Raw genomic sequence first — 70,792 nt, 5'->3', positions numbered from 1 at the left:
TTGCGTAATTGTGCTTTCGATCCCTGGGAGATTTTCTAATCCCTCCATTATAAATTGTGGTTTTTCTACTTAGATAGATAACTTTAACTATATATCTAGACCTAATATATATTAAGGTGTATAGTAAAAACTATGTATTAGGAAAGCCAGAACGACTCATAATTTAAAACAGATAGAGTATTTGTTACTTGGACTCACAATGGTGACTTTTATTTTCCAAGTAAAAAGAGATGCAAGGATCCGGATGAGTGGCAAGTTGTAACTGGCATACTCGTATCTTCAATTAACTTCAGAAGAAGAGACGAGAGCAGTTGGGCGCACCATGTGAATACCATCGCGATTTGGTAATTCGTACTACTAAGATAATATAATTTAGTCTTCTCGATCTAATCGCTATATTTATACAAATAATTCAAGTTAAGAACTACTAATGTAGATGTAGTATAAGGGTTACACAATATTACCATCTTAATCAGCCCTGGCCCGACATCATATGTATTGCAAGTAGTTTATCAACTTGTGTCCTTGCACATGTGACAAATTTGGGGTCTGTTTAGTAGGGACTCTGGTGGATATATTATGGGCTTGGCCCGTATAATATTTAATAAATCAAATAAAATTCTATAGTACGTAACATTAAGTGTTGTGTGGTTTAATACCATACGGGATTTCGACTGAACGTTGACTCAGCTTATATGGTTGGAATTTTTTCATCTTAATTGAGAAGCTGAGAAAAGGACATAGGCGTGCCACACGCGCACGCGCGCTGCCGCCGACCGGGCCGAGGGCGTGGGCGTGCGTGGCAGGCGGCGAGCGAGCGGGCGTGGCCAGTCTTTTGTCACTTAATCCACATAATTACGGGAGTTTTCTCTCCTTTATGGTGGTGGCGAGGTGATTGCGCCGTTTCTGTTTCTCCGTCTCCTGGATTCCTCCGCTGGCTCTCTTTCTCCCTGTCGTAGGCATAAAACAGAACGTCCTCTGTCAGTCCTTCCACTCTTCCGCAACCGCTCCAGAGAGAACCACATCTCAGCAGCCCTCTGGCTTCCCCGTCCCGTCCCGTACATCTGCACGCACGGAGTAGCGGGAGAGCAGGTGCCTCCAGAACCCTCGTCTGCCTGAGAACCTTGCACGGGGTGAGCGGCGATTAGGTTTTTGGGGAGCGATCCGCGACTGCTCGTCCACGTACGTCTTCTTCCTGGTGGTGATCGCTCTTGGAACCCGTCTTCTTCCCAGTGATTGCTTGCGGAACAGCAAGGCGTCTTCTTCCTGGTGATCCGTTCGTGGGACTGCACTACGAACACCGTCCTGCATCGACTGTGGTCCACGACTTTGAGCAACGCACTATGTCAACTAGTGCGAATGGAGCCTCCGATGCCCTCGGCATGGGACCTTCCGCTGGGTACAATCTGATCTCAATGATTACCGCATTTTGCATTCTTATTGTATCGATCTGTATGTCATGTCTACATGCTGTAGAGTTCGTTAGTGATTTACACAAGCACATATATGTTGTCACGAACCTGCTGATGTTATATTTCTGGATTAAATTGACCATAAAAATGCCTAAATTTCTAACAATCCAAAAACCTAATTTTAGGCAATCTTCTGTCAGTGGTTTTGCTGCTGCTTTGAAGCCAAATAATTTTTATGGCAAGAATTTCATGATATGGTGTGCCAAGATAGTATTGTGGTTAACTGCGATGACCTACGATCACGCCGCACAGGGGAAGCCTGAACAGTTTACTCCCGAGGAGGAGCAAAAGTTCTTGGCTGCCGATAACTTGTTTCGTGACGCCGTGATTAGTGCACTTTATCCTAAGTATGAGAAAAACTACATATCTTGCACATCAGACAAAGAATTATGGGATGCTCTTGAGGCAAAGTTTGGAGTTTCTGATGCTGGTAGTGAGCTGTACCTTATGGAGCAGCTGTATGACTACAAAATGGTTGAAAACCGTTTTGTAGTCGAACAGGCTCATGAGATACATGCGCTAACAAAGGAACTAGAATATTTCCCATGTTTGTTGCCCGACAAGTTTGTGGCCGGCGGTATAATCGCTAAGCTACCACCTTCTTGGAGTGATTTTGCTACTTCTCTAAAACACAAGAGACAAGAGTTTAGCGTGGCTGAATTCATTGGATCCCTTGATGTTGAGGAGAGGGCGAGAGCAAAAGACAACCGTAGAAAAGGAGTTGAGTCTTCCGCTGCCAATATGGTGCAGAAGAAAAACTCATTTACATCCCGTAATAAAAAGAAGAAGAACATGCAAGAGAACAACAATGCAAAGCCTAAGCAGATTGCTCAGTTTAAGAAGAAAATAACAAGAAAGATGGAGGTTGCTTTGTTTGCGGAAATGATGAGCTTTGGGCAAGTGCGTGCCCAGACCGCAAATATAAGCAAGAAAAGAAATCAGCAAACGTGGTGATTAGCGAGATTGGAGGAGGAACATCTGGGTATGGTAATTCTTTACCTTTTGTTCTTTTAGTTTGTCTTTCACCTGAGTGGTGGATGGACAGCGGTGCTAATATTTATGTGTGTGCTGATGTTTCTTTGTTTATTTCCTATCAGGCCGGCAGGACTAGAGCCTTGCTGATGGGAAACAGTTCACAAGCGCGTGTTCTTGGTGCTGGTATGGTCGTTCTGAAGTTTACTTCGGGAAAGACGATGTTATTAAAAAACGTGCAGCATGTCCCATCCATCAAAAGAAATCTTGTTAGTGGTTTTCAGATGTGTCGCGATGGCTTTAAAATTGTGCTTGAGTCCAATAAGTGTGTTGTGTCGAGACATGGAACATTTGTTGGAAAAGGTTATGACTGCGGATGCTTGTTCCGCTTATCTTTGCTTGATGATGTGTGTAATAAAGTAGTGAACAATGTTAATGTTTCGGATGAGTCGAATATATGGCATTCATGACTTTGTCACATTAATTTTGGTTGTCTCACGTGGCTTGTAAATCTGAATTTAACCCGAAATTTAACTTAGTCAAAGATTCTAAGTGCCTGGTGGGTGTGCAATCGAAGCAAAAACGGATTTGATGATGTATGTTCGCTGCATATGTTAAGCCTAGTGTAGTCATGCCAACACCTATGAAATTTGATTTCAATGTTTCTAGGCTTCTTTCTGCTATCCCCAGTCTTGTATCGTACATTACTTTCTTAAAATCAGAGTTTATTCTACTTAAAAAAAAACAATATAGGGATCGGAGGTCGCTTTGGTCAGTAGTGCATTGTCATTTATCCTAACTACTCTGCTTTTATAGGTAAGTAAGTACGGCCTAATGGTGACTGTTTTTAACCATATTAATCCTAAGAAGACAAGTTTGATTAATTATATGTGATCAACGCGGATCACATGCATGGTACGACAAGATAGAGATGTGGAGCTCAACTGAGCGATCGATGCACAAACAATTGATGATGACGTACGTATGTGTATCACTGGCTAGCAGCTGTGTTGTTCATGTGGCAGGTACGTTTGCGTAATTGTGCTTTCGATCCCTGGGAGATTTTCTAATCCCTCCATTATAAATTGTGGGTTTTCTACCTAGATAGATAACTTTAACTATATATCTAGACCTAATATATATTAAGGTGTATAGTAAAAACTATGTATTAGAAAAGCTATAACGACTCATAATTTAAAACCGATAGAGTATTTATTACTTGGACTCACAATGGTGACTTTTATTTTCCAAGTAAAAAGAGATGCAAGGATCCGGATGAGTGGCAAGTTGTAACTGGCATACTCGCATCTTCAATTAATTTCAGAAGAAGAGACGCGAGCAGTTGGGCGCACCATGTGAATACCATCGCGATTTGGTAATTCGTACTACTAAGATAATATAATTTAGTCTTCTCGATCTAATCGCTATATTATATACAAATAATTCAAGTTAAGAACTACTAATGTAGATGTAGTATAAGGGTTACACAATATTACCATCTTAATCAGCCCTGGCCCGACATCATATCATGTATTGTATTGCAAGTAGTTTATCAACTTGTGTCCTTGCACATGACAAATTTGGGGTCTGTTTAGTAGGGACTCAGGCCACCCAAAAATAGCTCTGTTGACCCTAAATCTGGTCAAACGCTAGCAAGGGCTTTATCACCTGAGCCACACATGGATACACACAGTGGAGGAAGATCCAAACGGCGAGGCCAAGCATATGGCATTGGCAAGGCTGATTTGACACACATTCTTCGTCCAATAAACCCTCGGACGCTTCCCGAAAAGTCCCATCGAGAAGACGCACGTCGGGGGTACTACCCTATGGTCAATAAGACCACCTAGGATGTCCGCATATCCCATAGATAGAAATGTTAAACACCAGAGGGGCTGGAAGAGCTTCAGGTACAAGAAAAGGGTAATACATTGGATTTTCATTGACTGTGTACGTAGTTGCATACCTCAATCGGTTGTGATCCTCTAATATATACAGAGGGGTGGTACTATCTCAGTAGGAAACCTATCGCACACTAAATACACAAGTTTCCCGTGAGATTAGGTGAGTTCCCATGTTGTTAGATTTGAATTTGATCCAGACCGTGAAAACCGGCTTAGCCGATTTCTTCGAGAAACCCAACCATACTGTCCAAATTGGCTAAGCTGGTTTCTGAAATCGGCCAAGCTGGTTTTGCTGATTTCATCCCAAACTTGCTATGAACAAGTATTTTTTATCTGTGCTCCAAATTGAACAATTTATATATGTTTTTTGATTGTCTCGTTGAGAGGATTGCAATTTTGAAGTCCATTCTTCAATTTGGAGAAGTTTACGAAACCAAAAAGATTGATATGCCCTGGAATGTACTACACATATGACTTAACGACCATGGGCATTTTGTAATCTAATGACATTTGTTCCTCTCTTATAAATACGGGTCATGTAACTATTGACAAAACAGCGTGGCAACACTAACTCAATCCCACTTTTGTCTTGCTCTATTTATATCCACACCTTCATGGTAACCTTAACTTTACTATTTTGAGATCGGGTACTAGTGGACCTTCGGGGTCCTTCCAATGGTGTTGAGATTATTCCACCTTCCCAACAGTTTGGCATCATTTGTAGCTCGGACACATGCATTACAACAAATGATGCAAAAGAAAAACAATGTCAAGAATATTTCAGGGAGACCCACAACCTTCCTATCCAAGTCTAGAGTAAAACCTTGGTCCTCATAAGCAATGCCAAAGGCATCAAACACTTTGTTCAAGAGACATTATACCAAGGACCGAAACCTTGACATTGTTCTATTTCGATGTGTAAGGGCCACATATATCGTTTGCAACGCTCAACATACGACATGAATGATTCACCATCCTTGCATTGAACCATCCAGGCATCTAGAAATCAAGCACTGGACATCTATATCTATCAACTTCCTTAAATTCCTTCCGACCCGTGAAACGACCAAGTGGATACGTGCTCCCTGAGAGAAACATGCTCCTCTAATAGGTCTCGGCTAGTTTGGCGATGTGAAGCTGTAACAAAGGTGTCACCATCTTGGACAAGAGAATCCTCGTTTCTACCGTAGTTTGGTTTCACAACACCAGGGAATGGAGTTATCAAGGAGACCAAAGGTGTAGCTTTGTGGTAGAACTGGCAAAAATAATGCACTTACGGAGGCGCTCGTCTTCCACCAGACACTAAGCACTCCGGAAGCAAGCTATAGCGGGCAGATTCCGTCGAGCACACCCCAAGGGAGAGCCCGAAAGATCCACATTTTTCCCCAAGGATCCAATAGTGAGAATGAGTTACAATACTTAATCCATTTCATACATCCAGAGTTCTTAGAAATTCATTATTACATTGTAAATTTTAGAGTACAGAATATTAAACAGCAGAATGATAATAAACATCTATCGATAATGAACAAGGATCCGTCTGAGCCCACCAGAAGAATCATTCACACAACAGTACTCCTCAAGCATTACCTGCAACAGGGGTAAATAAACCCCGAGTACACAATGTACTCGCAAGACATATCCGACTAGTGGGAATAATTTCCCGACTCCAAGGAATATGATAAGCTTTATGGTCCGCTGGTTTCCTTTTTGCAGAAAGCAAAACTAATAGTGAGTCCTTATTTATGTAATTATTAGCAACCATGATTAATTCATTATCTAGCAATTCTAAGTAAGCACCTGTTCTACTTTCAAGCAAGAGTTGAGCAATCAGTTCCATTTCATCACCTTTCATCTTTCAGTTCTTACTACGGTGCTGGACCGTAGACAAGCCATACCAGATTGCCCGGTGATTCACGAATCAATGCCCCTAGCTGGGTATCCCGAAAACACATGCCCCGCTTGTACCCCAGGCACAAGCAGGACCAACCCATCACCCTCCTGTCACGGGGTCCAGGTCCGCGTCCAAACTTGGACTCCAAGCCCCCGCTTCCAAGTCCTGGACTTAGTACGGTGCAAGGATCTCCACCATCCCCGCCCCCAATCAGTTGATCCGAAAAGAGTCAGAACCCATGACAAGAGAGCAATAAGTCTTCCCTGTGCCCATACCCAAGTATGTGCTCAGGATAATAAATCTATGACTTGCCTAGAGACCTATGCAACGGTCGGTCCTTAACCGACACAGACAGGGAAAAAGTGTAACCAAGCTATGCCCTGTTGGCCGCATGACACAACCTCTTATACCCACCAATACCCAACCATATCCCTGCTCGGTCTCCATTTTCCTTTCCACCATTTTATCATGAGTGATCATAATTATCACCTATTGTGAGTAACGGTTGGTTACTCATGCTACCGATACCCTGAGCATAGCAGCTACTCGACCTACACTAGTAGGACTCATAGGTAAGTATATCTATGCACGTAGTTTCCATAAAATGCCTGTAACGTAAATGCACATCATATATATTCACTGATCATTCAAAAATAGGGGTGATGCACCGGGGCTTGCCTTGGGCAGGCGGTGGGTCAACAAAGTCAGTAACAAACGGCTCCAGGACTCCCTCTTGCACGAGGATCTCCTCCTCGTACTCCTCAATAATCTTCTCGTAGTCCTGTTCGTCCGTAGGCAGGAACTCTATCAACTCGTGATCTACATGCATGAAATGATGATGCAACACTTAGTAATATGGCAACAGCAATCCTTAAAATAAAAATACATCTATCAAGCTACTAAGCTAGTTCTACCGACTAAGGTGCTAAGTTACCTACTGTTACCACTAACAAGTATAAAGCATGACATATATTATCTTAGCAACTAAAGGTATTCTTACTCTTAATACCGATTTACTCTATATATGATAAAACAAGGGGTACTAGCTACTCTATTTATCAACCTACTCTAGGGCTACAAAAATTACAATGAGTATATAATAATCTAATGAACCTACTGTAAAAATTTCATGGCTAAAGCTATCATCAATTTGCCACAAAAATTCATACAAATATTAAGCTAAATAATACTAAGCTTTCTAAATTGAATTTATGAACCTATCATTATCATAGATAATTGTAAACTAACTACACCAACAGATAGGTAGCATTTTTGTGAACCTAACAAATTTGGTTTCACTATTTTTGGACATCTATAGAATTTACTATTATTTTTCAAAGTTCAGCTCAAAACTTAATTGAATAAACATTCATAACTTTACTAGAAATTAGAAAACCGCATTCCACCACGCGGCCCAAAGCGCGAGTGGCTCGGCCCACTCTGGCGCAACGCGCGCGCGCACGCAATGCATAGCGCGGCCCATGCAGGCGCGGTCCAGTCCGCGCGACAACGGCTCGCGACGGGGAGGACCCGCACGCGCCGATCATCTTGTGAAAATGCCCTCGGCCTACCCGGTAATCACGCGAGCACTAAGAGCACTATTCTGCCAGTCTGCTATCTTACAACTACACCCCTCCGCCTTTCCATCTTTACCATGGCCATACCTCGGGCCCCCCACGCGCACAACGACGCGGCGGCGCTGGCACCGAGTGGTTACGCCAGCTAGACTAGCCCTTCCCCGCCCTATCTACGGAGCCGATACCTGCCTAGGCATGAACGTGAAGCACTGGGCGAAGGAAGCGCGAGCTGGGATGTTGCAGTAAGGCTGGACCACGGTGGCGGAGCTCCTACCCTAAAACTGGTGATGTTCCGGTGAGTTACAACAGCGCCGGGGTAAATAGGGTAGCTAGTGAGCTCCAGGCACTCACCACAGAACCAATCGAGGCGGTGGTTCGACCAGAGGCGGCTCGAGTCAAGTTGGCCGCATGCGCACGGACGGTGCGGTGGTGCACGGTGGTGGCAAGGCTGCGATAGGGGTGGCTAGAGGGTGGTAGCGACTTGGCAAGGGTGTGCAGGGTGATGAGCAGGTGGAGGCGAAGTTGGCAGTGCAACGAATTGAACGCGAGCAACTCTGGGTAGGGGGCTTGCCGTCGACGCATACCGACACAGTCTTATTGACCCGACGGGAAGAAAGCTCCAAATTGGAGCATGGCACGGCAAGGCTCACTGCAAGCTGGGGTTGGGTGGCTAGCTGACTACACCGCGAAGCCGTGGACGGGGTTAATTGGACCCAGGCGACTCCACCACGGCAAATTGAAGGCACGGGTCCGGTGACCACGGCGATAGAGGAATAGGGGAAGACAGGCGTGGCTTGGCTCATCGCTGCCATGGCGTGACATGGCTGTCAATCGGTGCACAAATGCGCATGGGCTACAGGGCGATGGGGAAACGGCCAGCGCGCTCAGGACGGTGGCCCGCACGGCCATAACTCACAAACTGACGACGGCGGCTCGACCCTACGCACTGTAGTGGCATGGTGCCGGTCAGCGCAGCGTCGCATCGAAGCGGATGTGATAGCAATGCAGGCGGGGCAAGCCCACGCGCGGCAAGGCAACGTGCGGGCAGGGCTAGGTGCCGGCCACAGCAGGCCAAGTGTGGCCACGCGCGCACGGTACCGCATAGGCGGGTGCGAGGCGGCAGAGCAGCCAGGCGGATGCGACGGCGGTGGCAGAGCGCACGCGGGTGACTTCGCACAAGCGGCCACGACTAGCAGCAGCATGGTGACACGACGCATGGAGTCAGCGACACGGCGAAGCGGCGGCAATGGACTAGCCAGGACAGCGGGCCCGTGACGACGGCGGTGGTGGCTGAGTGGCCAGGTCGCCGGGCACGACGTGCGCGTGCGTGCGTGCGTGCGAGCGGCAGTGGTGGCGCAAAGCCCGCGCGGCGGCGCGCACGGGTGCACGCGTGGTGAGCGGCGACGCCGGCCAAATCACGGTGACCGCGGCCAGACGCTGCTACCGTTGGGAAACGTGTCTTGCACGCTTTTTAAAGCGTCCCAAAAATCCATCTCAATGCTTCAATTGCTAAACCAACTATTTAGCACTCGAGATGGTATGTCAAGCTACTAAAACAAACCCTAAGACCATACCACTACCGAACCCGATTCTCCTATAAAAATTTCCAAACTTAGCTTCATCACACCGTTTTCTAACTTAAGAAATTTGGTTGTCTCGCTCGGATTTGCGTCAACTTCGATTTCCAAGCTACCAACCATGCTAGCTAGTGAATTCCTTTCGTTATCGCAGGCATTTCATTGTCACCTACGAAGTTTGTACTACAAACTTTATTAAAGTTTCGTCTATGCGTTCTATAGCATTTTCGTTCACTAAAAATTCATTTAGAACTCTAAGCAATATAACGCGACATGAAATATAACATTCATTTCGCGTTTTTGATGAACGTTTCAAGTCACAGAAATTGATTTACACACTATAATTCATACACTCCCACATAAATATGATGCTCATGCAGTGTTTTAGCAAAGGACTGTACAGTGTAACACCGAGTGTGTTACAAGCTTTCGCCATACCCAACCTCTTGGGACTGGAGGACCTCTTCAATGTTCATGGCCCGATGATAAAACCAAAGGTCTGTCCACTTATCCCACTTGTTCAGATAGGTCGGCTAGATCACACGGTGGTGCCTCATGCCTTGTGAGGAACAAAGTTGTCAGAGCCAAATAGTGCTAGAACCCTAGTGCCATCATCTGGATCAACAACAAACTTCTTTGCCAGTTGCATTTTGTAGAAATGAGCGAAACAATCCCCTCTAGGACTGAACTATTGCATCTTCAATGCCATGGCAAAATCACTCATTCATGTAAAAGCGTTCGGAATAAGCACATGGATCTAGAGGCTAAACTTCGTCAACAAATCACCAACGAAATCATCACAGGGAAATCAAAGGCCAACCATGAAAAAGTCTTCAAATACAACAACTTCATGCCCCTAAGCTTTGACACTTCCTCATCCTGAGGCTCTGGCAAATCTCACCTCTCGCTACAATACTCAATTGCTCTTGCGTGAAGTCCTTAAGCACCTCAAAATCAACTTGAGAAAAACAATCACGATACGTTATACCCGCTTTTTTTTGCAAAACAAGAACAATTTTTGGTTTGCAACCCCCGAACTGTCCGAAGACTGTTGTGCGACACTGCTCAACATTTGCTTTGACATGCTCGAAAAGAGAATTCAACCAGTGGATGTGAATAGGAACCCTGAAGGAGAGGCAAACAAGGCAGACAACTCTGGCATGCACCCAGGAGTAAATGACCCACCTTCTATCAGGACTTTGTAGCCCCTCACAAGGCACACACAATAGACGGAAGCCATGTGCTTTAAACTCGAAATTGAAGCAAAAGTTAGATTCCATTAAACCTAATTTCAAATCAGTTGATATCTAACTCTGCATTTCAGACTCACGGTGAATGGCATCCGAGCAGGCTCAACGATCTATGTTTTTGCGCACTCTCTTCACGGATGCTGAAGTTTGTCTGTGAGGGGCTATTGTTGGGGACTTGTACCCTTTGGAGGGTCTCTCTCTCTCTCTATCTCTCTCTCTCTCTCGTTTCGCTAACCAATGACCTAACCATTCGCGACTCACGAGATGTTTACTCTTGTAGCTTGTAGGGGACATTCGAGCTATTTCGGCCTCCAGCGAAGATATCGCCTTTGCAAAAGGGTCCCAAACGTGCGAGCGGAGGAGCGTGAACCTAGCGTAGCCATCCACGGTGCCTAGCGAAGACACTCTCATGGGGCCCGAAGGACGAAGCCACATTCGAGGAGCAAGAGATTCTCAGGTAGCGAAGGCAATCTCAGCTTTGGACTAGATAGGAGCAGGGCGCAAGGCCCAACAGAGCATAGGGCGGAGCAGGCCGCCAGCCTAGGAAGTCAAATTTGATTTGGATTCTTATATGGACTTGTACCAAAAAGACCAAATTGCTCCTATGTGTTAGGAACATGTCTAGGATCCACCTATTATAATTCGGGCACTATAAATAGCGCTCTCGAAGAATAAAGAGAATACAATACAATATACTGTAAACTACGACACCACTATTGCATCTTGGCGACAAATATCTTATTAGGGCCTGGCCAAGCGTACCAAAGGAACCACTATCTCTTTTCGAACTTCAAAGCATGTTGAGCTCCAGCTTTTCCATACACTTTTCTTTTCCTTTACCTTGTCAGGATATATACAACCCATGCGCAGAACACAACGGCTAATGCCCAATGTGGTCAATTATTGGAGGCCATGAAATATCGTTACAAGAAAATAGGGCGACCTAGCTAGCTAACGATGTTACAAGTGTGTACCGTATCAACAAGCTAGAAGAAAAAAAGTGAATGCGTGTACCAATGACCAATGAGCTAGCACCGTAGATCGATCGGCCGGGAAAGGGACAGGTGCTAGCTTGCATCGATCGCTGCAGATCAGCCGCGAAACATGCAGCAGGTGCATTATTGGCGGGCGGCCGGGCCGGGATGAATTGAAGCACGCATCCATGCATGGCTATGTCGGATGCCCCCAAACGAAGCTGTCCCTCTCCGATCTTGGATGGCTAGCTCGATCTATGCAGGATCGATCGGAGCAGCAGTGAGCAGTGTACAGTAGTCCCCAATGCATGATAGATGAGTCTCTGCTGGCACGTCGATCTACGAAAGGACCATCACATTCACATATATAGGAGCGCAGCATGCGTACGTCCACACAAAATCCAATTAATCATGCACCCATGAAACTAAGATCTCCATCGAACTATGCACCAATGCTATGCATTGGTACATACTCCCTACGTTTCAAATTATAAGTCGCTTTGACTTTTTGGTTTAACTATTTTACTATGTATCTAGATATATTATTATATCGCGATGCATAGCAAAATCGATGTAAAACAAATCAAAGCAACTTATAATTTGGAATTGAAGGAGTATCTTTTTACTTCATCATTGATGGACTGTACGTGCGTAGCTAGCACTTGGAAGATGGATTGATGGTAGGTACCGATGGATCTAAGCTATTACTATCAGAAACGACGACTTGTATACATCTTTGATCCATCCATTGACCATCGCCAACAAGCCCATGGTCGATGGATAGGACATGTGTGGATGAACTAATTGCTAGGCGCCTAAACTTTAGTCTAGTAAATTCAAATAGCAGAACTAATAGGCCTACTAAATTTTAGTTCAACTTTAACTAGTTGCTAGCTCACTAGTTAGCAAAAGCGAGCTAAACTAGACCAAAAGCTGACACGGAACATGAAAAGACGTAAATGTCATTCAACCTACCCCTTTCTCTCTCCTCTCCCCCATGCTAAAAGGGTAGCGTAGTCTATTCAATTAGGAATTACCTAAAATTTAGTTTGTTTCCAAACATCACCCAGCTAAATTTTAGGTGACTAAACTTTAATTAGTCCAACTAAATTTTAGTTCTAGGTGATCCAAATATACCTTAGGTGCGGGCAGTCAGCTTCGTCGTATCTACCCATATGTGGGCACATATATATGCCCATTGGGCTCATGATGCAAGCTAGAAAGCTAGGTTTTCTAGAAGGATAAAAGAGCTACTACTCTCTATGTTCCAAGATATATGAAGAGTCATCTTTCCAGGAGTTAATCAGTTTTAAGTTTGATCAAATTTATATAAAATGTATTAACATTCATGATACCAAATTAATATTATTAGATTAGATTAATCATGGAATATATATGTCCATAGTGTTTCTATTTTAAGTCATAAATATTAATAATATTTTTTATAAATTTAGTCAAACTTAAGAACGTTTAAATTAGGTCAAATCTAAAATTAATTTTTTTCTGTAATGGAGGATGCAGTAGATTTGTAGCCAAAAAAAATTAAGAGTTCGGTAAGGTTCAGTCGTTGTAAATCTGGAGACGCTGTTAGGTGAAACTTGCCGCGTCCTGTAGAGGCCGGGTTAGATTCATTCTTGGGTAACACACCGGCCCAGCCCATGGTCAGGTCAGCTGTGTTCGTGGGCCCGTGGTGGACTGTCGTATATTCATTTATAACTCGCTAACTGGATCCATGTCCACAAACTCCAACCAAACGTTGACGCTGCCCTACGTTTCTGACCAATATGGCCCATATTTTTATGTAGCCAGCTTCATTTCCCTTGCAAATTGGCCCATCATGCTACTTGTGTTCTTGCTCTATTGCCCGCGGCACAGTTAGGTAGACGATCAGGGGCGGATCCAGTGGGCTGCACCAGTATGACATATGGCATATCCTAGGTCCTGCTCAACAAGACTACTACCGCTTTTTGTAAAAAAAGAGAGAGCAGCCAGCACGCAAGATGACTCCAAAACACTCAGACGCACGCGACCGCGACTCCACCGATTCACCTTGTCTTTAATTTGGACTAGGATTGTGAAAAATGAATAATAATACTCCCACTGTTTTAAATTATAAGTCGTTTTGACCTTTTTTTACATAGAATTTGCTATATATCTAGACATACGTTATATCTATATACATAGTAAAATAGAATACAAAAAAGTTAAACCAACTTATAATTTAAAACGGAGGGAGTAATACTCTATGAATAAATATAATTAAACTGTTCTTGAAACCAACGTGCTTTCTGAAACAAGATGCCAACAAAGTTTCAGTCACTGAGTCTATAAAAAAACTTAAGAGGCTAACAAGATGCCAAGGTGTGCCCTCGCCCCTCAGCACGTCACGTCGATGTAAAATTAAAGACTTGTATTAGTTAATATCAAAAGTAGATCTATTTTGTTCTAGACTAGAGAAGAAGAAAAAAAAAGATAAGAAATGAATCGGACTCTGATGTGTTTTTGTGTACCGACACACGCAAATTTTCTTCTCTTTATTAATTTATTTATTTCTACTTCTTTTAGATTTGGGACATGTTTCATCTCTGAGTTAGACTTGATCACAGTTCTATGATTTGAGCATCTGATGAGAAACAACATGCTCTATATATAAGGGCAAAATTGGCTGGCGGACACCCAAAGTGGTGGTCGTTTGCTCGCGGACACCCAAAGTGGAGCTGCTTGCTAGAACACAATCTGATTTGTTGCAATTTTGCCACTGGACACCGCTCTCCATATTTTATTCATTTGCACCGATTGAGGAGAGAGAAATTTTCAATATTGACATCCGGTACCCCTGAGCCACATTTGGCTCCGACCCGAACCTAGTCTGGTTGGACCAGATAATAACTGGCCCGGACCCGACTGTTAGGGTTACAACGGGCGTCACTTTCCCCAATACCACTCCCGCCGCTGCCCACTCCACTCTAGTGGCCGCCGCAATGCCGTCCACTCCACTCCAGTGCCCGCCGCCGTTGACATCTCCAGCCTCGGCCGTCATCCACCATGGGGGGCTGAGGATCTGCAACACCCCCGCGACCCAAAGATGAAGCCCCCTAGCAGGAAGAACGTGCATTGCCCAGGTTCTCTGCCTAGGGTGCCTCAATTCAAATGGATTTCAAAAGTGTGAGATTTCTTGAACCCGTACTCTTTTGATTTGTATACCTGCGCATGCGTTAGAAAGGTTGCAGTTTGAAATCATTTAGTTTGGATCTGGTCTTTTTTATTTAGGATGGATCCGACGGCCGCCTGTAGGTTGGTGATTAGAGTACCTGCCTATGTAGAGCAAAGACCAGATAGGCTCGATGATTATCATGTAACTGCTAATTTCATGCGTGTGGTGGACAAGGACACCTTCAATTGGATGGGTTTTTATGATTTACTTGCTGAGGAGATAGTTCATGGTAAGGATTAAGCACATGAGGTTACTTTCTTTGACAAAACCAAGGATAAGACAATGCACATAGATTCTAATTCTGCTCTGCTACATGCATTTGATGTGCATTAGGATAGAAGAAGGCTGCCACTAACTGTAGAGGTTGTTCACACTGGTCCTCGTTTATTACAGTCTCAAGTTTCTAATGCCAATGCATCTTGTGGTACTCAGTCCTTTATTAGCACATAATAGAGTCAGGTCATTTATTTGCCAATAGCTATGATTCTGCCTGATGATAATCCAGTAGCTGTTCATAATGATGAAGCTGATCATAATCCAGAAGCTATTGATAATCCAGAAGGTGATGATAATCCTGAGGTTGATACTAATCCAGAAGGTGATGATAATCCTGAGGTTGATGCTAATCTTGAAGGTGATGACAATCCTGAGGTTGATGCTAATCCTGAAGGTGATGATAATCCTAAGGCTGATGCTCATCCTGATGATGACTGAGGAGAGTCTAATGAAATTGTGTATGTAGGAGTAGATGATGAGAAAGAGAAGTATAAGGATGTGCTCATTGATGATGCTGAGGACGGCTGTGATTATTATCCTGACAGTGACCCAGAAGATGATGACCCACTAGGTGTGGATGATGAGAGGGGTTGTGAGGGTGTGCTGCATGTGACTGACATGGATAACCCTAAGATAGCTGTGGTGTTACTTTTAAAGATGGTTTCTGTTTTAAGAGGTGCATTAGGCAATATGTTGTGCTTAATGAAGTTGAACTTGTAGTTCCTTACAATGAGTCATGGCAGTACATAGCACATTGTAAGGCCAAGAGGTGTAGGTGGAGCATTCATGCATCTCAGTGTCAAGATGGGAGGACATGGCAGGTATGTTTGATGCAATTATTGATTCCGTGTTAGATTCAGTGTTAGATGGGATGACATGGCACATTGTTGACTTTGTTTCCTTGTTTGATTGATGGGTGCAGATTAAGAAGTTATCACACAAGCATAACTGTGCCAGCAAAAGCAAAGTGCAAAGGAATTACATGGCTACCAATCACTAGGTCAAGGACAGAGTGATAAATTGGCTTAGGGAAGATCCAACTCTTGGGCCTAAAGTTTTGAAGGGCAAGTTAGAGGAGAATACTGCATCCAGGTGAGCTACTACATTGTTTGGGACTGCCAGCAGATGGCATTAGATGAGATATTGGGTGGCTGGGAGGACAACTTTGTACATGTGTTTTCTTGGAAAAGAGAAATTGAGAAGAGGAGTCCTGGTAGTGTTGTAGAGGTTGAGTGGGATGTTGTGAATAGGAAAAGAAGATTCAGTAGGATGTTTATAGCACTGAAGCCATGCATTGATGGCTTCCTTCAAGGTTGCAGACCTTATCTTGGCATTGACTCCACAGTTTTCACAGCAAAGTGGAAGGGGCAATTAGTAGCTGCAGTAGGGATTGATGACCACAACTGGATGTTCCCAGTGGCCTATGGAGTATTTGGTAGTGAGACCAAGAACAACTGGAAATGGTTCATTAAGATGCTACACAAGGCTATTGGTTCCCCACCTGGTCTTGTTATTTCAACTAATGCAGGCAAAGAAATAGATAAGGCAGTTACCAAAGTCTTCACAAATGGTGTAAAGCACAGAGAATGCATGAGGCATCTTGTGAAGAATTTCTAGAAGAGATTTAGGGGTGAAGTGTTTGAAAGGAACTTGTGGCCTGCATCAAGGTGCTATAGGCAAACAACCCATGATAGACATTAGAATGAGATGCTTAAGGCATTCCCAAAGGCAACAACCTCTCTAATGGACAATCATAAACAGCTATGGGCAAGGTCAAAGTTCAGCACAACAAGCAACTGTGACTATGTCACCAACAACATAGCTGAGACCTTCAATAGTTGGATCAGGGAAGAAAAGTCCTTACTTGTTCTAGAACTCATGGACAAGATAAGGCAATTGATCATGGAGAGGTTTTGCACAAGAAGGCAGCTGGCCTCAAAGTTGTCTGGGTTTAACGTTTTGCCTCATGTCATGAAGGAACTACACAACAAAAGCAGAAATCTAAGGTACACCATTAATAGGAGTGGCCCAATGGTGGGAGAAGTAGGAGGTGTGAATAAGGACCTAGTCCCATGGAGGTTCATTGTTGATCTAGAAAAGAAAGAGTGCACATGTAGAGGTTGGCATTTAACTGGTTTGCCTTGTGTGCATGCCATAGCTTTCACACAAGAAGGGTAGAATTGGAGGACTTTGTGGACCCTTACTACTCTGTATAAATGTTCAAAGTAGCTTATGCAACTGTTGTGCCACCTATGCCAGACAAGGAAGAATGGGAAAAGGTGGACATTGGCTTCAAACTCGTTCCTCCTAAATGTAATAGAGCAGCAGGAAGGACAAGGAAAAGAAGGATGGTTGGTGCTCAAGAAGGTGGGTCAAGCAGCAAGGGCAAGAGAAGGTGAAAAGGGTGTGGTAGATTTGGCCACCACCAGAAAACCTACAATGAAATTGTCCATGACCCTGATGCACCACCACGTGCACCACCAAAGAAGAGGAGGACTTACAAGCCAAAAGTGGTTGAGATTATGGAGACCACAGATGATCCATCTAAGAAGAAGAAGAGGAAGGCCTCCTCCAAGGGGAAACAACCCAAGAAGAAGAAGGCAACTCCTGCTGAGCCAACACCTCCTGAACAAGCTACGCAGTGCGTGATCCATCTCTTGCCTTCATTTTTCACTTAGTTTACTACATCTTAACCACATGTTTCATGTTGCAGAGTTCCAAACTCCCTGGTCACTAGGACCCAGGCCAAACACCAAGTGGCAGATAGCCCAAGACCACTGACTAGGAGTCAGGCTAGCTCACAGATGATATCTAATCCAAGCGCTTGCACTAGGAGCAAGAGGGCCCTGATGGACTTCTAGGCACTACAAGCAACATGGAAAGAGAAGAAAGATTTTGTGACTTCTGTGACTTCTGTGCTTTTCTGTGTTTTTATAGCTTCTGTGGCACATGAACACTGTAAGAACAAACAGCGACAACTGGAGCGCCATTTAGCTTGAGAACTTGTAATGTATTGAACTTGGTATTGTAGTGAACTTGGTATTGTATTCTAGTGAACTTGGTATGCTTGTTGTACCATCTACCTTATGATGCTAATGTTACTTGCTGTATTGAAGTTGGTAATGATGAAAATGTATTAAACTTGGCAATGTCAGATAACTGCATTTCATTGATTTCACAAACATTACAAAGCCAAGTTCATGCATTGTTATACACCAACATACACATGGCAACAAAGCTAAGAACTCCGACAAACACACTGGCCACATTCATCCACCCATTCACCCTCCGCTCTCCAACTATTCTACTCATAGCAGCCGTCTGAGCAGATACAACATTGGTCAGGTTCAACAGAGAATTGTCCAAAGCCTTCAAGCCTGCCCTCACTGCTGCAGCATCCATGCCATCTCCTGTGCTCGTTGGCTTCCACATGAAGAAAGCGCACTGGTCGTTGCCCTGTTCACGCCGAAGAACATAAGATTGGGATGAAACTCTAGATCAGGATTTGAAAAGGCCAAAATGGACCACAAAGAAATGAAAATAACTCACCCAGTCCCGATTCCTGCAAATATAGAACTGCTTGTCTGGGTTATTTTGGGTTCTAGAGGTCCGTTCCACAATGGTCGACGTCCTACAGAAAGGGCACAGTGGTTGCGCCTCTCTCATTCCACGTGAAGCTGTCGAGGACGAAGCGCTCGAGCCTGTCGCCATCTTGAACCGGCCTCTGCTTGCCCTTTCCTATCGACGATGCCCGCCCGCCGCCGCAGCCGTCGCCGCCGCTTCGTTTATCGTGGAGATGGGGAAGGAGAGTGAGACGGGGTCCAGGCTGGTTATTATCTGGTCCAACTAGACCAGGTTCGGGTCAGACCCAAATGTGGCTCAGGGGCACCGGATGTTAATATTGAAAATTTCTCTCTCCTCAATCGGTGCAAATGAATAAAATATGGGGCGCGGTGTCCTGTGGCAAAATTGCAACAAATCAGAGTGTGTTCTAGCAAACAGCTCCACCTTAGTTGTCCGTCAGCAAATGACCACCACTTTGGGTGTCTGCTATCCAATTTTGCCATATATATGTCCTGTGTTTTTGTCGTTAGTTTAGCAAGCTGATTTGATGGGTGCTTAATCATACTATATATTGCTCGCTCGTGTCGGTGAACATTTTCCGAGGACAAGAAAGGCCCCATGCACATGCATGGACCTTGTATGCAATGTTGCAGCGTGGGATATATATCATCCGATGACAGCACATATATATGTCTCCTTGCATATATGGACCGTGAAGGGGATCGTGACACATAAGAGAAGAGAGTAAATTATACTTTATAAAAAAATAAAAAAAGTCTAAATTACTGCCAACATGTTTGGCCTATGTTCAGATAACCCTATAAACTAACATTTAATTCAATCTACTTCCTCCAACTATTTAAGTTGATCTAATTTACACCTTAGAAATAATTTTGTTTTTTTCCTCTATGTATAAATTGCGTTTTAGTTCCAAATTTATTGAGGTGAAATGTTTTCATCATTATGTTTTGTATGATATTATATCTCTAGTGTTAATTCATCACTAAATTTCCTAAGCTATCAAAATAGTGGCAAAAGTTAAGATATATTTTTTAACATAACTTATGATGTCTTCTATCACATCACAAAAATTTATATTAAAACTTAACTTATACATAGACAAAAAAAATAACAAATTTAAACTAGACCAATGAAATAGTTGGAGGAAATAAATTGAACCAAATGTTAGTTTAGTGGGTTATCTGAATAGGCCAAACTTGGAGGAAGTAATTTGGATTTTTTTTTCCTTGTAAAAACTAATGGCCTCTAATTCTACTTATCAAAACCTATGCAAGATTTCTATCTAAATGTGCAACTAGGTTTTGTTAAGTGTTGCTATCTTACTGCAAAAGACATGCAACCTAAATTTTTATCCTATGAACTAGCCTAGCAAGCTAAACTAGAAAGGTAAGCACACAACCTAGGTAAGCAAGTAAAGTGCGGATGCTTAAATATGATATCAAGAAGCTCGTGCTCCTCCTTGATCCTCGTTGGAGCCACTCACAAGGATACCCGGCCCAAGCTCCCAGTGGGGTAACTCCGTGAATAGCCCATGGTCCTTCCTCACGCGCAAGTGGGCCCAGTGATGGCCTTCTTCCGGACCGCTCTCCACCGTCTTCACTATTGTGTTTAAGCCAAAACATCGCAGGTCAATGCATGGCCCTTTCGTACATGCTCAGCGGCCTCTCCACACATTGGTGGATCTCGCAAGACTACAAGCCCCTAGTGTATAAGCAATTGTGCATGCAAGCACCGGGTGGTAAGAGGTATGCAAGCCTCAATAAACACTTAGCGTAAACCTAGAGCAAGCACTAAAGTGATAGTCTAACTAGCCTAAGCACTTCACAAAGCACCTACACTAATCACATATGTGATCTTTAAGCACTTTGGTGGCTAAAGCAACTAGAGATGAGCCTCAGCCTCCTATACCTTCATTGAGCTCCAACACACCCCAAATGGCCGTCTATGGGGGTATATATAGGCTCCCCTCGAAATATAGTTGTTGGGCAAAGGCTGCAACTTCTGCAGACTCATCGAAAAGATCCGGTTGTGTTACCGGAGACATCCAGTGCCTTGCCACGTTGAATAGACGTTGTCGACCATTGCTAGCCTGTGATTCTTTCTCCAATGTTACTCCGGCGCTATCACCGGAGAGATCCGGTGACCACCAAACCTTCTATAGAACTGCTGGACACCGATGCTTTCTCTGATGCTAGTGTCCCGATACCACTAGAGTTATCCGATGGGTGAGAATTATTTTTTGCAGGATTGTTTCACGCTCGCTGCATTCTCCAATGCTTGGCAACGCCACACCACCGGAGCTTTCCTTTCCGGTGGGTGCTTGAAGACTGACTACGGGGTCCTCTCGACCATTTTCTTCAGTGCCTCTGTCTAGGCAGCAGCGGAGCTTTCCGGTGCTTGCGGTTTGATTGGTTTTGCTCTAGGGATGTAAGTTCAAATTACTTTGGGTTATTGGGTTGATTGAAAAACTTGTTTAAATGAGCTAGAATGGCATTTTACGTAGTTTTTTAAATGAGGAAAGAAATAAACTAAATTTTATTTGACTGTAAATTTGTTATTAGCTGAACAAAAAAGACACCATTAGGTAAGGCAGATCTAGGAAGTACTACTAGATGGGGGTTTTCTCATCACCTTGTATCTCTAATATCTAGTTTTAATCTTTGTAGAAGGGGCTTCGCATTTCGAACTGCGGTAGGAAGTCTCGAGCCCAATCGACCCGGTGCATGTATGGCGCAGGTACTGGGCTAAGTTTTGGCATTGCTGATGGAAAAGACAAACAAGAGCGCACCAACCGACCAGGTTTCATTTGTTTGAGCTTCTTCATCAACTAACGATTCAACGTCTCAGATTCTCAGTATCTCACGCTATAAAAAAACATGTTTTGGACACTCATTCGATCGACGGCAGCACAAGACATGTTTATATATGGAAGCGTGTCGAAAACGTTTTTTATATATACAATTAGTTTTAAATTAACTAGTGATGAAGCAATGCAAGCTGGTTTCATATGCTTAATACTACTATATTGTTAGCTCGTGTCGGTGAGTACGGCCACGCGCTTATAATAATAAAAAACACTCTAACAGCACGTGTATAGTTTGGAAATCTCCTGCTTGTTAACTGGCAGACAGTGATGTAACTTGTACCTAGCTACTTCCTCCATTTCAAAATAGAGGACACTGTTGATTTCTCGGTGCAATAATCTGATTTATATATATATATATATATATATATATATATTACACATGGTTTCCACTGTACTCGTATGTGCTTCCGTGTTCCTTTTTTTTTTGTCCGTGTTCCTCCAGTGTACAGGTGCAGAACAGAAAAACCATTCCCTTGCCTACCCATCTTCTCCCAACTCGCCTCCTCCTATGTCTCCTCTCAAATCCCCGTCTTCTTCCATAGCGCATTCCAAATCCGTTGAAAATCAGAGATACTTGTGGAGCTGTGGGACTAGATCCAAAGGCAAAAGAGGAACCTAGTGCCGGTCGCAGAAGGGGAGCGATTCATTGCTACGCGCGCGAGTCTGTCCATGGACGCCGACGACATCCATGAAGCTGCCACTACGGGCCACACCGGCTGAGCGAGCTCGACGACGGGCCGGAGCGTCAGAGGCGGTGCTGGTGGGAAGCTCGGTGGCCGTGGTGGTGGGGAGCTCGGTCATCATCGGCGCAGGTTAGTGGCGGGCTGGAGCGTGAGCGTGGGCCGGTGGATAGAACAAGGGGACGGGTGATAAGGATGCTGGGTGACGCACAGTATTTTTTTTTTTTTGAAAAAAAACATGAGTTCCTGTAGAAGGTCCACTCATTCATTTCCGTGTTGTTTCTTTCGGGAGCACCGTACACATACTGACACGGTATTCAGAAGATTTGCAGAGGTTCTCAGGCTTCATACATGATTATCGAATGCGAGGCGCTAATTTAAGGAAACACGGAAACGAATCTTCGAGCGAATCCAACGTCCACCGGTGCGTGAGGAAATCCACAATACACACACACACACACTGAACGTCGCTCTGCTCGTAACAATAAATCATGATCACATCACATCAAAATACTTTCAGATATGAACTTAATTATTGATACTAGTTTGTACCATAAAATGAGGTAGATAAAATGTTGAGGTAATTGTAGATCAAAGATTATAATACTAATTAAATAAAATTAAAAAAAATTAGTAATGCTAACAGCTAACTTACTTAGAACTTACCCAAGCCCCTCATTCTGCAATTTGACCTCAGCCTCTTTGCACTTCACTCAACACTTGATCTTGACATCATGCCTCATTACAAGAAGGAGAGAATCTTTCCAATGTGTGGAGGTATATAAATGCAGCTTCGTGCCTATTCCATATATACCAGAAAAACGTTAAAACTATTTACAACAACACAAAAAGATGTATGCATAGCATGAACACACTATCTATTTGATTCAATATCAAATCCCTCTTGGTACCAGCTGACTAATAAATCACGAGAAATAATGTCATGAGATTGGACAAACATAATTGTGTAATAACTACAAGACTAGATAACGCAAGCGTTTAAATATTTTAGGAGCCATGTAGAAAGTGCTCACCCCATGTGGTGACTTCATTAATTTTTTTAGATTAGCCAACTAAATCTTTTGGATGTGCTCATAGAGATAGGATGTATACACACGTTCATATCACGATGAGTGTGGATGCATGTTTATGAGTGCTCATGTTTTATAATGTGATTTTCAAAATAATACCCAACTATATATAGTGTATCCTATTGTATACAGAGGGGCACATACAATGATACTCCTAAAACAATTTCCACTGGTGTCCCTTTTTTTTACAGGAGTGGTAGTGGTAATTGGTTTCCACAAGTACATTAAGCTAGAGGGGCTCTCGTCAAAGCCCACTACTAGAGATAACTTTCTAGAAGCAGATGACATAACAACTTGGCCATGTTCACTTAGAACTTATCAGGCGGCTTATCAGCCATACTTTAGCGTATTTTCTCTCACAGAACACTATTGAATCAGCTGAAATCAGCCGTGAAATGTACCAGCCAAACAGCCCCCCCTAATGAAAATGTCCCTATTTCTAGCAGTGGTTGACATAAGTAACTGCTACTAAAAATGGGCATTTTCGCAGGCAATCGCTTCATAAGACCGACCGCCATCGGAAATGGATGCATTGTCAGATGCAGTCGCTTATGTGATCCACCACTGAAAACCATTATCACCGAACATTCAAAAGAAATGATTCTCATAATGATATCAAAAAACAACTTAATGGTGGGATGGTAAAGATGGCTTAAGCTAGCGAGAGAAGCGGTCCTAGCTTTGAATTCTAGAAAATGCACACGCATTTATTTTCACAAGAAAAATTGCCTGACTTGCTATGCGTGACTGAGAGGTTGCTCTGTGGGAATTACCACACACTATTTAAATGGGTAGATCTATCTATATTGGAATTACAATCGCATTTTGGGATAACGATTTCAACTCGGGACATTTAGTAGAAATAATATTGTGGGGCTCAACCGATTCTGTAACTATAACATATTAGGGTCCTGTTTCAGTAGAACTTTTCTGCTTTTGATTCTCAAAGGAGGTGATTACTTAGCTGAAAGTGATTCTCAAGGATAATGATTAAAAAGTGACTCTGTGCAGAAAATGAATGAGAGAGCTAATCTTTCATTTTAGATATAAATTGCTTCATGATAAATCACCGTATACATTTGACAAAGATCCTCTTGGAATCGGCCTCGGAGCTGCTCTGAGCTCTGCCAAATAGGCCGTTAGTACTACATTTCAAAAGATTTAGAAGACATAATCATAGCATTTTCTGCAGAAGGGGGAAAAAAAGGCACGTGTACTTGAGAAATTCAGAGAAGGGGGATAGTCTATCTAGTGTCTAGTACATGCAATATTATTTTGTTAGCTAGCTATGTAAGCTTGTACTGAATGAAGTCGTGAGATATATAATCATATATATTGTCTTGCATGGTCAAAACAAAACATGATCGACAACCCAATTTGGAGCACCTTATTTTTTATCATGAAGCTCCAATCGCAGCGGCAATGTTGGCGCCGAACAGCCTCACGACGCGCTCGCCGCCGTCAGGGCAATCACCGCCGTCGTTGCCGCTGCAGCCGCCGTTTCTCCTCTTCTGCTTCCTGCACTCGATGAACATCCGCCGCTTCACATCCATAGTCTCCCCGTAGGTGATCGCCGCCTGCGAGAACGCGACGGTGTCACCGGCGGCAAGGCCCTTCTCCCTGACGAAGCGGCTCCAGCCCCGGGTGAGCACGTAGCTCTGGCTGCTGGTCCAGTACGAGTACCGGAACCGCCACACCTTCCCGCCGACGTCCTCGAAGGCGAGCAGCACGGGCGCCGCGTCGGCGGCGGCGCCCTCCTGGAGCGGCGGGAAGTGCTTCTCGGCGTGGAGCTTCGGCACCACCAGCCGGTTGAGCCGGCCGACGTCGCTCGGCGTCAGCGCCTTCTCGAACAGCGCCACCCGGGGGAGTACCACCAGACCCAGGGAGGAGCGGTCACCGCCGCTGCCGCCGGACCGCAGCGCCTGCCGGAGCTCGTCGTCGTAGGTGTGCTTCCGTAGCATGTCGACGACCTCGGCCTTGGGCCGCGCGGCGAGGAACGCCATCTCGGCCGCGTCGGCGGGGCCCGGGAAGTTGGCGGCGGCGCCGCGGCCGCGGAAGCGGAGCGCGGCCACGTCATAGGCGCGCGCGGCCGCCGCCTCGTCCGCGAACGTGCCGAGCCAGACGCGCGCATGGCGCTCGTAGATCTGCGCGCCCCACCGCCCGTTGGGCTGCGGCACCACGCCCTTGTACCGCGACGACGGCGGCGCCCGGGCATGGGGCGACGGCGACGCAGCCGTGGCCTCGTCGCCCTCAAGCAGCCGGCCCTGCTCAGTCGACACCGACATGACGGCGAGCTCAGGGCTCAGGCATGCCACCGGGGACGCACGCGGACACCACTGAGGAGATGCTTTCTTGCTTGTGATCGATGACCTAGTGGCTTGCATCGGTGCTCTCGGCGTCGGCGGCAATGTCAACATGACCGTACTAGCAACTAGCGGCGTGGAAGCTGGGGTTGCGCGTTTCACGTGCCGTATTTGCACACTAGGAGTTTACTAATAATACTAATAAGTGTTCTAAGTTTCTAATACACATTTCCCGAGGTCCATTCTCCGGCCAAAATATGATCTCAGCAACCCTTATATAAAAAATTAATATTATGGATAAATATTTGGAGTTAGCAAGCCTTGTAAAAATTCAACATTATGGATAAATATTTATAAAACTCAATATTATGGATAAATATTTATAAAAAAATCAATATTATGAATACATATTTATTAAAAAAAATCAATATTTATAAAAAAAACCAATATTATGGATAGATATTTTCTGAGGTCAAAACCTTATAAGAGGTCAGCCAGGCACACTTTTCTTTTTATGAACAAAGAGAGAAAACACTTGCCGTTTAAAGTGACAGTCCTGCTCACAAGTTTACTAGGAAGATAAATGCGTTTCCATTAATTAAATTGTTCTGGAATTAGTTTGTTCTCCAAATATATTAAAATTTTGAAATTGGGGTCAAATTTTGGATCTTTAAGGATTGCAGCCAGTGCCTAGAGGTGACAATTGTTTGTGACTGCAGTTGGATGGAGTGTAGCACGATTGTCATGCAAGCTGTATAAGTATGCAAACTGGAGTTACCTCAAACCACATAAACTTGACACCAGACATTTCTGAACTTAACTAGTGCATTAATCTAATCGGAGCACGACACGGTTGCAGCGTGACTTCATTTGTCATACATAGCGTTAGGGACACGCTTGGTTCAGAGTTGCAACATACAAGGTAATAGTCCTAAGCAAAATGCACCAGGTTAACTGCACTTCCAGTTTACTCCAAAATAGAATAACTATTTGGTTAGGACCTCCATTCATTCAGCATGAAACAATGGCGTTGAAGTCAGCGGCTTCTCTTGCCCTTCGTCTTGCTCATGTTACAAAGCTTCAAAGCAAACCGAACTCCTTCCACCATATTTGCTTTCCGACCCTCGTCATAGTTCCACAGCTCAGGGAATGGATCCTTCCTGCTGCCATTGCCGTCCTTCAGCTCCAGCAGCGCCTTTGTTACGGCAGCATAGGGTTCTTTACCCAGCTCCTTTAGTTCTCGGAGCTTCCTGTCATCCTCCTTGAGTACTTCCTACATAGGCACGTGCAGCACCAATGCTCCATTATAAACAATTCATACCAATATAGATACATGTTCAACAAAAGGCAAAGATTCCATCTTACCGATGCTTTTCCATCAACAATAATAACCTTGAAAGGCTGCCATTCTGGATTTTCAATTTCATTCTGCCACTTTGAACAAAGACTAGCACTTTCAGCTTCCGCGTCTGCTGCTGGAAATTTCCGCTTGCACAGGCTTAGAAACACATTGGGGTCAAGCTCACCAACTTTCTTGACGCCTATGTGTGTCCGGCAGCTTGTGGTTCCAGGGAAACTCTGCAGAGACTGCAATTGGACCAAACATGAGTTCTCGTAAACAAAAACACTCACTGAAACTGAGCAGTACACTGGTATGACATAAAAATTATCATACATTTATCAACGCTTCTCGAGCTTCTCGCAACTCATCACTGATCTTGCTTTCCCTACCGATTAAAACTTGGTTCCAGCTTTCCGCATCTTTCAGTTCTTCGATCTTCTCATTGAGCTCCTCCTTTAGTTTATCTATTTTCACTCTGGATTCTGGATCTTCATCACCTGGCTTGAGCTCCATCACTTGCAGTTTCCCACTCAGGTGCTTTATTTCCAATTCAAGTTTCTGCTTCATCTCCAACTGTGTGTTCAACCTCAAAAAGTCGTCTAGAATAGTTTTTGTTTCTCTCTGCAGTTTCCACATAGTACAAAGCGAACAAGACGAATGTCATTCAAAAGAAAACCACATGCAAGCACGTCAAGGGAACAGGGGCTAACCGTTTGTTTATCCACAAGCTTTTGGACATTTTCATCAGCTTTCTCCTGCTCCAATGCAGCCAACCTAAGATGACTGGTCCACATTGCATTCTGTACAGCAGAAGTCAAAAGTACGTTATACAAGTTGTACAAATATTTCAGCATATAAGTGGCCTAATTTCATTCAGCCTTCTGCTATTATTTTGCCCGGCAAGAACAAGAAAATTGATTATTTAATTCATTCTATATAATAACACCAACAGTAGGAGACTATTTTGACTAGGATACAATTCCTTAAAATTTACAATAGATTTGAACAAAAAAAAAAGTCATATACAAATACACCTCTTGCAAATTCACCCTAATAGAATTGTTCAACCATCTGGCAAGTGGCAACTAATTGTAGAATGATCTGTGTTTTCATACCATAAAATCACCAAGTAACAAAAAGATTTCATTTTCAAAGAAATAGCAATCAAAATTATTTATCCTTCTTAGAAGACATACATGACTAGAGGATTCTAATTCCTGTAAGGAGCAGAAAACTACACTGTATATACTAATCTCCAAGCTATTACATAATTCTTGTTGATAAAACATTTTGCCTCAGATGAAAGCAATTGCCCACCTTTAGCTTCTCCTGCTCAAGATTCTTTTTGTCATGTTCCGACTCCTTAATTTGTTTGTTTCTTGCATCAAGTGCATCCACCATGTCCTGGATATCGGACCGTAGCTTCCGGTTCTCCTCAACAACTCTTTGTGTGTTTTGTTGACCAAGCTGTCTCATCTTCAGGATTTCTAGTAAAAGTGGGCAAAAAACTGTTATTATAGTCATAGATAGCACAACATGATTGAAAATGGATAGTAACCACTGCGTGTATTTAGTCACTCCTAAATGTATCATGCATAAATAACCAGAATATTGCCATGTACCTTGATTGTATGACTGGAGTCGTTGCTCCCTCTTCTGCATCATTATGTTAAGTGAAGCAGATCGCTTGTTGTACTCAGACTCAAGTTGCTCTAAATAAATTTCCTTTTCTTTAACTTCGCAGGCCAAATTGGACAGAAGTTTTTCAGTTTTGTTTGCCCCTTCACTCCCAATATCTTTTAATGTCTTCAGGTCACTATTTTTTCTCAGTAGTTCACCTATTGCCCCTAGAGAATTGTAATCATCAGCCCTTGCCATCCACCCAACAGGCTCTGTACCCTCACACTTCATCTCCTTCCAGCAATCTTTGCTGTACCCTTTCTTCGCAAAGTGAGCATCAAAGGCCCGTGCATTCCTAAAACCACTCCAGTCATTCCCGAACTCAATAACAGCATCACGAGTGGGACGACCTTTGCTATATACAGGATGCACCTTCACTGGATGGAAAGATGAGTAATGCTCCTTCAGCCGATTCGCACTTTTACCAAAGAATTCATTTGGCATATTGACTAGGATAGCCATCCACGGCCAGACAAATTGCTCATCTTGGGTATGCTCAGAATCCTGCACATCGGTAAGCATTGGCTGCAAAAGTGTGCCAGATGATTCAAGAGGCTTACCCTTCAAATGCCTTGCAATAGCACGGTGGTCCGCCTTCTCTTTGGCTTCCCGATCATGTGCAGCCCCTACACCAGAGGCATGCTGCAGCAGATCATTTAGACTGTGGTCCTTCTCATCATCTGGACAAAAGGGGCATCGGTACAAGCCTTCATCAGTCATCACTTTTAAATCTCCTGATTCCAGAAGCTCAAAAGTGCTGGATCCATAAGCTTCGACCTCAGAATCTCCATCCGATGTGTAGTCCATTGCTGAAGGTAAGGGAAATGGCAAACAAAGTATGAAAAATGATGTTACCATTTGTCAGTAGTACAATATGTTAAAGAAGCACACATAACAGAGAAATACTATAATGACGCATAATATAAGTTTATACAGGACCAGTTGAAGAAATGTTGAATCAGTCAGTAGAGCTCAATCATATAAGCTGAGCATAGATTGAATTAGTAACAGAAGCTCAATGACATACATTTCTACCCCCTTAGAGGGTGTTCCAGTATATAACTCAAAACTTCAGGTGTTACAATAATACTACAATCTGATAAACACCTTATACATGATAATATAGCATCTAGTCTGGCAGTCGTGACACTGTTCTTGGTTCCAACACGGTTTATCCTGTGCAATTAAGTTATACGAGTACACATGGAAAGATAAAGGTTAAGGTACAGCACGCCTCAGGGCTTGTTAAGAGCACGAGAGCTCGGGGATTGGGGTTTTATATCCTACAAAAGCGGTGACCTCAGGAACAGAGCACCAAGAAAACCAGAGCACCTTGGAATCACGTGCTTAAGAGCACCAAGAAAACCAGAGCACCTTGGAATCACGTGAAGCTAACTCAGCAAAGGTTGCGCGTTGATTTATTTTTTTAATAACAAGGTCCAAGAAAACCCCAAAATTGTGTTGGTCACCTGTAAAACCCTCTTCCACCAACACCAAAATCGATTTTGAGGAGCACACGAGCATTCATCCCAGGAAAAGGGAGACTGAACCCAAGAATCGAAGTATGAACAAGAACGGAGGTACAGACGAAAAAGAAAAAAAATGAAATTTTGATAACAAGCTCCAAGAAAACCCCAAAATGTGTTTTTTCTTCCTCTTCTTTTGCAGCCGACTCCACGCCGCACCGCAGGACACGCCGCCGGTGGAGAGGCCACATTTCCTTTTTTTTTTTTGAGGATAAACAAAAGGAGGGGAGAAAACCCCAAAACAAAGCTAGCATTCGAGGGCTTTGCTAAGGGGGCAACGGAATTGGGGGACGAGGGAGAAGGGTTTGCTCCGGCGCATTCTCACCTGCAGCGGAGCCGGAGCGGGGGAGAGCGGCTGCGTGTCCTGCGCTCCGGCTTGCTTGGTTTCAGGCGACGATCGCTTGGCTTGGATTTGGGTACTTGAGTCAGCCGACTCAGCCGCGGCGAGCGCGAGGTGAGAGGGGAGAGGAGCCGACGGGGAGAAAAAGGCGAAATGAAGGAAGCGGAGGCGGCTGGCGTTAAAGAGCGGAGATGGCTGGTGCTTTTTTCTCTGTTGAAAAATGGATATATACACTCTCTCCGATTAAAATTACAAGGTATATTTTAATTCGAGGGTAAGCTTTTAATCAAAGATTTTCTTGTTGATATGTTATTTTTATATTATAGTACAAACTTGATACCACTAGAGCAAGCCATGTTTGCTTTGCTGAAAAGAAGCTAAAAAGTACCGTTAGCTGATTTGTTGTGAGAGAAAAATATTATTCCTTCACTAAAAAAAAGTATGGATCATAAGAAAAACGAACAGGACTCACCAAACAAGCTCAAAAGATCAAGCATACAACAACTTGACTCTTAGCTATAAATTTAAAGTATTTTTTATTTCTTGTGGGCCTACATATTTTGTTTCCCACCTGGCATATCCTATCGGTTCATGGACATTCACAACCGAATATAGATAGAGGTTATGGTGGGCCCCACAACTTATTAGAGATGCTACTGCAAGCAACGTAGGCCTATTTTTGTGACTAGCTCATTCTCTCCAAGTATTCTCTCTCTCATCCATAATATGATTTTGTTCACCTATCTTGCTATTAGCCAAGATGATATGATTTATTGTACTTGCTCTTATGATTTAAGGGTTTCTCCTACTTTTGAGAGGTAGCCCCCAAATTAAAACCGTTATTTTTTAAACATACTTATCACTCACATTATTCTTATTATTTTTATTTTCTCCCTCTCCTATTCCCTAGTTCTCATCCCTGCCTACGGTGAGGAAGAGCATCTCGCTAGGGAGAAGGCAGGACGAGGGGCTTGCTAGGAGGGAGGCCTCGATGGGGAGGAGTGATCTTAGGTTTGGGGTGGCGTGGTAGAGAGTCGGGACGAAAAAAAGACGCCCAAGAGAGAGTTTGTGTGAAAAAATTTGTACGGAAAAGAATTAAGGAGCTCCCTACGCACCCTTGGGAGATATGATTTTTATGATCGTACCATCATGGCACATATTTCATTATTAGGAGGAGGTAGTGTTAGAGAAGGGAGATCATAAAGTAGGGACTCAAGTTAGGAACTTGTTGAATTAAGTTGTTTTGCCTTGGACCAAAAAATATAGTGGAGCCCTCTTTGAGATCCCTATTGTGGAGATGCTCTTATTTATATTGAAAGCTATGAGATTATGAATATGATTTTATATCACATAATTGATATAATAATAAAGCAATTGTCGGCCAAAGTATTGTTCTAATGAGATGAATCTCTACTACTATAAGGAGCGAAAGAGCGACATCCACACCCTTTTCCCATCGCTCCTCATCATCTATACATACATAATATTAAAGAGGTAAAATTTCTTCATCTAAATAAATGTTGGTCCATTGCACTCTTGAAAGCCCTAGTTTGGTTTCAGATAATTGATGAAACCTTAAGTACTAACCTTTTGCTCTAAGTGTTATATGAGATAGGTTGGTACACTCTGAGTGGTGGAGCCAAATGGCACTCAAGTGAAGGAGTTGGCCAAGTCATGGTGATCAAGTGCTCCAACTTGGAAAAGAAGAAAAAGAAAAACAAAATGGGCTCAAGGCAGAGGTATACACCATAGGGCCACTTTGTTTTGTCGATCAATACATTATAGAGAGTGTGATCGGATTTAGTATAGATAGCCGTACTATGAAGAGGGGAAAATCATGGTACTTGTAGTTATCAAGTGCCACTAGATAATGTCATTCATGTATATGCATTAGGACCTAGTGTGTGCTAACTTGACCCTTGAAAAATGGTAACCCACATGCACAAGTGGTGAAACACTTTGGTGTTAGCACATGGAAGCAAGGGTGGAAGAAAGGAGTTGAAAAGGAGGCATTTCAGGGCGTCAGACTCAGGCTTGGGAAGGGTCTAGACCATAGTGCATGGGTCCGATACTTAACCCTAGCTAAGTGCAACAGTGGCATAGGCTCCGAACTCTGCTCGGGTAGAGGTCCGGACCTTGGTGCCTCGATTCGGTGGTGACACGTGGCGCGGCGAGAGTTGGCATGGGAGGTTCGGACTCTGGTGCTTGGTCCGAATGGTGGCGCTGGACTCAGACTGGAGGCATTTTTACTCTCGGGAAGCTCTCTGGAAGTCTCCAGACCCTGGTAGAGTTTGGTCCGGAGGTGGCACTGTGTGCGTCCGGAGCTTGAGTCCGGAGCGTGTGTCAATAGCCGTTGCGCGAGGCAATGGTCGACTGAATTTGATTGGGACACATGGCGGCTCGTGGTTCGCTGCTGGCATGAACCAGACCCTAGGCTCATGGTCTGGAGCCCTCGCGCTCCGAAGTCCGGAGCTTAGTTCGGCCGTGTCCAACGGTCACTTGGACACATGGCATGTGGAGGTTAAACACGACAAGGGTTCGGACCCAAGAGGCATGGTCCGAAGTCTCCAACGCTAGTGAGCCCTTGAGGCTCTATAAATAGAGGACAGGTCCGATGGCGTTTCGAGGACATAACAGCTAGTGAGCCCTTGAGGCTCTATAAATAGAGCTTGGCCGGGCTTGGCTCACGCTCTTAGGCATTTTTACATGTGATAGCATCCTTTGAGCTGAGCCAACCCTCTCCCACTCATCTCCATGCTTGATTGTGCATCCAAAGTGAGATTGAGTGATTCCAAGTGCATTTGCTTGAGTATGCATCTAGTGGCACTTGGGGATCGTTCTTGCTATGGTTTTCTTGTTACTCTTGGTAGTTGCCGCCACCTAGACGGCTTGAAGTAGCGGTAGAGCCTTGGCATGAGTTGGTGATTGTTCGTGGCCATCTCCAGCATTCTTGTGAGGGGTTCTTGGGCTTATTAGCCAGCGGAGCGCCAAAAGCCACTCTAGTGAATTGCTCGTGGTGTTGAGTGCCCTCATTTGTGTTAGTTCTTACGGCGCCCAAGTGTGGGCTAGACATGTGATGCCTATTAGCGTGTGAGCCACCAAGTGAATCGATCGTCACAACGGGGACTAGCTTGCCGGCAAACAAGTGAACCTTGGGATAAATCTTTGTGTCCACTTGGCATTCTTATTGTGATTGATTTATCTTTTGTTGGCTTGGTATCACACTCTATCACTCTTGTATTACATTCTTAATATACATGTGTTGTGGTAGTTGTACTAAATAGAATAACAATTAGTTGAGTAGCTAGTTGTAATTAGTTGTAACCTTCTCCCTTGCTAGCACACTAGTAGTAGAGTAGTGACTTAGCCTCTTGCTTGTCTTAGAGATCATAGCACACTAGCTTTGTGGGTAGGTGGCTTGCAACACTCTTGTAGAGCTAGTGTAAAATTGCTTTTCGCCATTTAGTTGTCTAATCAGTTGTTCTAGTGTTTTTGTAGAAATTTTTATTAGGCTATTCACTCCCTTCTAGCCATCTAGGACCTTTCAACTCTCTCTCCATGTTCGTGTGTCCCTCCACTCTCTAGGGCATAAGAGTTCTAGTCGTTTTTACAAAGAGTAGTGCTTGTGTCCCTTCACACTTTGGAGTATAAGAGTCATAGCGAATTTTACTAAGAGTAGTAGTACATGATGAATTATAAATTAGAGTCCTAATTGATTTATTGTCTCATCTATGACCCTAACTTTATGACTCATGCTCGTGCAAGTTAGAATAGCATACATCCAACCATGGTATTTCCAAAACATATTAGAACATATGATGCAAGATGTATTTTTTGTTGAAACGCACGAACATGTTTACTAGTAAAAAACAACAAAAGGACTAGAACACCCCTTGCCTAGCTTGCCTCCCCGACACTCCCCTGCCGCTACCACTGCCTGGAATACCCATTTGGGTTTTGGTAATTAAAAAACAACATTTGTGGACTAATATGTTTGATGTGAGCTGAAAGGTCAAGTTTAGTCCACAAGCTAGAGTTGAGCAACATGAGGCCATGGTGGTGAAGATGGCAATGACCGTGAGGGTGCAAAGGCTCAACAAGCTCAAGAGTAAAGATTATGGATGCCAGAAAAACAAAGGATGCAAACAAAAAGAAGGCAAAGGTATATATGTATAGGTTTTTCTTACCAGCGATGAGATGATTAGAGATGTTGAATGGCCGAGTTGATATGATAGATAGCCATTTGAGTGATCTAACATTGCATTTGCACTAGCATCGAGTGGCCTACTGAAAAGCAAGTGAAACCTTTGAAAAATGTTTTGAAAATGCTAACTCGGTGCTAAAGGTGATGGTCATCATGTAGGAGACCTATTGGTGTTAGCCATTTGAAAAGGTTTGAAAAAGAGCTTGGTGGATGGTTTTTACCCTCACTAGAGATCGGTGATGGTCATCGGAGCATAGATCACAGCCCTAGCACAACATTCTTTTCAATGCAAACCCTAACTTCTAGTGCCACTAGAGAGCAGGGCATCGGAGTTTTGATTAGGCAAGCTGGCAGTGCACGACCGCGTGTGGGAAGTTTGAAAAGGGGCATAGGAGCCCTCCAATAGTGTCACTAGAGTTTAGTTACAAATAGCTATGTTTTCGCATGTGGCGGCATTAGATCTCACAAAAAATATCAAGTGATCACCAGAAACATAGCAATGGAGCTTAGAGTGTGGCACGAACTAGTTCTGGTAGTGTGTCCATGACCATTAGGGAAACTCAGGTGGTAGTCTCTAATGACCCACCAGAGCTCTCCGATGGTGTCGTTTTTAGCCCACCAAGTTGGTAACGACTAGTTTCTTGAGAGGGACTGTAAATTGAGTGTGGCCAAGCAAGTTAGAATCCTTGGGCTTCCATATTATAGCTCAAGAAACATCCCCGCTCTCCATTCCTTGCTAGAGATTGCATTCTTAGTGAGATTGGAGTGATTCTAGTGAATTTGCTTTATGAGGTTGCATCTTGTGGCAGATCATTATGTCTATGTGTTTTCTTGTCACTCTTGGTGGATTCCACCACCTAGATGGCTTGGTGTAGCGAGTCTCCATTGAAGCAGTCCATTGAAGATTGTAAGGTGCACCAAAGTTGAGTGTGATGGGCTATTGGGTTCATCGCTACTAGAGAGGCAAAGAACAACTCTAGTGGAATCGAGGCTAGGATAAGCACCTCATGATTGAGCCAGCTCAAGATCAAGCACTCACATCTAAACCAACCTCCTGGGTTGTTGATCTTGATAGAGGAGTGGTGATCTTTGGGCTTACCTCAACGTGGACGTAGGTAATCTGCAAGTCACTGAACCACAGGGGGTATATCTTGTGTCTTCCTCTTGTGCTATTCATTTGATCACTATCTCTTGCATTACTTATGTTGTTCAATTCCTAGTGTAGAGATAATAGTACTTGTCATCCTAGGGTGCAAACCGAGCTAGCTCCTTCAATTCTAGTTAACTTAGCTTAGTGTTTATCTTTTTACTAGAATTGTGTGGGAGTTGATCACCCTAGGCTTGCAATACATATATAGTAGTACTGGTTATTAGGGCCTCCTTTGTGTCTAACAAGTTTGCCTCGTGTTGTGCCTTACTAATTTTTTTAATTGGGCTATTCAACCCCCAAATCTAGCAAAGTGCTATTGCCCCTATGCTATAGAGTCCCACATGGCAAGCCGAATGGGCCACGATCCAACCACAAGAAAGGGAAGTAGGCTATGGATTGGCCATTAGGCTAGCCCACTTAAGGAGCGCGCCGATGGCAAAAGGTGAAAAATTGACACTAAAACTTAAAATGTTCTCTTTCTGTCACCTATTTCGTCTTTTGTTCCATATTTGACACTTTCATCACTTTTTGGATGTAACGACATTAAGACTAATGAAGCATGCATAACAAGGATTGTAGCAAACTTCTGGCACTTCATCATGCACAAGGTTCATAAAAAATGGTAGGTACTTCTGTGACATTAGCGAGATAGTGACAGAGGACAAGTTCAGAAACCTTAGAGCATGGGAGAACCTAAGGATCAAAGATTACAAGCTGCCAAATATGGTTTAGAGCTAGCTCTAGCTTAATCATGTTAGGATTGTACAAAGACAGATGAAATATAGGCTCTTCCAACCCAATATATGGTTTAGTTTAGTTTAGTTTGTAATGTCCTTATTACTCCGATGACGAGACACATAATCCATATATTGCATGCATATCATTTGGGTCAGTATTGATTGTTCTAAGTATCTCGTATCTAGAGAAGAAGTTTTTTCGCGTACATGCGCCGGAGTGCAAGTATTTCATTATCCGGAGAAAGAAGTTGATCAACCTAGTTTACAATCGTGAAAGCAAAATCCAAACAAAACATTGAGAAAGTTTTTAAATATTTTGAAACCATTAACACTCCCCAGATCTTGACATCACTATCGGTTCAAAAAACTCCTTCACTGCTGGATTTTGAACCGACAGTGGCATACCGGCAGTAATGGAGAGTTGACATCACTGCCGGTTCTTATAAACTAACACTGGTGTGACACCGGCAGTGATGTGGAAAGCCAAAAAATGCACTAAAATAGGAAAAAAAGTCACAAGTCACGTGATTTTTCACGTAAAAAACAATCACTTCGCGGCCACTGACGCTTGACCTCTTGATTCACGTCTTTGGCCCCTAACCACTCCACCCGCAAGCTATTTGTGTCCAAATAAGATTTTCGTCCTAGCCATTTTATGTTCATCTGATTTTAAAATGAATATTTGGGACCCTAAACGAATTCAAATGAAAAAGTTATTAACTACAAAATTTTATAACTTTTCGAGATCTACAACTTTTATTTTGGTAGTTTCTCCATCCAAGATCGTTTATAAAATTTGAATACGGTTGAAAATCGTGTTTACTTGTTCCGGAATCCTTTATCTTTGATTTGTGAAATCCTTGGGTTTAGACATTACTTCGGGAACTCCTATTCTTTTTTCTTTCAAAAGAGTAGCAACATACCCTTTCTTTTTTCTTATTTCCTTCGATAAAGCATCTCACTCTTCTATAGAAATCAAATATGAACAATTGATTCAGATAGACTTTTAATCAAAAAAGTTTTTCCAATCTTCCAAAATTAGACTTTTTCTTATTTTAACCTTTTGATTTCTATATTAAGGATTCAAACATAGTTATCCATGACAAAATGATTTCAAATGAAAAAGTTGTCAACTACAAAATTTCATAACTTTTTTAGATCTACAACTTTTGTTTTTGCTGTTTGTCCATTCGAGGTCATTTAAAAAATTCAAATTTTAAATTTTTGGAAATTCAAACATAGTTTTTCTTAACAAGATGATTTCAAATCAAAAAGTTATTAACTACAATGTTTCATAACTTTTTGGGATATACAACTTTTATTTTGGTAGTTTCTCCATCCGAAGCCGTTTATAAAATTTTAATTTCAAATTTTAAAAATTCAAACGTAGTTTTCCTTTACAAGATGATTTCAAATAAAAAAGTTGTCAACTACAAAGTTTCATAACTTTTCGAGATCTACAACTTCTATTTTGATCATTTGATCATTTACTCATCCGATATAGTGGTAGTAACATTGTTCACAAATGTTACATATCCCTCTTATAGTTTATGAAACTATAAGAGAGATATGTAAATTTTGTGACAATGTTAGTACCACTTTATTGGATGAAGAAATGACCAAAATAAAAGTTATAGATCTTGATAAGCTCTATAACTTCTATGTTCATGACTTTTTTAGTTGAAATCATTTAGTGTTCCAAAATGACGTTTGAAGTTGAAATTTTTTGAAATTCAAAATTCAAATATCTAAAACACAGTCACATGAAAAGATGGATAAAATAATAGCTATAACAAAATAATAAATTGATAGAGCATGATTTTAGAAATTTATAGAAAAAATCATCAAATTTAAAGTTAGTATGAGAGAGAAAAACTAGTTACAAATTTTAGCCAGAGATTAAAAAGAGAAATTAGAGTTCTTCAATAATTTTAAAATTTAATTTTAATTAACATTTTGAAGTAGTAAATGATTTCAAATGAAAAAGTTGTCAACTATAAAGTTGCATAACTTTTCGAGGTCTACAACTTTTGTTTTGAGCGTTTCTCCATCCGAGGTCCTTTGAAAAATTCAAATTTTAAATTTTAGAAATCAAACATAATTTTCGTTAGATAGATGATGATTTTAAATGAAAATATTTAGACATCCAAACGATCTCAAATTAAAAAGTTTGAACTACAAAGTTGTAGATCTCGTCGAGTACTACAACTTTGATATAAAGTTCATCTTCATCGGACATCATATGAGAAACTTATGAAGTTTTCTTGCAGCATATCACTGTCGGTTTAAGCCACAAACCGACAGTGATAGTATCATTGTCGGTTTTTGGCTAAAACCGATAGTGATGACCCAATATCAGTGCCGGTTCTTAGTTAAAACCGACAATGATATGAATCGACGGTGAAGACCCGAATATCAGTGTCGGTTGGGCTATCAGTTTTCTATCACTGTCAGTTTTAGCCAAAAACTAACAGTGATGGGCTATCACTGTCGGTTTCTCAAAATCCAGCAGTGATGAGGCCGACAGTGATGTCTAATTCTGTAGTAGTGTAACAAAGGCGGTAGAATTGGGAGGGTTGCCTCTGTTAATTAATCATTAACAAGTCAATGTCTTAGTGATGTCGTCTCTGTTGCATCTCCAACGGTATCTTAAAAAAATGCTCCCAAATAGGTTTTCCAACCTTTGCAAAATATATTGGGAAACATAAAAAGCTACAACTCTAACGATTTACAAAATCTCACGCCTAAAAGATAGAAGATAATTTTACATTAGGAATCCTAAACAATTTCTAAATCACACTAACCACTTGTATGCTTTATTTCTCTCTTTACATTTGTATCAGAAACTTGTCCTACTTTTTTTCTTCCTCGGGTCCTTCACCTCCGATTGAGGCAACGATACGCGCGTGGGGGTGGTTTTTTTCCAAGTGCCAAAAGATTGGGAGGTGGGTTTGGGAGTCGTTGGAGATGAGATTTTTTCAATCTTGTCAAAATTCCTAGATTAGGAGACTCTTTTGGGTAGTCTTGGGAAGCTCTTAAACATTACCAGGCAGGCCTCTGTGGGCTGCCATCTCTGTTAATTGGGCTACCCGACCGCCTATGGAAACGTGTTTTGACCGCTTTGGTACTCCTTCCACTAGCAATGCTCGTTGAACAAATCTATTATCTATTATAATCCACCAACAGTGCGTGACATTCAACGATTCCCCTCCTCCAAAACTCAATTGTTGCTTTAGTTATGTTGCTGAACATTATGTTGTGCTTGTACAAAGAAAAATAATTAACTGAAGAAATATAGATGCCCACATCAGCTCAGCATCGCAACTGCAGAACCAACAGAAAACCTAGCTAGTCGGTCATTTGCATATTGCAGTCCATCAGGCAGGAATGGACCGTGCATGCCGGTGCGTAGCGGCTAAATGCACGGCGGCGCCACAGCCCCACTGCCGGTAAGCGGGAGCCGCAACCGGCCGAACTGCTCGCACCCGTCGGCGCCAATCTCGGTGAACGCCTCAACGAGCCGCGGCACGATGCCGTTGAACGCGAGCCTCAGTCCTGCCGAGCACGGCCGCCGCCCGCCGTCCCCCTCCGCCGTGGCGCGGGCCTCGGCGTCGAGCGTGCCGACAGGGCAGCCCTGCAGGTACGCCTCGCACGCCCGGAGCACGAACCTGCCGCGGCAGCGGAAGTGGCCTGCCACGAGGGCCTGGTACCCCGCCGGCGGCCGGCGCAGCAGGTGGAGCATGGTCCGGAGCGTGAGCACGTAGGCGTTCTCGGCGCGTATAGGGGAGCGCGTTGCGGGCGCCCTGCGGCGTGCCGAGCTGGTACGCGTACTCGGACTCGTTGTAGTAGGGCTGCGCGGTGAGCACGAGGCCCTGGAGGGAGACGACCACCTGGAGGACACTGGAGCTGGCCGGCGACCAGTGCTCGGGCCCCTTGCCGGCGTCGAGCAGGCTCAGGCACACGCCGCCCATGTCGTCCAGGCTGGGGTTCAACCAGAGGCCGAAGGAGTGGTAGTACACTAGCGGCGGCACGGCCGGGTACAATGGCGGCAACTGCATGTCGAAGAAGAAGAAGCCGTCGTGGTATGGCGTCCCCGCCGCGCCCGCCATCGCCGTCCGGAGCAGGTAAATGCGGTCCTCGAACGTCCGCACGTAGATGGTGTCTGCATGCATATGCATATATACATTGTGAGACACGTTTAGATCTTGGCACAAATACTTATCTTTGTGCATTTTTAATAACGTAATATATTCTTATTTCATATGGATATTGTCTGTCGCACAATGTACCTGGCAGGTTGTTTTGTAGAATTTCCCATTCCTTCTGTACTCTCTTGGTCCATTTCCTCACATCATCACCGGTGCCCTGTGTCAGTGTATGCATGAAAATCTTTAAAACATGTAAGTGATTGTCGATGTTTCACCATCGATAGCCTGCCACGGGGGTATCTGGGGCAGTATGTTCGGGCTTCGGCGTATGCTGAACTCGATGGTTAACGCAAGAGACAGTCGATTTATCCTGGTTCAGGCCCTCGATCGTAGATCGAGTAATAACCTTACGTCCAGTCGGCGTTAGCCTTTGCGTTGGATTGATTGTGATATGTTGTGTTGTACAATTGTCGTCCTCCTCCCTCAGGAGCCCTGCCCTCCTTTATATAGTCAGGAGGCCAGAGTCCTAGTCGGTTTACAATGAGATTTCCTAGTAGGATTACTTAATAGTTCTACTACTAAGATTACATGGGAAGAATCCTAGTTGGACTAGATCTTCTCTCTCCCTTGCGGGGTATCTTGTGGGTCCCGCATCGACAAGCCCCCGAACACTTCATGGTTGAGCTCTGAAAGTCTCGTTTTGCTCCTTCAAGTCTTGTTGAGTAGGAACAAAATGTCATCCGAGTGCTTTCTGGAGTGAAACCTTGTAGCGCTTCTTGGGATCTTCGAGTGGTGAGTGCTTTTTGAAGAAAAAGTACATCCATCTGGTTGTAGCCCCCGAGCCTCTTGCTATTTGGAACAAGGAGCTGGAGGATCTTGTCTTGAAGTTGCTCTGATTGTTCGTTGAAGTTTTATCAAAAAGAACTCGAATATGGCTCATTCCGGGTTCTTTTTGTCGTAATGTCTTGAAGTGGTCTGCGTTGAGGAAGTCTTTTGGTGACGTGCGCTTTTTCGAAGAAAAAGTGCACTCACTGAGTGTAGCCCCCGAGCCTCTTGCTATTTGAAACAAAAAGTTGGAGGGTCTTGATCCTTTATGTTGTTTGAAAATTTGTGTTCTTAAGTAGTCCCCGAGACTTGGATTATGTCATCATCCGAGTAGTTTTGCGGCATCTTTCCGTAGCGGCCCTTTAGTCTTGGATTAAACCATCATCCGAGTAGTTTCGCGGCATGCAGCCTCCGAGCTTATGTCTGGGTTCTTTTTGGGTGGGTGCAATTTTTTGTAAAAATTGCACTCACTGAGTGTAGCCTCCGAGCCTCTTGCTTTTACTTGTAAAAGTTGGAGGGTCCAGATTCTTGTCTTCAAAAAATTCTGGGGCTATGTATCCCGCAGCCCCGTGCTTTGTCCGAGTTCTTCTCTTTAGAAAAGAAGTCGGATGAAGAGTCTTGATGTGTCGTCGTCATTGTAGTCTTGAGTTTCTTGTATTCTTGGTCCTTTGTCTTTGGTTTCGAGCCTCCGGGAGTAGTTGAAATGAAGGCCGAGCTCCCTAGCTTAGTGTTGATTAAGCTATGATGCTGGCCGAGCCCCCGAGCGTATATCCGTGTTGTTTCATTCAGGAAGAACTCGGATGCGAGGTCTTGGCGTATTCTTTGATAGTCTGCTGTTGTCAGATGTAGTTGTATGGTGGTGGTTGAGTGTAAATGCCTTTTGTTCACAGGTTGTACTGTGCTGGTATATTCTTCCGAATATGCCTGTCTTCGAGTACTGTTTCCTCTCGCCTGAGTCATCCATTATTGAGTCCTGTCTTTTCACTGTGTCCTTTGTTAGGCTTATTTCGTTGGTACTCCTAGTTCATGTGCGCCGCTCCTTTGGTCTATAAATACTGTCCCGGAGTGCTTGTTTTCATCCATTGGATATTCTGTTGAAACCTTCGTGGTTATGAACATGGTAGTTTGTGAAGTAGAACAGCCCCCGGGCATATTTTGTAGTTCCTGTGTGTCTTGTCGTAGCTAGAGGAAGTCTTGTGATAGGGATTAGAGGTAGACTAATCCCGCGACAGCATTGTGTCAGGATGTACGTGGTGGTAGTTGGAGGAAGTCTTGTGATGTGGGCTTCATTCCTTCATCCGGCAGTTCTGGGTTGATCCTCGTCGCCTGTCTTGAGACTATCCGGTGCAGATCAACACCATATCTAGCATCACATCGGTCTTGGGTAGACAGATGCCGGCCGGCCTTCTCTGCTCCATGTTGCCCTGCCGTGCTGCTGATTTCCGCCTTGGATGCACTGCGTCCGTCCTTTGAAGAAAACAGTGTAGCTGATGGCGGTTTGTCCTTCCGAGTAGCAATTTGGGACACGTAGTCATTCCAGAGCCTAGCCGTGTCAGTGTTCCTCTTTGCTACTTTGCTTTTCGTGGTGCCGAGTTCGTTGGGTCTTGTAAGATTTGTAATCTTCTATTTTTGAAGTTGCTTCTAATGTAATGAATCTTGTCTTCTGAGTTGTCTTTTACTTTTCTGCTGTGATCCCTGTCGTTCCTGAGATTACCGAGTTCTTTCTTAAATAACCGGGTTCCTTTGTTCCTTGCGAGGTAGCCCTTTCTTTCTTCTTGGTTTGACGAGTTGTTCTTGTAGCTATCTAATAACCCTGCCATGTTGCTGGACGGATAAGTCTGAAATCTGCCCGTTGGTTTGTACCGTTGTGTGGATTCGTGCCCTCCGTCGTTTTAGCTGCGTCGGTAAATGGACCGTTGCGTTCTCACACTGTGTTTTAACGGGCCTTGTGGGCCATTTTTATTACTGAAAAATCTATTTAAAGACCTTTTATCTTCCTTTCCCTTGCTGCCTAGCTCTTGCCTTTAAACCCTATCTTTTAGAAATCCGCCGCCGTCATCGTCGCTGTCACCCGAGCACCATCATCCTAGCTTCCTCTTCCCTAGTGCCTTCTTTGCTTCCGCCAGTTCATGGGAAAGAAGAAAACCGCAAGCAAGTCTTAGGCGACCTTCGTGGACGAGGAGTCATCCCTTTCTTTGATCGAAAACCAGGAGTTCGTGGCCATGAGGGCTGCTCAGAAGGTTTGGCCGGCTCCAACAACAAGCGAAGACCAGCTGCGCGAGCTCGTTAGCGACGGCTTGATCTAAAGCAAAGTCATCGCTGAATGGAGAGTTCCGGGCGAGCATCGGGTTCCAGCTCCGGGTCCTGGTGAGATTGTCCTCTTCGTTTCCTTTGTCTGCGCCGGACTTTGCCTTCCTGCTTCCGCCTTCCTTCATCAGTTTCTTGGTTATTTCGGGGTTAGTCTGAACCATCTAACCCCCAATGCCGTTCTCCATCTTTCTGTTTTCGTTCATCTTTGTGAAGCTTTCCTTGGGATCCCTCCTTCTCTATCTCTTTTTTGCTTTTTCTTTCGTCTGAAACCTCAACCCCACCATGAAGAAACCAGCGTTCTTGGCGGTTGCGGGATTCAGTTTCGCCAGGGTCTCAAGATTAAGTTTTTTGACTATGACCTGGTCGATTCTGTAAAAGATTGGCGTGCCGAGTGGTTTTACGCTGCCAATTTGATCCCTTCCCTCGTCATCCACTCTGGATCTGGTCCTGTGGTGAATGACCGATGGGACAAGAAGCTTGAGTCACTTGCTGAGATTCAAGTGATCCAGCCACTCCTTGATAGGATTAGCATGCTGAAGCAGCAGGGTTTGACGGGCTTCGGAATTGTTTCGAGCTTTCTTCATCGCCGGGTTTAGCCTTTGAAAGAGCGGGAGCATCTTGGCTTTGAGTATTCTGGGGCCGAGGATCCTTCACGCATGGTCCCAGCTCTTGAGCTGACCGATGAGGAGGTACTCGAGCGTCTCCAGAAGATGCTGAAAGAAGTGAGCGTCATTCCTCCTACTGTCTTCGAGTTCTCAGCCAACAACCCGCCCCCAGCTGTGAGTTGTTTATCTTTTTGTTTGAGTACTTTATGTACTCTTGCTGCATCCGTTCTTGCTTAGCTTTTCTTCATCTCGGTGTTTTATCTTTTTTCGCAGGAGCTTGGGCGGAACTTTGTCGACCCGATCCCCCTTGATGTTCTCCCTGCCGTGGCAGAGACTGGGGATCGACTAGCTGGAACTTCTGCAATTAGTAAGTCCCAAACCTCTACAGCCCTTCCTAGGGTTTCTTCCGGATTTATTGATGTATATGAAGAATATGTTCCTCATCTAGTCCCTCGCGGTCCTCGCAGTGTCCCGAAGAGGGGGTGAACGGATGGGTCTTCATCTGGCCTGCCTGTCTCCAAGAAGCCTCGCAAACCAAGTACTCCCTCAGGTACTCCAGTTGTTGCTAGCATGCTCTTAGGTGAGCACATTTAATACTCTTTGTTCCTTTATTTTCCTGTTTCTCTCTTGAACCGAGTACTTTTTATCCTTTTTTCAGCAGGTGCTCTGGTTTTCTTGGCTGAGGGAGAAGAGGATGATGAAGTACCCCTCATCATGTGGCGGTGAGTTGTTTTTCATATTCCTGTTGCATTGAATTTCTCTTCTTTGTCTTGACTTTTAGTCTTGAATTTTTTGAAGTAATCGGAGGTCGGGTGTGAGTCCTTCCGAGGCCCCCACGCCGACTTCTTCTGAAGCTCTGGTGTCGAGTTCTTTGGTAGCCTCTGTCCCGAGCTCTACCGCTCCTCCAATGCAGAGTTCTTCCATGGTTCCAGCCCTGGCTTCTTCCGCGGCTCCGTTGTCGGCTATCCCGCTCCCGTCGCCAGGTGGCGGGGACGTTTTCGCCGTCGTGGTTCCCCCTGCGAGGCCTTCTTTTGGCTTCGCGAAGAAGAAAGTGGTCGGGTGAGTAAATTCTGGCTTTTATCTTTTTGGCTTCTATCTTCCTTCTTCTGGTTCTTATCGGTGCTTCCTTTTATCACTTTTTAGTGTTTCGTCTTCTCTTGTTTCTTCATCGACTTCTTCTCTGCCTCCCGCCGTGCCAACGAGTTCCAAGCCTCAGGACTCACAACATTCTATTGATGAAGTTGCTACGGGGGCTTCGGAGCTACCTGGCGAAGTTGCGGACTTGGCCGCTCTGGAGGTGACTGTGGCCGTCGTGCCGGGTCCTTCTAAGGGTTTGGCTCCGGCTTCCCTGGAGGTTGCTTTGGTCGCTCCTTCTTCGCCCCAGCCGGCCTCTCCTTCCCCTTCTCTTGCTTCCGGCGGTCCCTCTTTTTCCGGTGACGTGGTGCAACAGTTCGATGTCACCCATCGGTTATCGGAGCTGACCACAGCCTGGGGGAGCTTGTCGACCCTCGCGACTTCTTTTGGTGAAAAGCTCCAGGTAGGTTTTACTGCCACTCCTTTTTTGCGTGCTTGTTTTTCTTCTGTCCTTACGCCTTGTTTCTCTTTGTCCCTTTTTGCTCACTCTTTCTCTCGTGACCATTCTGGCTTCTTTTTCTCATCTGAGAATGAGAGAAAGTTGTCTTCTGAGGTGGACGCTCTAAAAGCCGATCTTGACCTTCTCCGGGCTGAGTTGGAGATAGAGCGTCAAATGCACCAAAAGGAGGAGAATACCCTTCGTGCCCGGGTTGTGGAGACGGAGAAGCAGAGAGACGCCGTGGTGGAGTCTGCGAAGAATGAGTGCAAAGGTGCTGCGGGTTCTGCCTGTTTCTTCTTGTATTTTGACTTCTTTTTTCACTGACTTGTTCTTGGGTGTCTTGTCTAGTTCTCCGAGTTGAGAAGCAGAAGCTCTCGGAGAGTATCGATGAAATGAAGGCTCTTGTCCGCTCTAGTCATAACAAGGCTAAGGAGGTAATTACTCATGCTGAGGAAGAACTCGCCCTTGCTAAGCTGATTAGGCGCGGAGCTGACAGAGATCTTGTGCAGGCCCATAAAACTATTGAAGGCTTGTCCGGGAAGCTGGCGACGGCTACTGAAAATTGGAACGTTTTGTGGAAATCTTTTCGTTCAGTAGCCGATGTTCTCCGGACTCCAACGGATGACGGGCAATCTTGGGCGCAGTTCATTCCCCAGATTCCGACTCATTTCTAAGAGTTCGCGAAGAAGTGTGCTCAAGTATATACCAAGAATGTGCTGGCCCAGGTCCGGGTCCTTGCTCCAGAGGCGCCTCTGTCCAAGATAGCAGAGGAAGCTGAAAGCCAAGAATACCTTGACGCCGTTGAGAGGATGGAGCCTGAGGTCGAAGGTTTAGCCAGTAGGGTTGTAGACAGTCTAAATATTGACATTTCCCTTTCTGATGACAATGCCTGATCCGATTGAGCATCCCCTTGTAATATTACACTCCTCTTTAAATGAAGATTCTTTATTTTCGTTGATGTATTCTTTGTCTGGGTGCGGTTGAAGTTACTTGACTTGCTGAGTACTTTGTCCTGTTTTCGTCTCTGCTCCGCAAAACAACTCTATGCGTTATCCTGATGAGACCCCTTGATTTGTCGAGTACTTTTCTTTTCTTCCTCTTTTGTGATCCATCGAGTGCTTTGTCCACGCTATGACTTGTTAGATGTAAATCTTTGTGTTGATAACCTTTCGTCCGTGCTATGTAAAAACGACTCGGCATAGAATGTTGCCTTGACGAACTTCGGCATCCGAATGCTTTTTTTTTGAGTGGCGCTTGTGCTTTTCTGAGGAAAAAGTATTCCTATCTGGATGTAGCCCCCGAGCCTCTTGCTTTTCAGAACGAAGAGCTGGAGGGTCTTTTGAAGTTCAATTTCGGTCGACTAGTTTTAGCTTTTAGCTACCTTCATCGGCGGGCTCAAGCGTCTTTTCAGCTATTTTGCTCTTGGCCGGGATGCTCAGGCATGTTTTCAGTCATTTTGCTTTTTGTTTCGGGTGTTAGCTTTTAGCTACCCTCATCGGCGGGCTCAAGCGTGTTTTCAGCTATTTTGCTCTCGGCCGGGATGCTCAGGCATGTTTTCAGCCATTTTACTTTTTGTTTCGGGTGTTAGCTTTTAGCTACCCTCATCGGCGGGCTCAAGCGCCTTTTCAGCTATTTTGCTCTCGGTCGGGATGCTCAGGCATGTTTTCAGTCATTTTGCTTTTTGTTTCGGATGTCAGCTTTTAGCTACCCTCATCGGCGGGCTCAAGCGTCTTTTCAGCTATTTTGCTCTCGGCCGAGATGCTCAGGCATGTTTTCAGCCATTTTGCTTTTTGTTTCGGGTGTTAGCTTTTAGCTACCCTCATCGGCGGGCTCAAGCGTCTTTTCAGCTATTTTGCTCTCGACCGGGATGCTCAGGCATGTTTTCAGCCATTTTGCTTTTTGTTTCGGGTGTTAGCTTTTAGCTACCCTCATCGGCGGGCTCAAGCGTCTTTTCAGCTATTTTGCTCTCGGCCGGGATGCTCAGGCATGTTTTCAGCCATTTTGCTTTTTGTTTCGGGTGTTAGCTTTTAGCTACCCTCATTGGCGGGCTCAAGCGTCTTTTCAGCTATTTTGCTCTTGGCTGAGATGCTCAGGCATGTTTTCAGCCATTTTGCTTTTTGTTTCGGGTGTTAGCTTTTAGCTACCCTCATCGATTAGTACTTTGGTGACGGTCATACCAGCAATAGTTGGATCTAGAACCAGTGGATAATGGCCTACGTTTCCCACGCTAGTCCATTGGTCTTCTCTGGTAAATTGGATAGGATACTGTGATCAATTGAGATATCTTGGTGTAGCCGGTTCTGCTGTCATAATGGTCCATAGTGCTAGTTTTTCTTGATGTTTGCTTCTGCAATCCGGAGCCCCTGAGAAGATCACTGCTACTGTTCCCCTGGGTTTTTGGAATCCTTTGTCCTCGTGGTTGTCTTCATCTCTTTTCTGATTGTCCTCTTTGGTGTTTTCCTTACTATCTTTTCTTGTGTATCGATCATTAAAAGTGTAGCAATTTCCGATGGTGTGCCTCCCATTAGGGTGCAATGGGCAACGTATGTTTTCAATGTCATCATATCTTCTGGGTTTGGAAAACTTCTTTGATTTGTCGGCCATTGCCACAGTATTGTCTGGTCTACGTTTTCTTTCTTGATGTCTGCTATTTCGGTGATTTTGCTTGTCCGAGTTATCCTGGTTGCTTCTGTCCGGGAACCTCTCTCGTGTTTTTTCTTCTGCAGTAATCATCTTTTCTACTGTTCGTCTGAATTCTTCATTGTTTCTCGGATTTTCTTTGCAGAAGTCTTGAAATTGCCACCTAGCCATGATTCCATGAGAGAAAGCTTCAATTACTTCTCGTTCGGTTATGTCATGCACTTGAGCTCGTAGTTCGCCGAATCGTCGATAGTAATTTCTGAGACTTTCACCTCCCTTTTGCTTGAGTCCTTTTAGTTCTGCATGAGTGATTGGGTGTGTAATGATTCCTGCAAAATTCTCACAAAAAGCTCTTTGCAAATCCTCCCAATTTCTGATAGATCCTGGATTCAATTTGTCGAACCATTGGAGGGGCATGGCTTCCAGTGCCATGGGAAAGAACAGGGTTTTGATATCGTCATCTCCTCCGGCTAGTTCAATTGATTGTGAATATATTCTGAGCCATTGCCTTGGTTCAGTTTTGCCATCATACTTGGAGTGGTTAGACGATTTGAATTTGTGAGGTAATCGTACCAATGTAAGCCTGTTCATGAAACAGGGGAATCTATCGTGTGTCCTGGTTTCTTTGAATTCGGATTCAGTGCCTTCTTCTGGCCAACTGTCGTTTTGGTGGGAATAATCTTGCGAGGTTGTCTGGGTAGGCACCCTACTCCTGGTCTTCCTTGGTTGTTTAAATCGGTGGTCTTGATTATGTTTCTTCCTACTTCCTCCGTCATGGCTTCCACCCGGCCTAAGTCTTTCGAAAGCAGATTTCCTTTGATTTTGATCTTCTTGCCAGTGGGTTGTTGATCTGGCGGGTAGTCGTGATCGAGCTCTCTCTTCATGCGTTCTCGGGATCGTCGATCGGAGCAAGTCCTGGAGCTGTTCATACTTCTCACCGGGATGTGAAGTTGCTCCGAGTTCTTCTAATGCTTCTCGAATCTTATCGTAAGGCGTATTTGCCGTGCGTCTTCCTTCGACTTCTCGTTGCGATTTTCTTTTGTCGTACTCAGCCAACTCTGACTCATATCTGATCCAAGCTTCCCTGCGCTGCCTAGCACGGTGTTGGCGCCCTTGCTTCAACTTGTTTTTTCTTTCTCTAGCTTGTTTCTGACTCTCGGTTTCTCCATCGTAGCCCTGGGCAAAGGGTGATATGTTGGATTCTGATTCATCTGATGACCTGACATCGGGTGCTTCCGGGGGATTTAATGATGACCGAGGACGTCGAACCATGAGCACTTCTCGTGTGTGAGCCGTTCTGTTATTAGCGTTAGTTTTCATGCTGTCGGAGTCGCTGATAACTTTAGTAGATGCCTCGATGTCGTAGATCGAGTCTCCTTGGTAAGGTAGAATAGCTGTTGTTGTTGTGCCGACTAGTTGGGTTCTACTATCTTCAGGAACGGAACCTGGCCAGTGGATGATACAGTCTTGCGATGTTATCGTTAGCACGAGACCCTCCTGGGCTCCTGTCAGTGGTATCCCGAACATTGGATTAAAGGATCTTTCGAACTGTCCCTGATAGAATTTTGCCATGTTGTCGAGCCCAAATGGAGAAGAACTCGACTTCTTGAAAGAACTCTGAGGGTAATCCGAGTTGTTTTGGGTTGTGCTCTGGAATCTTGCCAAAAAAGAACTCGGTTTCTTGAAAGCACTTGAATAAGACTTCATCCTGGACACGGAGCTTGAATTCGAGTCGGATGCGCGTAGCCGTGAAATCTTATTTGAATCGGATATTATGAGCTGCGCGAATCTCCTAGTGAGCTGATCCGTCGTAGTTGTTGAAATAGGAAATTCTTTATGATGATCTGGATCTTTGAAGAGATGGCCCTGAAGCTTGCCGTTGTTGTCTGCCTCGCAGATCCATAAGCCGAAGATGAAAGTTGATCCCGTCGGGAAGATTATGTTGTCGAGGTCCATCGAGCTCTCGGATGCAAAGTCGCCGAAAGCCCCTACTTGGCGCGCCAGCTGTCGATGTTTCACCACCGATAGCCTACCACGGGGGTACCCGGGGTAGTATGTTCGGGCTTCGGCGTATGCTGAACTCGATGGTTAACGCAAGAGACAGTCGATTTATCCTGGTTCAGGCCCTCGATCGTAGATCGAGTAATAACCTTACGTCCAGTCGGCGTTAGCCTTTGCGTTGGATTGATTGTGATATGTTGTGTTGTACAATTGTCGTCCTCCTCCCTCAGGAGCTCTGCCCTCCTTTATATAGTCAGGAGGCCAGAGTCCTAGTCGGTTTACAATGAGATTTTCTAGTAGGATTACTTAATAGTTCTACTACTAAGATTACATGGGAAGAATCCTAGTTGGACTAGATCTTCTCTCTCCCTTGCGGGGTATCTTGTGGGTCCCGCATCGACAGTGATGCCCATATATGTATATGATGAACATAACATGTACAGTGTGTATAAGTAGTAACAGTCGGTTTCTCCCAAAAGTGAAACTCAATCTCATATAAATTCTAACGATTCAATTATAAAGTATGTGTACCTATGATTCATATTTCATCTCCTTACTCACGCAAGCGATCGAGTACATTTTTCTCAAAGACAATATACATAAAAAATAATTTTATCTTACTATTAGGCCTAATAAGGTCACTGTTAATTCTCACGACGCCCTAGTAGAACAACAAAAGATTATTGCTACAAATTCTCACAAAGAAAGATATATAGGATTCAACTCGGTAGCCTTGTCACATCTATATTATGTTTTTTTCTAAAAGCTTACCTACATTTGTTAGTATGAAATTAAATTATTTACCTATATATACCATTACAAATACAAAAAGATAATGTATACAAAGTAACCCAATATACCATAAACAAACGTCTAATATACTTCCCGTGTCCCAAAATAAGTACACATCTCGCATTTTGAAGAGTCAGTTAATATTTAGTTTGACCAACATACATGTATTTTTATAGTAAAACTATTTAGAGATAAATATTAATACTATTTTCCATAAATATAGATCGGTTAACTCCTCGAAATACGAGATGTATATTTATTTTCGAACAGAGGGAGTACTTATGTATTATAAGATTCTATCACGTGCAAGATAATGGATTGGTTGAGATCATGGACTATTAATAACCAAATCAATTATGCATGCGCACCTGCTCCTTGTCATGGAGGAGGAAATGGTGATCAGGAGGGCACTGGGTGACGTCGAACTGCCGGAAGTGAAACGAGTCACCACTGGCAACATTATCTCCGGCTGCCTGCTTCTTAGTGGAGCCATCACCATTAACACCCCCTTCGCCGCAGCTCGCCGGACCAGCAACAACCCCAGCGGGCACGTCGTCGACGGTCTTCATCATCTCCATTGCTGCCGGCACTAAGCTTGCTGGTGCCAGTTCATGGACAGAGGCACTGTCGATGGCAGTAGCAGAACCATTATCACCACCGTCACCTTCGCCACCGTTCTCGTTGCCCTAGTAGGATCAAACGTAAGATTGCCAGTAGAGGATTTATAATATGATGCACACATTGTATATATATACTAGAGCACATTGAGATGCATGTAAATTTTTTTGAAGAGAGACTGTGGAGGGCCGGGGCCGAAGCCCCTACAGAGTCTGATACTGGATGCATACTGTGACTGCAACGGTAGCGGCAGGTTCTTCTCCTTCTTCAGGCATGTCCTCCTCCGCTGCCTTGTCGACGGCGTTGATGTCCACGACGGAATATGATTCCACTAACTCTACCTCATGAGGCAACACCCGAAATTTGCACGTCCATCAACTGAAATTAGCGGGATAATTTGTCATTATCACGTGAAAGTTATGTAGATGCACCCTACGGTTAGTCAACAGCTCCAACGTTTAACATTGAGAACTACTCCCTCCGTCCCAACTTAATTATGTCATTACAACTTTCTTGCAGAGTCAAAACATCATAAATTTGATCAAAATTATAAAAAGAATTACAAACATTTATGACATGAAATAGATATATTATGAAAATATAATTAATGAAGAATCTAATGATACTTATTTTATATCATAAATGTTATTATTTTATTATATAAATTTGGTCAGACTTGAGATGCTTTGACTCAAAAAAAAGTTATAATGACTTATAATTTGAGATGAAGGGGGTACTTGTTCTGCTATAATTTATTTTAATATATATTTACTAATGCCAAATTAGGTTTTGCAGTAGACTATGCCGATATCAAAAAAACAAATATTTATGATGGAATCGTAAGCATATGGACTTGGACGTAGTAGGCCTTTCTTTCTTTTTTTCTTTCTTTCTTTCTTTGTCAACTTGGCATAATCAGGTGAATCTTTTAATTAAAATCGATCTTTGAAATACCTCTTTAGGAGGTTACAATATTGTTTATCATCTTTCTCCTACCATATTTAAAAGGTTACAATAATATTGTTTATCATCTTTCTGATGGTATCTAATTCTACATTTATCTTTGCATGTGGTTGCCTCCGCTCCATCTCCGATCCATCTCCTCCAGTAGTTACAGTCTTACAGAGACAGCGTCACCGTGCCACTACACCTGCTCGGTGTCAAGTTTATCCTTTTCTTTAATGTACCTCTTGATTTCAACATGCCTCCCACCCACACAATTGCACACCCCAATCCACTCCAATGGACAATCTCCCATATCTCCCTCTCTCTATGGGCTTGTTTGGATACACATGTATACATGTATGTACCTCAACTCAATAATTTCACTATAATCCACTCCAACACATGTGAATCGAGGTAGATACATATACATTCAAACAAGGCCTAAGGTCCCTCGCGGCAAAAAAAACCCTTCTCCTATAAAACCTTATTTGTTCGTTTTCAAGCTATTGAAATGCACTCACTTCGTTATTAATAATGCACTCTGACTTTATCTTAAGTTAAACTATTTAAAAAAAACACATTTACGAGTTTAAATAAATCATGTATCAAAATATATTTTATGAAAAATGTAATGAAACGAATTTAATGTTCTAGATATTTGACTTAAAATCAAAGTAAGAAATTTGACTTATATATAAGACAGATTGACAAAAACCAAAGTGAACTAATAATTTGATAAGAAGCATGACTCGCCTTTTTTTATGCAAGGGCTAATTGCTAGCTAGATGAAAATTAGCGTAAATTAGCTCTAGTTCGTCCAAACAAGAGAGCTAATAGGTGGTCTAAATTTTTAGTCCAACTTACTAGCCATGTATATCAAACAATACCTTAAATATTAACAAAGGATTAATAATATATACCACATGCATGAGATGAATTTTTCGCTGACCTTTGACGTGTTACCGTCTCCCCACTTGACCAGGACATGTGAATCAGATACATCAATAACGTGGCTGACCCATGAAAGATCGGCGCCGGCGGCATCCGCTGCTGCTTCTGCTTCCGTGTCGTCGCCAACAATGCGTACGACATCTCCATAGAAGACGCCGTGGTCGTAATCCCTGGCCAGATCGTACGCGCTCACCACGGTCGTCTCCTCCACCACCTTGGGCGTGGGCTCCTCCTCAGCGCCGCCCGGCACCGGGCTGCTGAGCCACGACACGCGCACGGTCTGGTCCTTCCCAGGGGCGGATCCACCAATATGGCATGGTCTGGCGGCCGACAGACCTCCCCGCCGGCGAGCCCCCCTCCACCTCCCCCCGGCGCCCACTACACCACAACACCGCTTCACCGTCAGACATCTGACGCTAAAAATTATATTTGGCAATCGATGATCTGACGCTAAAGATAACTCAGAGACGATCTGACGCTAAATCCTCATTTAGCGATTTAGTGTCTATCGCTATAGGTATTCATATTTAGCGTTGAACCGTCTGTCGCTAAACATATGTATACCGTCCCTCTGTCTGTCGCTAAAAAAATAAGTGGCCCCACCTAGCTCGAGCGCGCCACTTACATTCAGCTCCTGCGCCCAGCTTACGTCGACCTCGCGCGCATATTTTAGCCGGCCCACGTAATTTTCGCAGGCCCGTCTAGCACCAAACGTTTCCTTCACCATGGATCCAACCATCGACGGTTCGCATAGCTCGTGTGCAGCATGCCATCCACAACCCTAACTCCTCTTCGCTCTCACACCCGCACCCGCCTCAGCTCCACCACAGCCGCCACCCCCAACTCTCTTCTTCCACAGAACTGGCAGCACACGTCCACCCCTCTTCCTCTCACCACCTCTCTTCTCCAGATCGGGAGCAGTCTCCCCATGACTGGCGCGGCACGCGTCCGACCATGGGCAGACGCCGGCCTCGGGCACCGCCACTATCCCTCCCCGGTGGCCGCCCCGGGCACCGCCGCCCCTTCCTGTGAGGCCGGAGCCGAGCCCGACGGTGGAGATCCGGCGCGGCGCATCCTCCGTGGTGTCGTCCTGGGACACACACGAGGTCCGTTGTGACGTTAGTACAGCCTCCTCATCCGGAGCAGCCAGCTGGATCCATGGCGCCGGATTCATGGTGAGGAGGGGCCAGATTCATGCTGGGACACTGGATCCCGCTGCTCCTCACCTACGCCCACGCCCGCGCCGCACAGGAGGACCTCCCCAATCGCAACGACTGTATGGTAGTGCCGTCAAGGTTCTCTTGCTCACTCTATCCCTTTTGCTAAGATTGATTGATTTTTTTTCTGGTGTATGCATTCATGATGATTGTACTTGCTGGAGGGTTGCTTTGTTGCTTAAACAGTTAAACATGACCTGATTTTAAGAGTGTGTTGAAGATTGTTTTTTTTATAAAAGTGTTGAAGATTGTTTTGCCTACTATCCACGTGAAGCAGAGAAAATCTTTGTTCCAAAGGCCTTTAGCAAGGTGAGACAGGACTGAACTGACAAGATTTTTTTATACATGCTGCATTGCAACAATGCTCGAGTATTGGGCTCATCAGTAGGCAAGTAATTGCTATATATGATACATCATACATGCCTACAACAGTTCAAGCCAATGAATGTTAGGAAAATCCTAAAAATGGTGTTTAAGCCAATTTGCCATATGGTTGCCCTAAGAATTTTGGGGGAATTTAACATCAGTTCAATTAGATGCTTGCTGTTTGTAGATCCCCATCTGTGCTGTTGAATGCAGCTAACTATAATACTAATGATGCTCTTATTTTTATGACATCTTATATTGAGTTGATAAACTAAGAATCGCATTAAATACAATTGTTTTAGCCGGTAATTTGCTTGCAGCAAATAAGGAGTAAACTAGAAACCTTAATAACATTGATCAGTATGTTTATTCCTAAATAACATCAGCCATGCCATACTATGTGTTTGTATATATTGATTAATTTGAGATGCATTCTATGCAATTTATTCGAAGATCCTGTCCACATACATGTATATAGGCCTGCTAGAGCTGCCATTTTCAAAGTTCTGTTCTGCTATTTGTGATGGCCTGCACCAGCTGATATGCTGTTGCAGATCCATCGGTTATTTCAAAGTTCTGAGCTGCCAGTTTGGTTTATTTAGCATTTCTAGACATTTTTTGTGCAATTTACAATTGCACCTCATGGTTCATCGTGTTTATATTATTAAACACACACTGACTGCTAGATAACATTTGGCTGGGTTCCTGGTTGACACTTGGGTTGGATTGGATTGCAGCTCATGTTGTCAGGAATAACTGTGGTTTATTGCATGGACATTAATTTGCATTTTACTATTTCCTTTCAGTAGAGTTCTTTTGTTCAGTTTTATTGATTTTTAATCAAATGATATTGTTTTCATGTAAATTACATATTATTTCCAAGAACTTCAAGAGCAGTATGTGTTATTTAGGTGAATGGTTACTTTTGGCCCTCAACTTTGGCGCTGGTTTAGTTTAAACCCTGAACTCTAGATTTGTTTAATCATTATTCTGGAAATGTCAAAACTCAAAGCTGGTGTAACTAAGCATCCTTAACCTGAAGTCCCAAACCACATATATTCGTTTTCTACTTTTCTCTTTCTCTTTTGTTTTAGTTGGTGGCTTATGTTGGGTTTCAGCTCTAGCCTACCCCAATTTTCAAAATTAGTACAAGGAAAAGAAACCCTGATATGAACCTTGATTTCATGACCTGTATTTATGCTTCCATATTTTCTGAGTTACTTTTGCTCCTAGCACAGGACTTGGAATTTCTAAATAGAAATAGTAGACAATATGGTAGTAAAGTAGTTCTCAAACATTTCATGAAGTGCAGTTTGTATTTTAATAAAGCCATGGTTGACTACCTTCATGGTTGCTGGATGAAATAGGACAAGGTTTTAGATTTCCTATTGTTCTTAAGTCTTCCCAGGGTTCAGCCACATGGCCTCTTTGTTAGTGTTGTCTTGATGGCATGAGGAAGAAGCAAACCAACTGATCAAGGTTAAGTGGCATATACTTGGCCAGGCCTCACTTGTAACTTGGTGGCAAGGATCCACAAGACCATGTCCTATCTGGACACACTTGGTGAACTTGGTATGAAACAAGGTGGAAAAGTAGATTTTTGCTGTCCTAAACAAGGCCACTCCGATTTCTGTGGTGTCACATTCAGATCTTTACTTTGAACTGTTTGTCCTGCACTGAGTCACGATAATAAGTTTAAAATTACTTTGCTTCTCACCTTATGCCACCAGTTGTCTTAGAGCCTTGTCAGCTTCCTCTAGCACGTTGTGGCACTGGAATCCTACCCAGCTGCCTTTATCCATCACCCAAGCATTCAATTATGGCTTCCATCCTGGATTGCTACCATGCAGCTTGAATATGACCCACATCTAACCATGGCACAAATGAAATGTTATGGTTCTGGATTTCAGATGTTTTTGGAAAGGAACAGGAGTGTCATCTTATGGTAAAGGAAGACGATAAGAAATGTCATGGTCTATTATGGTAAAGGAACAGGAGTGTCACATATCTTCCAGGTTTGTGGACTCAAGTGGTCTTACGACAATTGTCAGCTTGCATCAGGTAGCAAGGATGGATTATCTGTTCTAGCTAGAGGAAGTAGATTATAATCCAATCCAATATAAAAAAGCTTCTACATTGAACTGGAGAATGATAGAAAATAATCTGAACTATTGTAGTTTTTTGTTGAAAGTCTATGTGCAGTCAATTTATACTCTGTAGTTTTTTGGTGCAGGTTCTTGCACTTGTGCAGTCCTGCTAGACTTTAGTTGTGATAAGCTTTTCACTGCAAACGAACCGCTACTAGATAAGTAGTTCCAATAAGCTATTCAACTGCTACTAGATAAGTTGGAGAATGACGTGTCATTGTTGCTGGATCAGGGTGCCGGATCTGTTCTCGTGGCCCATCCTCATCGTCTCAAGCAATTGCAGTTGACTATTTTATATGTAGAAGAGTTGGGAAGTTGTGCTCTGATATGTCTTTTGCTTGCATTTGTTATAACTTTAGGATCGTCTAGCAGTGATCTAGCGGGTACAACTTTGGGATCGGTAGACAGTGACAGAGAGAAGTAGAGGAAGAGTGGGAGGAGTTTACCAGAGGGTTTGACAGGGGCGGAGGAAGAGGATCCGGCGGCGGAGGAGCTGCCCTCGGCCATCGTGTCGGGGCAGAGGGAAGGTGCGTCGGTCGGTGAAGTAGTAGACGATGGTGCAGTGCAGTGGCGGCGGGCGGAGGTGCTTCCCGTCACTGGCTGCGCCCATAGGATCGGGTTAGGGTTTGTAGGTGGGTGTGGCGGCTCACGGTGAACCTCGTGCCTTGAGCCGCCGGCCCCCACCTTCTTTTTATAGCGCAGGGTGACAGGGGCCCTCCAGCCATAGTGGGCTGGGCGCCCCCGATCAGGGCGCGTGGGTCAAGGGGCCCGAGTTGGGCCGTTGGGCCCAACTCGGGATTGAGATCATTCTAACATTCTCCCCCTTGATCTCATCTTTAACTTTATCTTTAACTTTACTCTTTCACTTTAACCTTTTCATTTTACTTATTCCATCTCAGATTTGTGCATAGAACATGTTTCATCGTCACAGTCTATTGCCGTTGGATTTCACAGCTACAATACACATCTCTGGTTTGAAATAAATAAATACTTTATCTTTGGGCCCTTATTATTATCTAGGAATCATAGGCTTCTCCTTAAACCCATGCCGGCTACGTGTTCAACGAACACTTTGGGTGGTAAGCCTTTTGTAAGCGGATCCGCGAGCATCTTTTCAGTGCTTATGTGCTCAAGATTTATAACACGATCCTGGATTTTCTCTTTCACAACATAGTACTTTATGTCAATGTGTTTGGCAGCACCACTTGACCTATTGTTGTGAGCATACTCTATAGCTGGATTATTATCACAGTATAGAGTCATTGGTCCATTGATGTCATCGACCACTTTTAAACCGGGTATGAATTTCTTTAGCCAATTCACCTGCCCTGATGCCTCATAACATGCCACAAACTCGGCATACATAGTAGAGTTTGTAGTAACTGTTTGTTTTGAGCTTTTCCATGATATAGCTCCTTTTGCGAGAGTGAACACATATCCAGATGTGGACTTTCTGTCATCTCCCGCATAATCAGAATCTGAGTATCCCAAGATCTTTAGGGATTCAGATCTTCTGTATGTTAGCATCAGGTCTTTTGTACCTTGTAAATATCGCAAAACTTTCTTTACCAATTTCCAGTGTTCAACACCTGGATTACTTTGGAATCTGCCAAGCAACCGGGTTACATAAGCCAAGTCAGGGCGTGTGCATACTTGAGCATACTGTAAATGTCCAACAGCTGAAGCATATGGAACACTTTTCATTTGGTTGAGCTCATACTCATTCTTGGGACACTGAAAATCCCCATACTTATCGCCCTTGACTATAGGTGCAGGTGAAGGACTACATTTATGCATCTGGAATTTCTCCAAGACCTTTTCAATGTATGCCTTTTGAGACAGTCCTAATACCCCTTTTCTTCTATCTCGGTGAATTTCTATGCCCAAAACATAGGAAGCTTCACCAAGATCTTTCATCTCAAACTTTGAGGACAAAAATCTTTTTGTCTCCTGTAGTAGACTCATATCATTACTTGCAAGTAAAATATCATCTACGTACAGGACTAGGAAAATGTATTTCCCATTCTTAAACTTTGTATAAACACAATTGTCCTCGACATTTGCTTTAAACCCAAAATTCTTTACAGTTTTATCAAACTTCAAGTTCCACTGCCTTGAAGCTTGCTTTAACCCATAAATCGATTTCTTTAGGCGACATCCCATCTTTTCTTTGCCTTCCACGACAAAACCTTTCGGTTGTGCCATGTATACATTTTCCTCCAAATCCCCATTTAAGAATGCCGTCTTCACATCCATCTGATGCAACTCTAAATCATAGTGTGCCACCAATGCCATTATTATTCTGAGAGAATCTTTACATGAGACTGGAGAAAAGGTCTCAGTGTAATCAATTCCCTCCCTTTGTGTGAAACCTTTAGCCACAAGTCGCGCTTTAAATCTCTCTATCTTCCCTTGGGAGTCATATTTTATTTTGTAGACCCATTTACAGCCTACTGTTTTGGCTCCTTTGGGAATTTCTTCCAAGTCCCAAACATCGTTGGCACTCATCGATCTCATTTCATCTTCCATGGCTTCAAACCACTTGGATGAATGATCGCTTCTCATGGCTTGTTCAAATGAGGTGGGATCACCCTCCATTTGATACTCTTCAGTGATATTATTTAACTCATATATATCACTGGAGATAGCTGGCCTTCTTTCTCTTTGAGACCTTCTAGGGGCCTCTACATTTGGCACATCTACTATTGGAGGCTGAGATTGCTCCCCCTCATTTGTGGCAACATTTTCAATGGGTTCCTGCTGAACAGGTTCCTCATTTTCCTCTGTTGTTACCACAGGAGGAACAACAACAGGTTCTTGCTCCACAGTGTCTTGCACTATTGGTGCAGGAACAATAGGTAGCTCGAAAAATGGCTCCTGAATCACAGGATTGGGTGCACACACCCGCTTCTCTTCAAGATCAATTTCCCGAGCAGCCATACTCCCCCTCATCATTTCATCCTCTAAAAATATAGCGTGTCTCGTTTCCACAAACTTTGTGAGTCTATCGGGACAGTAGAAACGATAACCTTTTGACCTTTCAGGATAGCCAATAAAATGGCAACTCACTGTTTTGGGATCAAGTTTCCCAATATTTGGGTTAAACACTTTAGCCTCAGCAGGACACCCCCACACACGCAAGTGATCTAGTGAAGGTACCCTTCCTGTCCATAATTCATACGGTGTTTTGGGCACCGATTTACTTGGCACTCTATTGAGAATATGAATGGAGGTTTTTAATGCCTCTATCCATAAACTCAATGGTAAATCAGAGTAACTCATCATACTGCGCACCATATCCATCAGGGTACGGTTACGCCTTTCAGCTACTCCATTTTGCTGAGGTTCACCCGGCATGGAATACTGGGCAACTATACCATTTTCCTATAAGAACCTTGCGAAAGGTCCAGGAACTTGACCATATGGGGTATGCCGACCATAGTACTCCCCCCCACGGTCGGACCGGACTAGCTTAATCTTTAAACTATGCTGATTTCCACTTCAGCCTTAAATATTTTAAACTTATCCAATGCTTCATCTCTTCCTTTAATTGGATAAATATAGCCAAACCGGGAGTAGTCTTCTGTGAATGTAATGAATGAGTCATAGCCATCCATACTCTTTACAGGAAAGGGACCACAAATGTCAGTGTGAATGATCTCTAATATTCCTGTGCTTCGTTTGGCATTCTTTTTAATTTGCTTTACATATTTTCCTTTTATGCAATCGATGCATTGCTCTAATTCAGCGAATTCCAAAGGAGGAAGAATTTCATTCTTTACTAGTCTTTCTATTCTCCCCCTCGAAATATGGCCTAAACGACAGTGCCATAATTTCGCCGTTGCGTTTGTAGTTCGCTTTCTTTTTCTTTTCTCATTTGTAGACGAGGAAACGCTATCATTCACATTACATATGGAATTCACACTTTCACATAGCGATAACATATATAATTCGTCTTGTCGGAAGGCAAGACCAACACAAATATCATTAAACCAAATGACACATTTGCCATGTCCAAAATTACAGGTAAAACCTGAATCATCCAACTTTATTACACTTATCAAATTGCGCTGCAGTGTAGGAACATAAAAAACATCTCTCAAAGTAAGACTATAGCCATTAGGTAAATCTAATGCTACATCTCCAATTGCCTCTACTGCAGCCTGTACGCCATTCGCAACGCTAATGGCCTCTTCTCTTTTTAGCGTAGTTCTCGTCGAAATGAATCCCTGTAAAGAGTTTGCAACATGAATAGTTGCACCAGAGTCAATAAACCATGTTGACTTTGAAAACTTTGCATACAGAGATTCATTTACAAATGAAATAATATTCTCACCATTTTTCTTCATGAGCTCTCTTAACCAATCAGGGCAGTCAGTCTTCTTGTGCCCCTCCTTTCCACAGTGCCAGCACAAGTTTTCACCTGCCTGTGGCTTGCCCTGTTGCTGAAAGTGTGGTTTCTGTTGCATAGGACCTTTCTTTGCTGGGGAGCCAGGATTGAAGGGCCTTTTGCCCTTCCCTTTGACCAGGTTCGCTTGGCCACCAGGTTGGCCATTGATCCTGAGCTCCTCATCAACACACTGAGCAATGAGCTTGTCTAAGTCCCATTTCTCAGGCTGCATGTTGTAGCTTATGACAAAATTCTCATACTCTCTAGGCAAGGAAGCTAAAACAAAATGGATAAGGAGCTGTGGTTGTATCTCCAGTTCCATTCCTTTCAGCTTATTTGCCAAGTGACTCATTTTCAGGATATGGTCACGTATGCTACCTCCTTTGAACTTTTCATTTGTCAATTGCCTGAACAAATGGGTAGCATACACTTTGGAGGAACCAGTGAACTGGTTCTTGATCCTCTCAAAGTAAGCAACAGCAGTGTCACACTTTTCAATTGACCCTGTAAGAGCTGGGTCAATTGTATTCTCAATGACAGCACAACATTTCTTGTTGTCACTGACCCATCGAGTATGCTTTATGTCATAAGCCATCTTTATGGGTCCAAAATCTTTCACCCTTTTGTCCCATGCTTCATCACTTTCACTGGCCTCCCGCACCGGTTCCACAGGCACTGTGGGACACGGTTCAGTGAGCACCCAGTCAACCTCAGCTATAGTGAAAGTGAAGTCAATCTTCCTCTTCCACTCAAGGTAGTTGTCTCCCCTCAGTGGTGGAATCTCTCTCAGGGCAGACATCAGGGAGGAACTACCAGAAATTACAATTCATATGAGGTGAGAACATAATATAAAATTTACTTTGCAATAATTCTAAATCACCGTTGGGCAGAAATAGAATTAATGTAGACAACAACTATTAATCCACATCATAATATTGCTATTAATCAACGTTGGTCAGAATAATAACAACATTATAATCACAGTAAAATTATCCATTTTCAAATATTAAACTCTCCCGTTGGTTCGAATTTAATAATGAAAACGATAACAATTTAAATACGCAGCGGAAACTTTAACTTTTGTATAATCAATTTTCCAGAAACATTTGAGAAATAACTTTACTGTTGTCTGAACAAATTATCGTTGGACAAATTTGTGCAGAAAAAGTATCATCTTTCAATTCAAAATGCATTCAAATATGCATCAAAATGATTCTGGAAAATAGAAAAACCATAACTGTAATTTCCAAAAGGCAAAAAACCATTTCGGCCCACAACGCGGAGCCTCGGCCCACGGCCTCCCGCACGCGCGCGCGCTGCTGCCTGCTGGCGGCCCAGCCCAGCTCGGCGGCCCGGCCAGCGCAGCGGCCCCGCTTTTTTTTCGTTCGTTGTTTGCGGCCCAAGACACCGAATTCGGCCCGGCCCAGCCGGCCTTTCCCGCCAGCGCCACATGCCGATCCGGTCCCAGGCCCTAACGTGGGTCTGGGCCGGCTAATCGGCCTGCCGCCTCTGCCCGCCTGGGCCAAAAGTTGGCCCGAGCGTTCTCGGCCGCCCAAAACTCATCCGACGGACGAGCGCCGATTTCGGCCGGATCAAAACCAGCGAGCCGGCGCCCCGGAAACCTAACTCCTCATTTCCATCCTCTCCCTTCTTTCTCAGCCGCAGCCGCCGAGCAGCAGAGCGAGGCGAGCACCCATGGCAGCCGCCTACGGGTCGCCGCCGCCGGCTCACCGGTGGCCCGGCCGGAGCAGGTGCCGGCGGCTCCCTGTGCTCTCCTTCCTTCTTTCTCAAGCGCCGCGCGCTCTCTCTTCTTCTCTCTCTGCGCGGAGCAGCAGCAGCAGCCGGCCATGGCGGCCCGAGAGATGAAGACCGGCGCCACCGCGTGGCTCATCGCCGGCGCACGCGTTCGCCCTAGGCGGAGCGCGCCGCCGTCGATCCGCCTCGTGACGGTGCCCAGTAGCAGGCGCATGCGCACACCGCACACAGGCGGCGGCGCTGCCCTCTGACCCGCGCGCCGGCGAACGGCGGCGGTCAGCCGCCGGACCAAGGGAGTGGTGCCGGTGGCGGTGAGCACAGGTAGGCCTAGGTAGGACCTCCCGTCTCCTTTCTTTTCCTTTCCCATTCCCAGATCCGTTAGGGTTAGGGTTCAACTTTCTTGATCCGATTGAAATCGGGTCAACAACTTTGATTTGATTCTTGTATACCCAAACTCGAGATCCACTGACTAGGTAGGCCACTGATACCATTATTATAACTTTAGGATCGTCTAGCAGTGATCTAGCGGGTACAACTTTGGGATCGGTAGACAGTGACAGAGAGAAGTAGAGGAAGAGTGGGAGGAGTTTACCAGAGGGTTTGACAGGGGCGGAGGAAGAGGATCCGGCGGCGGAGGAGCTGCCCTCGGCCATCGCGTCGGGGAAGAGGGAAGGTGCGTCGGTCGGTGAAGTAGTAGACGATGGTGCAGTGCAGTGGCGGCGGGCGGAGGTGCTTCCCGTCACTGGCTGCGCCCCTAGGATCGGGTTAGGGTTTGTAGGTGGGTGTGGCGGCTCACGGTGAACCTCGTGCCTTGAGCCGCCGGCCCCCACCTTCTTTTTATAGCGCAGGGTGACAGGGGCCCTCCAGCCATAGTGGGCTGGGCGCCCCCGATCAGGGCGCGTGGGTCAAGGGGCCCGAGTTGGGCCGTTGGGCCCAACTCAGGATTGAGATCATTCTAACAGCATTATCTCAAAGCACTACCAGCAGTTAACATGGTAAGCTTTTTTTAGAATTACTAAAGTAAAAGGTCATTCTGTGCTTGCAAAGGGCTAATGTACTTCCTATATTACACTGCATACCATAATACAGCAAAGCTCATATTTGTTAGCATTGGTAGGGTTCTTAGATTGCTACTATAATTGCAGGTAATAAAAAATGGTGAGATGCTTGGTGTGTCACATCTAAGAAACAGAAGAGCTTTGTAATAGTCAAAATGGTAAAACCATATATAGTGTTGTTCCATGCACCTAAACATTTTACATGTTATTCCTTTCAGCATGGAGATCTTCCGACCTCAGAAGGAACATGGTTTAGCGCAGTCAGGTTTGAAAGGAAAATTTAAGATTACTACAAGATGTCTATGGCTTGATAATGGAAGATTGTTGGACGCACTCTACAAAGCAGCTCATGCTGCATTGTCAAGCTGTCCTGTGAATTGTCCACTTAGTCACATGGAGAGGATGGTAGCTGAAATCTTGAGGAAAATGGTACGGAAGTATAGTGGGAAGAGGCCTGATGTCATTGCGGTTGCTACGGAGAACACCACGGCAGGTTTCTCAGAACACCTCGATGCTAAATCATCTGGAAATTTTGGACCTTCCTCAGCTACTAGCCATCTGAGCAGGAGTCCAGCTACAAGTCTTGAAGGCAGTTATAAAACACGCCCAGACAACCCAGAGGTGGATGCTGAAGGTACTCTTAACAAATTGTCTTATGAATTACTCTAAATCTGTAGTATCTTCGAATAAGGTGTTGCATAGCATGTCTTGAAACTTTAGACTGATCTGTAGGGCAGGTATAGTCCTACACTCAAACTGGCATCAAGTGTCTCATTTTGTATTGACTTGTTACTTTTTCATTAATTCATAAGGCTGTGCATTGTTCTATGCTTTTTCATTGTCTGATACTGTGTTAACCCTGTCACTACTTTGTCACACAGAAACCCTTCCTGAGGCCGTGAGAACAACACCTGATGATGCAACCACAAGCTCCAATGGTGAAGCATTCTTCTCTTCAGATTTACATCAGCCTAAAACACTGCAGCAATCCAACAAGAAGTCAAGTGCTCCAAGTGGAGGTATAATGCACTGCTGTTTGGTTTTATAATGGATGAAGCAAGCTGCAAGAAGCAGAAATCCACTTGTTTAGTATTTATTATTAGGTTCCTCACCATACAACAACCTCGCTCTGTTCGGCAGCTTGGTCTTGGCGTTTCAGTTCAGCAACAGCTCAACCATGTGTTTCAGGTTCTGAATTTTTGAGTAGCAGGAGAAATGACAAGCCATCCTTGCTTTTCATCTAGTCAACTACTTAGACGAAATCAATAATATTTATATCCTGTAGTGAAAGAGTATAGACTTGTTGATTGTGTAGGTTTACAATTTTTACAGGCACGTAACTTTGCTTCTTTTGAAAGCAGTGTTTATATGCATCTAAAATGGAGTGATTCCTATTTTTGTAATAATACATCATACTGAAGCATAGTAACTTTATCTAATCATGGATCTATGTTTCAGGTTTATGAATGAATCTATTTGTATGAGAAATGTGCACAATGATGTTACTTTTGTATTAATTTGCAACCAAATGGCCTTTTATTTTTTTTAAATGTCTTTAAATGATCTCGTCAAACCATCAGTCGCTAAAAACATTTGCAACTTCAAATTGTCTGTCGCTATAGAGTACTGGGAGGTTATCTGTCGCTAAAGAGTAGTAGCAGACTATCTGTTGCTAAAAAAATTCAGGGCAACGGATTGTTTGACGCTAAAAGTACCGCTAAAGATTTTTAGCGACAGGACTTACAGCGGCTGCAGAAGTCTGTCGCTATAAATTTTTAGCGTCAGATTGTCTGTCGCTGTAGCCGCTTTTAGCGTCAGACCGTCCATCGCTAATATTGGTGTTGTGGTGTAGTGGCCCGGACCTGGCAGCCATGGCCGACATCTGTTGCTTCTCTATTTTTTTTCGCGAGTACAGAACTCCAACTCTCCGAGGAAGACGACGAGCGTCCGGCGGTCGAGTGAAAGGCCGAAGAGCGCTGTTGCCTGTTGGCAGGGCTTATTTGGGCTGCGTCAGCGTGATGGAAGCCCACGCGCGCAGGGTCCAGGCGGAAGGTGAAAAGCTTCCCATCTACGTACGCTCGGGGAGACGGCGATTCAATTCCTGCCCGCGGTTTGTCGTCCGCCTCGGCTTCCTTCGTGTTCGCGGTTTCGTGCTTCCAAGTTTCACCGTCTAGTGCAGCACGCCTCCACCACGATAAACTAGTCACCAGTGCAGCAGCATGATCAAGTAGGATGGACAGTGATTTTGCTGCAGCACAGATAGGGAAAAAGAACGGGAAGGCAATTAGTTATGTTTTAAACTTCAATTTACAACATTTTTTAAATGTTAGTTGTAGGCTTGAAGGCATATTTTAGCACGATTCTGCTTTGTCACACAATCTAGTAGCTAGTACAAAGTTCGCCATAGGTGGATTTTTATCCTGATCCGCCACTGGTCCTTCCAGTGGACGCCTCTCACAATGCCGACGCGAGGCACCGCCGTCGCCGCAGCCGCCGGTCCATTGTCTGCGGGTGCGAGCTCATCGACGGCGTACAGGCTGAGGAACGCGCTGCCCCGGGAAGAACTCCTCGGTGTGGCTGTTGAAGTGGACGAGCGACGCCGAGGGCACGCCGTGCCGCCGCGTGCCCTCCTGCCACAGCACGTCGACGGTGGTGCGGGTGTCCGTGACGACGGACATGGGCGGCGTAGTAGCGTCGGCGTCGCCAAGGAAGCAGCGGTCGCCCAGGCCCCAGAAACAATGGTCGTTGGAGCACAAGAAGGCGAGGTCGCGAGTGCGCTGCTGCGGCGGCGGCGCGGACGCCCGGACGACTTCCTGCCGCTTGGTGCCACCCAGGCGCGCCGACGCGACCGAGCACGTCCGCCAGCTCCACCCTGGCGACGGTGCCGCCGCCCTCGGCGTGGGTGCTCTGCCACTGGCCGCTGAGCCACCGCGCGGCCTGGAAGACAGAGGCGTCATCGGCTCGGACGGGCTGCCCTGGGTAGAAGAGGCTGTCGCAGTACGCGTCCGAGCGCATGCCGCTGCTGTGGCGCTTCGTCACGGAGGGGACCCTGCAGACGGCGCCGTCGTCGAACCGCACGTCGACGTCGACGGACACGTCGAGGACCCGGCTGAGCCACGGGCCCGACGTGACGAAGTCGCCCTCGACGAGCTCCGTGACGCCCCGCAGCCGGGACTGCGGCACGCCCCTGGCGAGCACCACCACCTTGTCGGAGCCGGCCGAGTCGGAGTCGACCAGGTCGACCACCGCGTCCACGCCCGTGACGACCCCGGCCTGGCCACCGGGGTCCGAGGCTGACGTGACCATCTGGCCGGGGTGGAAGAAGGCCCTGTCCACGACGGTGAGGTCGTCGCGCTCCGCGTGCACCACGGCGCCGCTGACGCACAGCACGGCGAGCTTGCCCTCGGGCGTGCCGGGCCGTTCCACCACCAGCCCTCGGTCCCCTGCTAGTGCTTGGGAGTTGAAAGTCACGAGATCCCCAATGTCAGCTGTGGATTTCTTCGACGTGCCGTCGTCCTCCATTGCTTAATCAATGTAATTCAGCTAATCTAATTCAAATCTAATCTAAGAAAAAAACAAGCAACGATTTTTGACAACGCATTGTTCATATTTATATAGTGCATCATGGATGATCTTGTAGTAGTCAATCGGGGCTCCGGAGCTGGAGTTTGTAAAATTTCAGTGTCCAAACGGGGCAGGTACGGTCCTTCCATAATTCCACAGGCACCGGCCCCGTTCGGCTGGCAGAATTTTAGCTAAAAGTGGCTGAAAAATAATGTTCTTGCTGAATTGTTGCGAGAGAAAAATACTGTTCCGGCTGAAAAAAGAAGCCGAACAAATCGAATATGGGGTAAGCCAAATGGGCCAGTGAGGCGAGGACGGGTCAGCACATAGTTCCCAAACAAATAATCGATAGATCGATGAGTTTTCCGAGTGGCTAAAAAAAAAGTTCAGAAGCATATTTGTTGGGTTCCTCTGACCGTTTTTAAAATAATCGTTTTAAACTATTTTTAAATTATCCTAACAATTTCTATACTTTCTTTCTCATGTATATTTGCATGAGGATCCTCTTTCTACTTCCTATTCTTTTCTATGTGCTTCCACCTTAAAATTGGCGGATGGATCCGTATCGGTAATGCCGCATGCCTTCAAAACAGATATGACTGGCCCAACTCCCCTCACAGCTTCTTCATATTATTAAAAAAAATCTGAACGCTTCCACAGAGATGGAACCGCCTTGCGCCGCGTGCCCCTGTGCCTCACGCCTCACGTCAGACCCGCCTCATGCTGCGCACCCCACATGTACCTTGCGTCGCGCGCCATTCGTGCCTCATGCCTCATGCCGCGAGTCGCCCGTGCCTCGCGTTGCACTCCCAGCGAGCCTTCATTGGGTGACAACAATTAGATGAGCATATGTTGCAACCATATGTTCGTTTCAGAATGATGTTGCATATGTTTTATCTGGATGTGTAGGATCTCTGGTACGCCTAGAGGGGGTGAATAGGCCTGTAAAAATTCAACTCAAACCTAAATCAAATTCAACCGCGGCATTGCCGCTATGTGAGCCCGGCACTACGGCACAGCGGCACTGCCGTACCTGCAGAAGAGATTAGTTCCCAATTCAAAATCTACCCAATAAAATTTAGATCCGATAAATTTCTTAGCTTTCTGCAGGGTAGTAGATTATAGATCGACAACTGAAAGTGGTGGAAACACCACACACAAGTAGATTAGCCTCAAACTGTAGAAATCACCTCAACAACAACAAGAACATAAGTGTAGCAGGACGAGCACAAGATGACACGAGGATTTATCCCGTGGTTCAGCTCGCCACCAAGGCTTGCCTAAGTCCACGTTGTTGAGGTATACCACTAAGGCTTTAGGGCTTTGTCACCCTACCTCGTTCTCAAGTTAAGAGAGTGAACTCTTGAGATCAGGGGTGACTTTACTCACTTCAAGAGGTGGTTACAAACCTCCCGGGGCTACCACACAAGTTGGCAAGCACCACGGGCGATGCTATAGCTGGCTAGGAGCCAAGCTTCAAGAGTAACAAATGCAACCGTCAGCTAAAACATGAACCAAGTGCTCTTTATTGTTTGAAAATCAATAGAGCTGCTCTCAAATCAAGTTTTGGACCCTTTTTCCTCAAGGATTTATAGGAAAATCAATGGATTTGTTTGGGGGCTTGAGGTCAACAATGGAGTGAGAGAGAGAGCTCCTGCTCTATTTTTGGGCATGCTGAAGTAAGGAAGAAGAGAGCAGGTTACCGTTGGAGAGGAAGGAGAAAGGTATATATACCCCCCAGTCCCTAACGGTTACTTAAATCGTAGATAGTCTTTGGGGAGGAAAGGGAAATGTATATATATACCTCCAGTCCTCAACAGACACCGCACCCAATGTAACAACCCAAAAATCCACACACTGAAAATACCAACTACAAAATTTTTCTTAAAAACTTCCATATGATGATGAGTGTCATGTATAGTAACCCAACCTAAGAAATGCATTAGGTCTAACCCCAACCCAAGTTAACACATAAGTATGGCATGTCATTAGTTAATTGCGTTTATTTTAAATTCTAACAAATAAGTGTTGCATACATTGAATGTGATTTGGATTTCCATTTGAGTTATGATATGCTTAACAACTCCAATAAATTAGGTGCACCAATTTGGAATTCAAATTTTAGAACCAAATTCGAATTCAAACAAAAGAGATGAAATGAAAAACAGAAAAAGGAAACGAGGAAGAAGGCCTCGCAGCCCAGGCTGCTCGGCTTCGCGGCCCAGCCAGCCCAACCGCGCCCACCTTGCACCGGCGCGCACGTACGCAGCCCA

General features: G+C 44.5%; 4 protein-coding genes across 8 annotated transcripts; 1 reads left to right on the top strand and 3 right to left on the bottom strand.

Moving 5' to 3' along the window:
- Window positions 1-24,729: 24,729 nt before the first annotated feature.
- On the bottom strand, window positions 24,730-25,749 carry LOC136513357 (putative AP2/ERF and B3 domain-containing protein Os01g0140700). The gene has a single exon (XM_066507354.1). It carries the CDS (start codon window positions 25,747-25,749, stop codon window positions 24,730-24,732), a length of 1,020 nt encoding a protein of 339 aa, XP_066363451.1.
- Window positions 25,750-26,451: 702 nt separating this feature from the next.
- Window positions 26,452-30,647, bottom strand: LOC136513356 (factor of DNA methylation 1-like). 3 transcript variants are annotated; one of them, XM_066507353.1, is made up of 8 exons: window positions 30,509-30,629; window positions 29,435-29,466; window positions 28,600-29,337; window positions 28,295-28,464; window positions 27,688-27,777; window positions 27,311-27,598; window positions 27,001-27,222; window positions 26,452-26,908 (listed from the first exon to the last, which is right to left on the bottom strand). In XM_066507353.1, exons 3-8 carry the CDS (start codon window positions 29,177-29,179, stop codon window positions 26,672-26,674), a joined length of 1,587 nt encoding a protein of 528 aa, XP_066363450.1. In that variant the 5' UTR covers window positions 29,180-29,337; window positions 29,435-29,466; window positions 30,509-30,629; the 3' UTR covers window positions 26,452-26,671. The 3 variants fall into 3 exon arrangements, with proteins under 3 accessions (XP_066363450.1, XP_066363449.1, XP_066363448.1); XM_066507352.1 differs by having other exon boundaries at window positions 28,600-29,466; window positions 30,509-30,647; XM_066507351.1 differs by lacking the exon at window positions 30,509-30,629 and having other exon boundaries at window positions 28,600-29,515.
- Window positions 30,648-40,029: 9,382 nt separating this feature from the next.
- Window positions 40,030-55,196, bottom strand: LOC136510484 (probable ubiquitin-conjugating enzyme E2 23). The gene is made up of 6 exons (XM_066504911.1): window positions 54,833-55,196; window positions 54,021-54,400; window positions 51,877-52,194; window positions 40,904-40,979; window positions 40,283-40,776; window positions 40,030-40,248 (listed from the first exon to the last, which is right to left on the bottom strand). The coding sequence occupies exons 1-6, from the start codon at window positions 55,194-55,196 to the stop codon at window positions 40,030-40,032; spliced, it is 1,851 nt and encodes a 616-aa protein (XP_066361008.1).
- Window positions 54,832-66,356, top strand: LOC136513381 (ribonuclease J-like). Of its 3 annotated transcripts, XM_066507390.1 has the most exons (5): window positions 57,808-58,097; window positions 64,864-64,892; window positions 65,174-65,589; window positions 65,837-65,974; window positions 66,096-66,355. In XM_066507390.1, the coding sequence occupies exons 1-5, from the start codon at window positions 58,080-58,082 to the stop codon at window positions 66,197-66,199; spliced, it is 705 nt and encodes a 234-aa protein (XP_066363487.1). In that variant the 5' UTR covers window positions 57,808-58,079; the 3' UTR covers window positions 66,200-66,355. The 3 variants fall into 3 exon arrangements, with proteins under 3 accessions (XP_066363486.1, XP_066363488.1, XP_066363487.1); XM_066507389.1 differs by lacking the exons at window positions 57,808-58,097; window positions 64,864-64,892 and adding an exon at window positions 54,832-55,317; XM_066507391.1 differs by lacking the exons at window positions 57,808-58,097; window positions 64,864-64,892 and adding an exon at window positions 54,962-55,298 and having other exon boundaries at window positions 66,096-66,356.
- The last annotated feature ends 4,436 nt before the right edge of the window (window positions 66,357-70,792 follow it).

This window comes from Miscanthus floridulus, chromosome 16 (genome assembly GCF_019320115.1).
Source record: "Miscanthus floridulus cultivar M001 chromosome 16, ASM1932011v1, whole genome shotgun sequence".
Lineage (NCBI taxonomy): Eukaryota > Viridiplantae > Streptophyta > Magnoliopsida > Poales > Poaceae > Miscanthus > Miscanthus floridulus.
Note: the sequence above shows the minus strand (reverse complement) of the source record. Positions and strands in the feature narration are given on the sequence as shown.

Excerpts from the sequence above, each read along its gene's own strand:
- LOC136513357 (XM_066507354.1), bottom strand. The coding sequence starts at position 25,749 with ATGTTGACATTGCCGCCGACGCCGAGAGCACCGATGCAAGCCACTAGG.
- LOC136513356 (XM_066507351.1), bottom strand. The coding sequence starts at position 29,515 with ATGGTAACATCATTTTTCATACTTTGTTTGCCATTTCCCTTACCTTCA. Across the intron at positions 27,223-27,310 it reads CTCGAGAAGCGTTGATAAAT|TCTCTGCAGAGTTTCCCTGG; the intron begins GTATGATAATTT and ends GTCCAATTGCAG. Across the intron at positions 26,909-27,000 it reads TTGTTGATGGAAAAGCATCG|GAAGTACTCAAGGAGGATGA; the intron begins GTAAGATGGAAT and ends GTGCCTATGTAG.
- LOC136513381 (XM_066507391.1), top strand. The coding sequence starts at position 55,195 with ATGGTGAGGAGGGGCCAGATTCATGCTGGGACACTGGATCCCGCTGCT. Across the intron at positions 65,590-65,836 it reads CCCAGAGGTGGATGCTGAAG|AAACCCTTCCTGAGGCCGTG; the intron begins GTACTCTTAACA and ends TTTGTCACACAG. Across the intron at positions 65,975-66,095 it reads GTCAAGTGCTCCAAGTGGAG|CTTGGTCTTGGCGTTTCAGT; the intron begins GTATAATGCACT and ends TCTGTTCGGCAG.
- LOC136510484 (XM_066504911.1), bottom strand. The coding sequence starts at position 55,196 with ATGAATCCGGCGCCATGGATCCAGCTGGCTGCTCCGGATGAGGAGGCT. Across the intron at positions 54,401-54,832 it reads CTGTGGTGGAGCTGAGGCGG|TGGGCGCCGGGGGGAGGTGG; the intron begins GTGCGGGTGTGA and ends GTTGTGGTGTAG. Across the intron at positions 40,249-40,282 it reads CACTTCCGCTGCCGCGGCAG|GGCTGCCCTGTCGGCACGCT; the intron begins GTTCGTGCTCCG and ends GCGTACCTGCAG.